Source organism: Pinus tabuliformis, chromosome 4_2 (genome assembly GCF_031772625.1).
Source record: "Pinus tabuliformis cultivar Carrire ecotype Pingquan chromosome 4_2, CPIR1, whole genome shotgun sequence".
In the NCBI taxonomy this organism is placed as follows: domain Eukaryota; kingdom Viridiplantae; phylum Streptophyta; class Pinopsida; order Pinales; family Pinaceae; genus Pinus; species Pinus tabuliformis.
In genome coordinates, this window is record NC_142304.1 from 782030949 (window position 1) to 782103037 (window position 72089).

A 72089-nucleotide genomic window follows, 5' to 3' on the forward strand; every position below is an offset into this window, starting at 1 on the left:
CAAATCTGCCTAAAACATGCATGATAAATGTGGAATAGAGGTGCCTGAGAAAATCATCCCTCCCTCACCAGTAAAATCATTAAATCTATCAGAAGAGTTTGGAAGCTGCATTGGGGCAACTATGTCAAACTTACCAAAAGGTTACAACAAGTGTTTACAAGAAAATTTATTGGGGTCTACTAGAGTTGACTATCAGAGAAACTATAGTCCTATGTTTGTCTCATCAGTCAGTTAGCTGGGTGGTAATGGAGTGGGTAAGCTGCTTTTACTAATCGGTGTTAATGATATGGTTATTGTTGTTTATGATGATGAGCCAATAAGCATAATAGCATATGCACTAAGATCACAAGAATATCAGGCTTGCCTATATGACATGGTACCTGATAGTGAGAAGCAAAAGGATATAGACAGAGATAAAGAAAAGGAATGTGCAGATTTATTTGGTATGGGTGGAGTTGTTTCAAATCTACTTTATCTGTCAGATGGTTCGTGAGACTCGAGTAAAGCTCTTTCCAAAGAGATAAGTTTAGGATATGAGGATGTTTACACATATGGCTCGAAAAGGAAAGGAGGTTCAAATTCATCACTATATATATAAGACACATGCAAAAATATCCTTTCGTGATGAGGCCCCCTAAAAAAGTTAAGTACTTGGTAACTTGTTATTATGCAAAACAATTTGATGCCCTTAGGAACAAGTGTTGTCCAACAGAGATGGACTTTAGATTGTCACTAAATCGCTGCAAGAAATGGGGACCTCAAGGAAGAAAGAGAAATGTGATTTTTGAAAAATCCTTGGATGAAATATTTATTATTAAGAGAGTCACCATGATAGAATTGGAATCTTATATGAAGTTTTCATCAGAATATTTCAAATGTCTGTGACTCATTATGTTCTGGAAGCCCCACATGTTTGGAAAATATCCTTGATATTTATCAGGTTGGATACTCATATTATTTTATATTCTACATTTGAAAATTACCTTTTGTAGACTCCTAGAGAGTTTACCAAGCTTTGTTTCCTTCATTGTCTGTGTGCATGCTACATAATGTGCTCATCTTTCAGGTCAGTATAGAGAATTGAAAAGGCAGCAAAGATATCACGATAAATTGATGGTAATGGAAAATTTGTTGTTTGGAATAAATGTAACACATGTTTATGACCTCAAAGGTTTCGGTTGCTCCCGTTACAATGCAGATTAATCAAGCAACAACAAAGCTCTTTTGGACCAGAATCTCTTAGAGACCATGCCAACTGCTCCAATATTTCTTGGGAATAAAGCCAAGCGCCTTTTAGAGAGAGTAGTCTGGAATGATACTTCATTTCTCATGGTAAATATAGTTTTCGTTTTTCTTAATCAACCATAATTGTAATCTTAGTTTCAAATTTTTGTTGAGCTATCCAATTATCATGATTGTGTGCAATGTGTGTTTGTAGTCAATTGATGTCATGAATTATTCATTACTTGTTGGAGTTGAAGAGCATTGTGAGATGGTTTTAGGTAATAATAGACTCATACATTTTCTTTGAAATATATTTTCTCATATTTGATTTTCCATTTTAGGTAACATTATCAATAATTTCAGCTGCTTGGGTCAGAGCATGTATCTATCAACGTTTCAGAGATGAATACACTAACTTTTTTTTTCTTCGTTTCAAATTTCAATACATGAAGTTTAGTTTATATGGGTGATAAAACCAATAGTTCTTGCTATGATTTTTTTTATGCAACGAAGTTGCCTAATGATAATAGCCTAATGATTGCGACATTATTACAATTGACAAACTGAACATTCTTTACCAGAGGCATATGCTCTTGATATTTCAATTTTATGATAGGACCAAGAAACAAGTATTGGCAGTCAAAGATCTCATTCTTTGTTACCATCATTTATGTGAATAGGTCGTGGGTTCCTTGATTTGAAAGTTTTGGAGAAGCTCATTTTAAGTTCTTCATGTGGATCTAGCTATTATCTGAAGTAAAATGTGCCCATCTTCTTTTTCTTTTCCTTTTTAATTCTTTCAATAATATCTTCTAGTTGAATATTGTCTTTCATTTTCTAGTCCAATTATCTTCAATGCTCTAATATTGAAATTGTTTCATGCCATGAATAAATAATTTTGGTTGATTTTAAAATGCCTCCTTGACTTATTTTTTCCAACCAATTAAAGTTAATTGTATTAACACCATTTTATGAACTCAAAAGGTTTCTAAATTCATTTGAAGGTGATATGATTTTGTTTGTCCTTGATGAGGAGTATCAAGACATTTGCTTTCATGTTTTTATCCTTTCAATGGTCAGTAAATTGTAAGTAAGTTTTGATTTCTTGTTTTTTCCATTAAGGTAGATTGGGCTTTTGGTCTTTATGCTCACTTTGTGTCCATGTTTTGCAGTGATGCGCTAGAACTATGCATGGTTGTTAGTTGGAGCCAATGGTTATCAAGAAATAGTGTGAGCTTTAAACATGCTGCCCCCTTAATGGGAACATCTCCAGTCACAGTTCATTAGATTGGTGGTACTATGATTTTGGTCTTTATGCTCACTTTTGTGTCCATGTTTTGCAGTGGCTAGAACTATGCATCGTTGTTAGTTAGAGACAATGGTGATCAAGAAACAACGAGATTTAAACATGCTTCTCCCTTACTGGAAACATCTCTTGTCACATTTCATTAGATTGGTGGCACTATGGATAGTCGGAAATTGACCAAGCCCAACATTGACCAATGCCACTTTAATGTACTATGGATGCTATCTTTGTTTAATGTACTTTAAACATGTTCAAATTAGTAGATTTCATTGTTGGTTATTATTTTTCTTATCATCTTTATTTTTCCCACTCTAATCCTATTATCTATGGATCTTTTTGTTATTCCCCTAGATCTATTCTTGCAAGTCTAATTATTTAAAGGGTGCTAGCTCAATGGAAGAGCGCCTGCTTTACAAGAAGGAGGTTGGTGGTTCGATTCCATCGTGCCTTGATATTCAGATGGAATGACGATGATTAGTTTTTGGTGACGGAGGTTCTTTTGACTATCACCAATGAGCTTATGGTGACATTTTTCGACCCTCACCAAAATATGAAATGGTGATGGTCAATGAATCCCACCATCTATGTGCATCAATAGTGATGACCATGAAAGTTCCATCACCATAAATCACTGATGTTCATATGAAATGGTGATGGTCAATGAACATCACCATATATATATGCATTAATAGTGACGGTCATGAAAGGTCCATCACAATAAATCATTGTTATTCATATGAAATGGTGACGGTCACTGCCTGTCATTATAATCATTATTCGTGACGGACCTTGAATGTCACCACATATATATTTTTGGTGATGCCACCATTAGTGACGTTCAATTTTTTTATGACGGAGGCTAAGGTTTGTCACCATTGCTAATATGAAATGGTGACGGTCACTATCCATCATTATAAATCATTATTGGTGACGAACCTTGAATGTCACCATAACACTTATACTTTTGGCGACACCACCTTTGGTGACATTCAGTTTTTGGTGACGAAAGCTCTTTTGACCGTCACCAATGAGCTTATGGTGACATTTTTTGACCCTCACCATTGTCCTTTTTTTCTTGTAGTGTGCACTTTAACCTGGGTGATAACTCGCCTCCATAGCATTGTTTCTCTGATCGAGAATACAGAGGGGTGCTACCAGAAACTCTCCATCTGGTTCCACCTATTTGACAACATAAAATTTCATCAATGACTAATATTTAATAAACATATTTAACCATAAAAATAATTTGGTTAATTAAACTCTTACCTGCACCTCCTTCCAGTTAATGATATGTCTAGAATCATATATATATATATATATATATATATATATATATATATATATATATATATATATATATATATATATATATATATATATATATATATATATATATATATATATATTTCTATAAGGATACGTGAAACACATTATGCATTTGTATGTAGTTGGTTAGCGTTAATTGGTATGCAATAGGTCCAATTCTTTCTAATATTTGGAAGGGTCCACAATACCAATGAGTTAATTTCACACATCCCTTCCATTGCAAGGTGCTTTTCTTGGGCCGTATTCAAACATACACATGATCCCCTACTTGAAATTCCTTATAAGTTCTTTTCCTATATACATATGCTTTTTGCCTGCCCTGAGAAACTTTCAAATTCTATCGGATTCTTTTCATAGTGATTTCCATTTCTACTAACATATCAGGCCCCAACATTAGTTTGTCCTCTGGGATATTCCAATTCATGGGTGTTTTTCATATTATTCCATACAAAACTTCAAAAGGACTTAGTTTAAATGATTTGTGATAACTATTGTTGTATGAAAATTCCACCAAATGGAGATACTCTTCCCATTTATTGGGTTGTTGCATCACATACAATCGTAACATATATTTTAAGGCTTGGTTCACTTGTTTTGTTTTCCCATCAGTTTATGGGTGATAAGCAGTGCTAAAATTAATTTGAGTACCGAAGTATGTAAAGAGAGTTTTCCAAAATGCAGATGTGAATTTCACATCTCTGCCAGAAATCATAACCTTAGGCATCCCATGAAGTCTAAATATTTCTCACATGAATATATCTAAAATTTTCCTAATTTTATATGTGGATTGGACAAGAATAAAATGGGATACTTTACTCAATTTATCCACTACTACCATGATTGAATCATTCAGTCTTCTGGTTTTAAGAAATCCTAATATGAAATCAAAAGTAATTACTTCCCATTTCCATTCTGCAATGGGTAGTGGGTGAAGAAATCTAGTTGGATGTTGATGTTCAACATTGACTTGTTGACACTCCAAGAATTTGGCCAAATATTCTGTGATATATCTTCTCATTCCATGACAAAAATAATTCTTCTTAATAGCAGATAATAGTTTTTAATATCCGGGATGGGCAGCATAAGATCTCTTATGAAATTCATCCAAAATGAATAGTCTAACAACTTTCTGATTAGGAACATATATTTTGCCTCTAAATGTCAATAAATTATCTTTATTTCTGTTGTAATTAGCTTTTTGTTTTGAACTATTTGATTGATTGGTTTGCTGCCATAAAAACTTGTATTTTAGGTCCTTGTTAATAACTTCTTTAATCAAATTTGAAAAATTAAATTCTACTTGACTATATGAAATTTCATATAGGTGATGTGATTTCCTACTTATTGCATCTGCCACATGGTTTTATTTTCCTTTTAAATTTTTAATATCGAAATCAAATTCACCTAAAAAGGTTGTCCACCTAGCTTGTCATGCATTAAGACTAGGTTGGTTAAAGAAGTCAGTTAAGCTGCTATGATCAGTCATTAATATATATATTTTTTCTAGATAGGTAATCCCTCCATACTTTTAAAGCATGCACCACTGTAGTTAATTCTATATCATAGCATAATATCTCTGCTCATGTTGTTTTTCCAAGATTCATAGGCAACCACCTTGCCCTCTTTCATCAACACTCCCCCTAATCCCTCCTGATGTGCATCAGTGTAAACCAAAAATTTCTTTTCTAGGCATGCAATATTTAATACTGGGGTAGTAGCTAATAGATGCTTTAATAGTTCAAATCTATGCTGACATTCAGCAATCCATCTGAAGGTTCTTCCCTTTTTATGCAAGGTAGTTATAAGATACGCTATCTTAGAAAATCCTTTGATAAAATGTTGATAATACCCGCTAATCCCATAGAAGATCGAATGTCAACAACATTAGCAGGAGCAATACATTCCATGATAGTTTTAATGTTCTTAGGATCAACTGATATCCCCTCTACAAAACTCACATGGCCTAAATATTGTATATGATATTTTTAAAAATCACATTTACTGAATTTGGCATACAGATGATGATCTCTCAATGTTTGTAGTACAATTTGTAAATGTATATCCTGAAGTATATAAGGATATAATCAATGAAAATTAGGATGAATTTATCAAGATATGGATGGAAGAAATTGTTCATAAGGCTCATAAAGGTGGCTGGAGCATAGGTAATCCCAAAGGGAAAAAATATAAACTCATAATGATCATAATGAGTCCTAATTTTTTTTTTGGGAATATATTCTTCTTTTACTCGTATTTGATGATAATGGGATTGCAAATATATCTTAGAAAACACTATAGCCCCCTTAACTTGATTCAACAAATCATCGACCCTTAGCAAAGGGTATTTGTTTTTAACAGTTAGCTTATTAAGATGTATGTAGTCAATGCATAGCCTTAAAGTACCATCTTTTTTTCTAAAAAATAAAAGAGGGGCTCCCAAAGGAGACACACTTGGGCGAATATAACCTTTATCGATAAATTCTTGTAATTTCATTTTTAATTCGGTTAACTCGGGTATACTCATTCGGTAAGGGGTTTGAGACACAATTGTATCCCCTTAAATTAATTCTATAGTGAAGTCAATATCCCGCTTGGGAGGTAACCCTGGTATTTCCTTCAGAAACACATCAATGAAATCTTGAATAACTAACAGTTTCCTAAGGAGATTGACTTATCTTTGGAGTTAGTGAAACCCATATGGATGGTTTATATCAAACATACTTTACGAATACATTTTCCTAACTAGGAGGAAGTGATTGGTTGCGATACCATGGGTCTTTTAACTCCTTTGCATCTCTTATCTAACACACTCCTTATTGAGGTAGAGCATGGTTTTTTCCTTATAGTTTACTAAGGACCAATGTTCCTCCAACTAGTCCATCCCAATTAGAACGTCATAAGATCCCAGGGGCAACACATTTAAACCTACATTAATTGGCTAGCCTACTATTTCAATGGGTGGTCATCCACCTTGGTTGTCACCCTTCTTTTTGCCTTGGTGGCCAATTGTACTAGCCAGGAAATTTTAATTTGCTGGTTTGTAGGTGGCATTTTTCAATAATTTTTCGACTGGCATAACTTAAACTAACTCCCAGGTCTATTAAAATTGACACAACATGGTTAAACATTTTACCTTCAAACTCGATCATGGTTGGATGGTATTCAAATTGATGATCATTCAAAGAAAAATTAATTTTGTGTATGTTTTGTGCCACCTACCAAACTTTAAAAGCCTCTTGAATGTTGGTAGCTCGTTCGCTCTAGTATGATGAGGGCAATTTTTGTAATAATGTGGCTTCTGACAACCCCAACATTGCAATGGAGGTTTCTTGTCTTTACTAAATTTTGGTTTACTTCGCATTTAAATATTTTTTGAATCCTTCCAAAAGCTTTATTTTGTTGATTCTTATGTACATTTCTAACATTTCCACCTTTCATATTTTTCATGTTGTGGAAGTTATTCAGTGCTTTTTTTTTAGCCCAAATATTACTACCTCCACCCTTCTGCTTCATATGCGGGTAACATATTCACGCCTTCCTGATGGCTTCATCGATGGTTTTCAGATTATCAAATTCCAATCGTTCTTTCATAAAGGAGGGTAGGCTACTCATGAATGACTACACTTTCGCCTTATCCTCCCGAATGTAAGGTACATACCTCAATAGGGATGTGAATTTGGCCAAAAATGCATCCATAGAAAGTTGTCCCAGTCAAATATTATGAAATCCCTTCACCATTTTGTGAAAAAACGCTCAGTCAAGCATTTTTCTTTTAAAATATTTCTAAAAATATCTTGAAAATCTCCTAAATTCACCCCTTACTCATCAATTGCATGTACAACCTTAACCTCTTCCCACCATAATGTGGCCTTTCCTAGAAGCTAGTAGATTTCTAATCTTGCTTTCAGATTATCATCATATTCATAAATTTGAAAATATTGTTAATGTTAATCAACCATGCTGCAGCAACTTCCTCCATTTCTCCGTCAAAAGTTGGAGGTTTTATTTTTTTGAATTCCCCTTTTAACTTAATTTTCTATTTCTTATTTCTTTGATGGTCCAACATATTGTCACATTATTCCTAATTTCCTCCCTTATCCTACTCCAAACACTGAGTATGACTTCCTTCAGTCGCATTTTCACCTCCCTGCCTTTGCTCTCATTCCATTCCTCATTACCAGACGTAGGTATGGAAGTTATATGATTTTTGTGATCAAATAAGCTTTTTAGTATTCGTTCCTGATCTCATATTAATCTCTCATTGTCTACTCGCAAACTGGCCATCTCAGTCCTTAATTGTTGAACATTTTCCAACACGACATCAGTGGGGTTTTGAGGGCCTCCTTCTAACTACACCAACAACCCTAGGTTATCCCCTAAACTAGGTATAGAGCCTGATTCAACTATTGGTCGTATTGGTTGTGTACCTCTAGCTCCCATGCACATCATGCTTCTTCAATCTCTCTCTCTCTCTCTCTCTCTATGATTACAACACATGAATTTGTTAATCAGTTTCCCAAACCATAGTGTTGCAATTGAGCTCTGATATCACTTGTAGCAGACATTCTTAAACATCCATTGTTTTAAAATATATGTATGCATTTGGATCATAGATTTAATTTTTATTAACAATTACTACCCATTATCAATAAACATCTTGATAAATTCATTAAAATCCTTACCCAACATTGGCAAGGAATACATTATTGGTTTTACTATCACACCATGGACACATCGCTTAAGAGAACCTTATAAGTTTAATGTGGATTTAACTTTGGATATGTATGTGTGGTTGAGGTTCGATTAATTTATTCGGTCCTGTAATTAACCATGGAAATTGGATCCCATTGTAGCATATGATATTTCGATAAATAGGATTTACGAATTTCATAAATAGGTTCATGTTGATGTAAAGTGGAACTCTCTAGACCTCCACCAAGTGACCTATTTCTCATTGCTTCAACTCTCAATGCATATGAAACATGGTCTCATCCTCTTCGTACACACACCCCGGTACTCATCAGACGGTGGAGGTTGTGAGGGATGGTTGGATGTAATCAATTCCACCCCTATCCATTGTCGACGTTGTCATTATGTTCTTTTCCACAATGACGTTACTGTTTTTCTTACATGTTTTTCTCAAACCTTATTTTTAGTTCTTTTTCCATACATTTCCTGCAAGTTTCCTTGACATTCTCATGGCAACAAAATTTCTTACTCTCCCATTCAAGTATCTGTTGGATTTCTACATCAACGAGTATGGAGGTGTACACTATGTGCCTCATGGAAAAATTTGTTCTGTGTGCATTTTCTCTAGATTATTCCAGGTATGGTGTTTCCACTTCTTCCAAGCGCTTCCTTTTAACACCATGTCGCCTGGGTGATTTACTCTCTTTCTCTAGCCAAGGTTTGTCTTGCATGTTTCCCTATACCGTCCAAGCGAGTTCAAAAGGTAATTTTTCAATCTGGTTAGGTTTCTTGTGGATATTAATTGTATATAATTTCTATCTCCCTAGTTTAATATCATATAACCTTGTTTCTTTTGCTACGAGTACATTTCAATTCCACTTTCCTACTGCTTCCTTCCAGTAGTTTGGCTCATGGGTTTTGTCTCGTCATTAACCTATTGGGGTCCTTAACATGAACCAGGTTTCTATCATTTTATGTATTGTATGGCAATGACAGTTGAGCTTAAATTTTATGAAATAATTGTTAATCAATTTCCTTTTTTCTCTATGTAAAGAGAGAGAGGTTACCTCTGCTCAGAGCTTATGAAATACTTATCCTTTTATATTTGCTAAGTTTTATGGCTAAATTATTTGCTATGTTTTTTGGCTCCAACCATTTTCATGCATGTCTGTATTATTTAATTCGAATTACAAGCTATGATATATAGGGTATTTTTAACTAAAATGTGGTTCTTTTCCTTTCTGTGCAGGTACTACCCCTTTACTAGCCCTTAATCCTTCAGTAACTAAGAGATTACTAGCAAAGAATGGAATCCAATCCTCGAATCTATTTGAATGCTCTTAGCAGAAACATTATGTCGAAAAGAAGAGGAATAATTTTCATTCCTTAGCTCAAGCTTGGAGAAAAACTATCCTACTTCCAGAATTTCTCCAAACTATTTTATACCCTTCTTGAAACCCTGTCAAGTGACAAGAATTTTGTTCAACGAACTTCAGTTTTACGGTTTTGTTCTTGGGTTCACTTTTTGAGAGTACGCCACCATATTAGTTTTACTTCTAGAATACGTAAATGTTCTATTCACAATGTAATTGTTATTTATTTCACATTAAACAATATTGCATTAAGCTAATGCAAAGAAATATGTATAATATTTTCAATACCTGCTCATTTACTCGTAGTCTTAAACTAGTAAAATATAGAAAGAAATACATTGTCCATCTTTCACATTTAAAGAATTTACCCAGGGTGTTATTACTTGTTCTATTCAAGACAAGAGTTAATCCAAAGAGTAGGCACCAAATTTAGTCCTATTTGAGGAAATTGTCCATTTCCAGTTTGTCTAAAGAATAATATACCAAAGTAATCTAGTCTTATTCAAGAAAAATATCCATTTCCAATTTGTCTAAAGAACAGTATACCAAAATAATCCAGATCTTATTCAAGAAAAATATCCATTTCCCATTTGTCTAAATAACAATATACCCAACTAATCTAGATCTTATTCAAGAAAAATTTCCACTTCCAGTTTATTTAAAGAATAATATACCAAACACTGCTTTCACTAGTTCTATTCAAGAAGTTAATATTTATGTGATTTACTCAACATTGCTAGAGAAATTGACCAAGCAACAGACTCTTTAAGCACCCAACCTATGAGAATGGAAATTATGTCCAGGTCCCCCCCAAGCCTCCTAGGGTCCAGAGTAGTTAAATCCAATAGTCATTCTAGGACCTCAAGACCCTAGTCCAGTTCAGAATGTTTACTCAAGGCTTCCACTGGCTACCACCAGCTCTAGAAGACCCTTTTCAGCAGTGTAACATGTCGCACTTTACAACGTCCTGTCTGAGACTTATTCTTTCTTTCACACTACTTTCTTTCTCACCATTCCCAGTTGAGACATTTTTCTTTTAATCCCTCTAGGGAAGGAAGTAAGTGTCTAACCACCTCGAAGCTCAAGATTTTATTTATCAAGTATTTCCCGTCATTTCTCTAACTAAATATTATTTTAACAAAATAAAAATAATAACCACAACATTTTATTCTTACTACCCTCTATCTAACTGAATTACCAATTTTTACACAAAACCAAGTAAAAGTAAATGCCAATTGTTTATATGCTCAAGGGTGTTACAAACCATCAAACCAATGACATTAGATTTTAAAATAAATAAATAAATATGTTGGATAAAATATTTTGGAGTATTTCTGTGTGATCAATTTAAATAAATATATAAACATTTAATTATAAATTAATTAATTAATGTGGGTTACAATTATATGATATACATTATGGGGATTTTTTAATGAAGTATGGTGTGGTGAAGAATTAAATCAAAATATAATAATAAAAATAATAAAATATACATTTACATGTTAAACTAAAAGAGCAATTAACGTAAAAAAGTACCCGATTCAATTCAATTGATTATATTGCAAATTTATTTTTATTGATAAAAATATATGAATTTTTTTTTATAATGTGCATATCACATTAAAAAATAATTAAACTAATAATAATTTCCATAATATTTCAAAACATGTATTTATATAAAAATTGAACATTTCTTTATATGTAATCATCTATATGTAAGCGAAGGGCGAAATGGCGTATTTTGGTAATTATAGAGCGGTGAGGGTTTACGGATTTGAAACTTGTTGCCTCAAAGACGCGACTGGAGAACAAGTCGAGAATGCCTCAAAGACGTGACTGAAGAACAAGTGGAGAATGCCTCTAAGGATCGGGTGTTGATGATCTACGACACATGCTTTCTAATCGAAGAAATCAGGGTCTTGATTCTAACCCATCAACAACGCCAAGGCTTCGATTTTGAGATCCCTACCTTTCTCTGCCAACAATCTGTTTCTATCATCACCCAAACATGTAGAGGACAGATCTATCGTTCGATCTGATAGCGAGGTCAATGATAGGAAGTCAACCTTCGCAATCTACCACTTCGTCTCATCTCTACTCAGAGAGATCGAGAGAACAATTTGATGTCATGGAAATCTTAGCAATGATAGATTTGAAGATCAACACCCGGATCAACCAATTAGCGAACCTCAATGACACAGAACCCCAACTTTTGTGCCTCATGTATTGATCGAGTCAAACGAAGGTGATGAGTATTCATCAATTTGCGCTTGGCCTGCACAACCCACGGATCTCAGTTTTTACCCAGGTACCTCTCGATTTCTATGAAGCAAGATACGTTGATGAAGTAAATCTCATCAGATCTGCAAGATCCAAGTCTAAAAAGTAGAATTGACCATCAGATCCCCGTGAAATCATTACAAAGCATGGCCTCTGGTTAAATTTTTTATACCAAATCTATTATCTCTTGCCCTATAACATGTAAGTATTCTTGCAGGAGGGTTTTTCTATGGCTGCTATGATGTCACGGTATTCAACCAACTGTGGGAGGCGAACTACGGTTTTCTCAACATCCTTATCACCTACACAACTTCTCCAAATAGGAATACCCCCTCCACTTCCTTACCAGACATATGTAGAGGCTCGGTAAAACATTCTATACACCTTCCTCAGCATCAAATTTGGGAACATACAATAGAAGGAGATGCAAAGCAGATATGACTGTGTCCTCAACCTACAAAGAGCAATAAAGACAAGTAGAAAAAATGTGTCCAACAACAAACACTTCAAGGTTGGATCTTGAAGACCCAATATCATATCTTCCTGAAGGAGCATCGATACATCTTTTTATCATATCAATTGAAGGGAAATCAGTCTGCTTAAATGTTGGGTGTGGCGTGGTGATAAAATCTATCAAAGATGGGTATACCAATCTGTTTTCAATATTTGATTTATGTAGGGAAAGTATTACAAGGGGAACACAAGCTACAATATTATAACATTGGGCGTGACTCAACCATCTTACCTAAGACTAAACTTCTAGGAGTATGTCCGGGGACAAGCTCCAAAGGTCCAACTACTTTTAAAGATGCAGTCAAAGGGAAAATGGAGCCACAAAAACAACCTGAACAACCTACCACTTCTCTCGTCCCCTACATTGTAGAACATATGACCGAGGTGCCAGCTTTGAAAATTAAAGTGCCTGAGGTAAATGTGATCCACAACGAATTTATTCTAAAGTTGTGATATGTACATTCAATGGGTTCTGGCCCAAATCGAAAGCCCTCCATCAATGGATCATTTCCACATGGACAAAAAATTGTGATATCCACTTATGCTCAAAGGGTTTCTTTATCGTCAAATTCGACACTACAAAAGATAGGGAGTATGCATTACATGAGGGACCATGGTTTTGGGGTAATGTAGGACTCTTCATAACACCATGGTTTCCAGATTTCGATGCAAATACCATGGTGGTTTCCAAAATGCTAGTATGGGTAAGGTTACATAATCTACCTTTGCATTTCTGGCATCATAAAGTATTAGCACACATTGGGAATGCCCTTGGGAAATTTATAAAAGTAGATGCAGACCGACTCACAAAGAATATCTTCACCTTTTCCAGAATCTGTGTGGAGATTGACCTTCGTAAAGGATTACCAGATTGCATCATGTTATATCACAACAATCAACAATCATCCCAGCCTCTTGACTATGAGAATATGACCTTCAGATGTCGTTTATATCTTCAAAGTGGTCATGTTCAAGTGTTTGTCAAAAAAAAAAAAAGAGACAACCACAAAATCCAAAAGAATGATAGTTTTCTGATCCACGGGTAGCTAAAACAGAAGAATAATGAACTACAACAGATACCATAAACAATAATGGATCGAATCCCCAGGACACCACATAGAAGGACACATCAGAACTCAACATTGCATTAGTTCCAATTTCTACAAAACAACAACAGTATATTGTGATTCCCACTTCTGAAAAAGAAGCTATTGGTACCAAATGAACCCATGCATCAGAAGGCTCGAACTTAGACAAATAAATCCTGACAAATATAAACGACTCACAAAAGTCTATTGTATCATCCACACCCAACTCTAGTGGTTGGAGAAAAGTGGAAAAAAAGAAAGGTAGGAAATAATAGGTTAACTCTCTGATGAGTTCTTATTGATCTTGGTCAACAAGATCCGCTATTATGCATATGCCTTGAGCATCTATATGTAATTTTGTTCATTTCCTTTTGAATAAAATTGTGATTTTTCCTAAGAAATCAATCTATATGTAATCAATTTATATATTCATATTATATGAGAAATCATCTTAAAGAAAAATGTCATTATATTATGTTATAAAATATGTTAAAGAAAAAAGTCATTATAATGTTATATGTATTATGATAATTTTAATAGAATTAGAAATAATAATATTTCTATATCTAAAGATGTGAAAGATATATATATATATATATATTCTAAAATATATATCAAATCATTATTATTTGAATAATAATGATTTGATATATATTTTAGAATAATATATATATATATATATATATATATATATATATATATATATTATATATAATATATATATATATATATATATATAATAAACTTGACATCTTTCTATATGTATAGTTAAAAAAGAGAGATTACTATATATGTCAAAAAGATGTTATGCATATAGAAATTTGAAATATATTATGCTTATATACTTGTCTATTTCTACACTAATAATTGATAGTTAATAGTTGATACACTATAAGAAAAAAGGTCATTGGTGAGGGTCATGCTTGTGATCGACCTTTAAGGTCCGTCACCAATGTCGCATATGGTGACGGTATTTAAAAAAGCATTGTTGTAAGTGTATATAGTAATGGTCCTTTAAGGTTCGTCACCAAAGCCATTTTCAATGAAACTTTTGGTGAGGGTCGTTAAAGGCCCGTCACTAATTCTCTCTTTGGTGACACTTTTGGTAAGGGTTGTTAAAGGCCCATCACTATTTCTCTCTTTGGTGACACTTCTAGTGACGATCTTTTATTGACCCTCACCAATGCTCTTTTGGTTATTTTTGGTGACAGTCAAAAAATGTTCATCATCATTGATCATTCCAATGAGTTTTTGATGAAACTTCATGCCTGTGATGGACCTTTAAGGTCCATCACCAATGTCGCATATGGTGACAGTCTTTAAAAAAATGTTTTTGTAAGTGTATATAGTGATGGTCCTTTAAGGTTTGTCATCAAAAGCCATTTTCAATAACACTTTTGTTGAGGATCTTTAAAGGCTCATCAGTAATTCTCTCTTTGGTGACACTTTTGGTGAGCGTCATTAAAGGCCCATCACTAATTCTCTCTTTGGTGACACTTCTAGTGACAATCTTTTATTGACCCTCACCGATTCTCTTTTTGGTTACTTTTGGTGACAGTCAAAAAATGTTCGTTATCATTGACCATTCCAATGAGTTTTTGATGACGCTATGTACCTGTTACTATATTTTTTGTCAAAAGATAATGATTTAAGACCATTTTTGTGGAGTATTTTTAATTATGTGTCCAAGGTCATAGTGGTTATAGTCAGTCAATTTGTTAAGAAGTAATTAGTGTGTTTCATTTCCCTCAAGTCATAAGAATATAGTTTTCCTATGAGTCAACACATGATTCATCTCTATTAGGTTTATTATCTAGAAAATTTCCTTTAAATAAATTTCCACTAGTGTGTGTAGGAACTATATTATTTAATACATAATCAGATCTGACAATTCTATTAATGAGAGAGACCTAGCACTCCTCAACACTCATGGCACACCTTAACATGCTTTGTAACAATACACTAGCATTCCTTGGCACCTCGCATGTCTTGGAACATCTTTGTACCTAGAACATCTTGCCATGAGTAGGACACCCAAGCACATGTTGGCATGCCCTAGCATAGCATAAAAATCCCCTATCATGTGTTGGCATGCCCTGTAGTCCCTAACATGCCCTGGAACACCTTGGCATAATATTGCATTGACAAACATTAGCACTTGGCACACATTGGCACTTGGCATGTATTGGAACATATTATTAGTGTGCCTAGCATTCCCCTTTTGAAAAAGATAAAGTCCCAAATTATTAACCCTCTTATGTGTTCATTTCCTTACCTTTTAGCTTGGTTATTCATTTTGTTTCCTTGAAACTCCTTGACGGATATTGGCATACTCTGGCACCCTGCACATCATAGCATGTATTAGCACCTAGCATGCCTTGGCACTATTTGGCACATGTTATCACACCCCGGAACTACCTAGCACACTAGCACTTCTTGACATGCCCTAATATTCCTTGGCATGCCTTACCCGTTCTTAGCATACCTTGTCACTCCCTCCTTTGCATGATAGCTAGCACTCATTAACACTCCCCGACACACTCTAACATTCCTTAACACGGCCAAGCATGCCTTGTCACTCCTCCTTAGCACACTTGGAACTCACTAATACTCCCTGTCATACACTCTTATTCATTCATTTCCATGCATTATGATGTAGTGCTCCCTTGTGTTTCCCTAGCACTCCCTAACACTCCTTGGCACACATTGGCACACCCTAAAACTTGGAACATATTGGCATGCTTTCCTAACACTCTATCATGGCTTGGCACTTCCTTCCATACCCTGTTACTCCCTCCTTAGTACACCTAGAACTTTCTAACACTCCCTATCACACACTCTTATTCATTCATTTCCATGAAATTGAAACTACTTCTCCCTTGTGGTTCGTTGGCACTCCTCAGCATGTGTTGGCGCCACACCCTAACACCTAACACATCTTAGCAATTGGCATGTCTTGGCATGACTAACATGCCTTGAAAATATCTAGCATGTGCTATCACTTCGTGGAATTCCCCACACACCTTAGCACTCCCTAGTTGTCATGCCCTCATAGATAACCTTACTTTTTTTGCGACTTGGGAACCCAACCAAGTCATTGAAAAAATAGTGTTGTTCCTAGCCCAAAGTATCCCTTTGTTTGAAACTGATTTTTCCATCCCCTTACCGCAATCATAGACTTGCCTCCTGCAATTCCTATTCTGAAGTTCTCCTAACACAGTTCTTCCTTCGGACACCTAGAATTCACTAACACTCCCTGACAGTCACTCTTATTCATTTGTTTCCATACACTTTGACCTAATTCTCCCTTATGATGCCCTGGCACTCCCCAAAACTCCTCAACATGCATTGAAATTGTTTGGCATGTGTTAGCACACCTTTTCATTCCTTCACACACCCAAGCACTCCTTATCTATCATGCCCTCATAACTACCCTTATCTTTTTTAGACTTGCGAACCCAACCAAGTCTTGGTTCGACTACAAAAACTTGGCTAAGTCATAGGTACTACAACTAGAATATGCATTGTTTACCTAAGAATGACCTATAAATCATCTTAGGCTACTCATGTCCAATCTCAACTCATCCCACTTAAAAAGTTACCAAGTCAAGGCTCACATCCAATTGTGGCCATAAAAACAACTAAGAAACATAGTTTACATCTTGACATGCCATAACACTTGGCATGTCTAACAATACCTTGGCACTATGTGGAACGTGTTAGCATACCCTGCATTCCTTGGCATTCTTTGGCACTCCCTAACACACCCTACCACTCCCTGACATTCCCTGGCACTCTAATATTCCTTAACACTACCTATCATACCTTATCACTCCTCCTTAGCACAACTAAAACTCGTTGACACTCCCTGTGACACACTCTTATTCATTCATTTCCATGCATTTTAAACTAGTGCTCACTTGCATTTTGCTGGCACTCCATAACACTCCTTGGCATGTATTGGCACACCCTATCACCTGACACATCTTGGTGTGTTTCCCTAGCCTCTAGCATGCCTTAACAATGCCTAACTCTTAATCGTTCATTTGCATGCATTATTTTGACCTAGTGCTCCCTTGTGTTTCCCTAACACTCCATAGCATGTGTTGGCACACCCTGGAACTTGGGAAATCTTGGCTACATACCGCCCTGGCACACTAGCATGACCTAGCACTGCCTAGCATACCATGGCACTCCCTCCTTAGCACATATGGAAATCACTAACACTCCTTGCCACACACTCTTATTCATTCATTTCCATGCATTTTGACCTAGTTCTCCCTTGTGTTTCCCTGACACCTGGTCCTAACACTCCCTAGCACACGTTCACGCCACACCCTAGCACTTGACACATCCTAGAAACCCTTAGCACTTGGCACGTATTGGCATGCCTAACATGCCTTGGAAATATATAGAATGTGTTAGTACTTCCTAGCATTCCCTAACACACCTTAGAACTTTTTTTCCATGCCCTCATAGACAACCTTACTTTTTTTGCGGCTTGGGAACCCAACCAAGGCATTGGAAAAACAGTATTGTGCCCAACCCAAAGTCTCCCTTTGTTCGAAACTGCTTTTTCTAGCCCCTTATTGCAACCATAGGATTACCTCCTACAAATCCTATTATGAACATCTCCTAGTACACTTCATCCCTGGGACACCTAGAATTCATTGACACTCCTTGGCACACACTCGTATTCGTTCATTTCCATGCATTTTGACCTAGTTCTCCCTTGTGATGCCCTAGCACTCCCTAACACTCCTTAGTATATGCATTGACATTTTCTAGCATGTGTTAGCATGCCTTTTCATTCCTTGGGATGCCTTTTCATTCATTAGCATGCCCTGGCACTCCTTAGCTATCATGCCCTCACAACTACCCTTACTTTTTTTGGGACTTGGGAACCCATCCAAGTCCTTCCTCGACTACAACAACTTGACCAAGTTACAGTTACTACAACTAGACTATGTCTTGTTCACCTAAGAACTGACTATAACTCATCTTAGGCTACTCATGTCCAATTTCAACTTATCCCACTTAACAAGTTACAAGTTACCAAGTCAAGGTTCACGTCATTATCCAACCTTTGCAACTATCAGTTTTCACTTCTATCTCATCGAGGAAGTAGCTTTCATCGATGAATGGTTACACAAAAAGGACCCTATGAGCCAATTGTTCATGTCATCAATGTGGTGCCCACACGAAAACGAAACGTTCAATGGTTTATCATAGCCAGACACTCTATAATGGGTTTCATAGATACCCAATTTATAACAATGAGTTTCATTCTATTGTTGAACCTTATAAGTAGTGGAAGAATTATATTCTGCCAAAGCAAATGGCCATCTACAACATTTGTAGGATTTTTCCTACTCTAGGTAATCCTTGGGATTTAGTGCTCATGGATTTTATGTCATTTTTTTCATCAATCGAGCATGGTAATGAATGTGTTTTTGTTGTTGTTGATTGCTTCCTTAGGATGGGAATTTTGATACCCTATAAGAAGAGTTTCACAACAAAATCCACTCATAAGCTCTTCTCCGAGCATATTTTGGTTCATTTTAAGCTTCCAAAGACCATATTTCCTGATAGGGATAGTTGGTTCCTCAATATTTTCTGGTATAACCCTTGGTCCATGATGGACATCAAGCTTGACCAAATCCATTTCCTTACATCCCTAGATCAATAAATAAAAAGTAGTCAATACGATTATTGTAGGTGTCCTTAGAATATACAATTGTGAGCATCCACATACACATGTTGAAAGCCTTACATATTTTCAATAGAAATTCGACATAGCTATTCATATTTCTATTAGCCACAAGCCTTTTCAGGTGTGCTTAGGGTCCCAACAATTGGCACAAATTAATGTAGCTATATTCATGGAATAACACATGAAGATACCTCCCATGCTTGGAATGAGGTAAGCAAAGCAACCAATTTTGAGGAAATATCCAACAAATTCAACAATGAGTTCATGATATTTTGTAGAAATTTGTCAACTCCAAGTACAAGTAGATACACAATCCATTGAGTTTCGCATAAGTTTCAGGTTGGTGATAAGTTATGGTTGGACTCGCATTAAGAGAAATTAACAAACTCCCATAAGAAGCTCGTACCACTTTAATATGATCCTTACACCATCACCAAGTCTATGGGTGAGAATTCTTTTGAGGATAGTCATTGGATGATTTATATTACTTCAAAGATATATGTTAGGATGATTTATGCTTGATGGGGTGCATGTCTAGAAAGAGTTCCTTTAAGAGAATGAAAAATATGATCACACCATTACTAACATAAATAATTGGGATATTCTACTTGAATGATATTAGGTAACTACACAAGATATTTTAAGAATGACATTTTTAGGGTTTGTTTTATATCACAATATGTGTATCATTACGTTTTTTTCCAAATCATTTACATATGACTAAGTTTTTTAAATAGTGCATTACTCTAATATTATTTCTCTTACATTCTCCTATGTTATAATTCAAAACATCATAGGTACTAAAACTCATGAAACTCTTATTTTTTTCTCTAAATAGCTATAACTCCCAATTGTGCTACTCCTAATATTCAACTTGCACTATTGTTAAGACTACTTCCTCTAATTCCTATTGTTCCTCCATAAGTAAGCTAACTACTAGGTGGACTTGAACCATTATTAACAAGCTAGTGTAGTGTTACCTAATTGTATTTAAGAAGCATAAGGGGTGGGGTTGGTATGAGGCCAACGTTGCTAATGTCTAGTGCCATGCCCACTACTAGGTTCTCATCCTCCCTAGATAGAAGGGGCACATATGTTGGCCTTAGAATATGGTTTCCCATTAGTTCATTTGATTCTTTATCATCCAAAATATCATTCTACATTGTATCCAACCTATCACTTTCTAATCGCATATCTCTCATAACCCCACTCCAGTGTGTTCATCAAACCTCATTGAGGTGCCTTGACTACTACTCCTTATTGAGCTATATTTATCACCAAACCTTTGTTTCACAACCATTCACTGGCTAACTCACCTTTCCTATTCAAATTCTCCAAATCTCTCATCCTCACTTCACTACTCCCTTCCTCACTAATCTCATTTTGCAACTCCTCATGGCTTTCTTCATTTTCTCACATCTAGTTCAACCACCACTAGTTAGTTATCCCTATTTCCTCAAAGCTTGTTCAACTTTCTCTTTAGCTTTTGTTTCCTCCATGGTCACTTGGTCCTTTGAGCTCTCATCTTTTCCAAACTCGTTGTAACCCATTCCTTAATGTAAGGTTTTACAACAACATGCTCAGTGGGTTAGTAGGAAACAAATTTTCCTTCACCAATCTCAGTGGGTTAGTGGGTTTGTGTTCACCAATCTCTCTCAAAACCCATTCTAAAATTGGTCCTTAGATTTTGAGTACAACTAGTACAATTCTACTACAAACTAGATACAATGCATCCTTCCATTGTCTGCTCTCCCCAAAAGTCTATTGCTTGATTAACCAAGTGATCACAATGCTCCAAAGTTATTGGATTTAAGATTCGACTTACTTGTCTTCTTGTCTCCTCAATAGTGACGTGGGGCTTCATCAAGCATATGAAACCATTCACACAAACTCACTAGAAAACTATATACATAAAATTTCAAAGATGTCTTCATACATGAATGTCTCCTTGAATTTTTCCATTCTCCAACAAAATAGTGGGGCTTCCTCGTTAGAAAATATTTCGTTCTATCATCAAAACAATCTTCCACTTGTGGTTTAGCCAGTCGTTCCTTCATTTTTCTAAGGCCTCAAAATCATGTCGTGGTCCCAACAAAATAACCATTTATTGGCTTTAATTGATAAACTAGGGTCCACTTAAGTGTCCAACATACTTTTTACTAGTCTAGCATTAACATTATCAATTCTTGCAGCAAAGAAGGCCTCACTTGAGGAGTGTTACCAAGGCATTAGATAGGTGGGGAGCTCTACATAGTGAAGATATCGTGCCGTGATGGAGTGCTTTTAAGTAACATTCCATATACATTCGTTTAACACTATGAAATCCAAAAACAACCATAGTTTGTTGTTTGATTATGCTATGACATTAAATATGATTGTTGTAATTGATACTAATAATGGAGAGAGATTTAAGAATTAATCTAAATGTAAAGAATAACAACATAACAATTTTATAAATCATTGTGGAGCTTATGAATCCAAAGTTGAATATAGTTACTTAGAATGTGATTTAGACTCGGCTAGTTGTTAGGCTTGGAAAACAAAGCTTAAGAGTAGGAAGTGAGTTTAGGATTAGGATTTGATCTTTAACTATGACTAGGATCATCTCTGAGCTCATGATTAAGAACATTTTTTTGAAATAAAAGTTTTCAACCTATACCTCCTATTAAACTTTCAAAATAATTTTCTACCTCATTTATAATATTTGTGTAATAAATGGAAACTATCAAATATTTTTCAATCACATTTGTAATATCCATTTTTAACATATGTTTTTGAATCTAAAATTATGCTTTTTATAAATAATTTTGACCTAGATTTTTGACATATATTATATTGGTTTTTTGGACAAAATACTTTTCAACTTTATTATCAACCTAATTTGCAACCCCTATTTAAAATATGGGTGGATCACAAAGTCACACAATAGGTCGAAAAAACCTTTTCATAAGTAATTTCAAGGTGCATTTGAGGCATAAAAAAAGGGTTATGGTTGTAGTGCTTGCTAATTCTCTTCTACTAATTAACCATAAATATGAAGATGATCAAAATAAACACCATGAAAGGGGAATCAATTGTCCTTGGTGAAGAGATAGAGAGGTTGTAGATGAGCATAGAGGTTGGGTAACTAAGGAATCTTTCACCCATTAGTTAAATTGATCATTAGTTATTTGAGAGGCACATTTTAATCTTCCAAGTTATTCCTAAAAAACATTCAACATATTGGACTCTTTTTTCCTACACTAAAGAGAATTAAAGGGAAGAAAATCCCTAAGGAATTGTCAACCATAGTAGGGGAAGATATTCCTTATGTCGTGTAGGGAAGAGAAAGAGAGTGCTATTGATATTTGTGGTTTATATTATATGTGTAATGCTTTGTAATTAGTGAAGTAACAATTTCATGAGAGAAATGGGTTGGGTGGAGTGAGTGGGAGTCTATATCTTATATTGATTTTCCCTAGTGACCTCATAACCCAACTTGGGGATGGAATCTTAAGTGGATGCCTATGACTAGGAGGAAAATTGTTCATATGAAACTAATTTCCTTGGACCATTCTTAGTTAAAAAACAAGTGTCTATGAAATTTGATTGAATATTATTTACTCTAATAAATTAACATGGATTATGCATGTTATGTGTGGTCAGGTTTAATTTAAACATATATTCTTGGTTTGTATGAAATGTAAATGAATGCTTGTTTAATCCCATTAAACTACAATTACTTTTGTTTACGGCCTCATTGTTCTACCAAATTTAATTGTGATTACATTGGATTAAGGGGTGGAGAATGAAAATATAGTAATTAAAACCATGATTTTTTTTGTCCTTCCAACTTAAATAAAAGCTACTTTGTTTAATGAGAAAAGAGTGCAAGAGAAGATGTTGAGATAATATATGTGCCTTTTTAACTAATCCTATTACTAATCCAATTTATTCCATTAAAAAACACACTCTTCTAATGCTAGATAAGTGTCTCATCTATATTGTAAAAAAATAAAGAGAAGAAAGTTAATATAATTCAATAAATTTATGAAAATCAATCCTCAACCCCTCTTTCTTCATAAAAATGGGTAAAAAGACATGAATAGAGTCAAATATATTAATTTTAAAAAATACTACTTAAATTTACAAAGTGTAACAACTTATTCATTACTATACTCTTTATTTTTATTCTTAAATTAAGATATTAATATTTTGTCAAATCATTTATAAAATTGGGTACTTCACTCCGAAACATTTTAACAAAATATCCATGCTAATTGTAAAAATTCAACCTATAACAAAAATGGCTAGAAAAATTAGTCACACTATAATTATCAAAGGGAATTACACAGTAAAATTTTGTGAGTCAACAATAATTCCTAAGCACTATTAAACACCCAAGTGCACACATTCTCACCTCTCGGGAATTTAAATTTTATCTCCTTTCTTTTCCGCCATTTTCATTTTCTAAATTCTCACAATATATTCACTCCACCATTTCCATTTTCTAAATTCCCACAATATCTTCACTGGGGCATTCTTCAATCCATTTCATACATGCGGGCTTCTGGATCTCCAAGATATCACATTCCCGAATTCACATTCCCATTCACTAGGTATTTATGCTTTCTTATCACTACAATTCTACAATGTCAATTTTCCAACTCGCAGCGAAACGAGTTACCTCTGCATCTCTATACCTCAATTAGGATTGGAAATAGTGGCATTTAAACACCTGCGGGGCCGCCACAGTTTCGATGAGCTAGGGCAAAACATATTTGATTTCGGGTCGAACCCTAAGTGTCAGATTTGGCAAATAAGGATGGAAATCCTGCTTAAAAGGGCAAAGAAAATGGCAATATTCAAGGGAATGACCATTACAAGAGGGACGAAGATAGGCCAGAGAAGAGAAACCCTGTTGGATTGAATTTGGCATACGGTATTCTCCACAATGACTTAACTGGTTCATAACTATTTAATTTGTTTTGGAAACTATGTTTGTGTTTTTATGTCTAAGTTGAAAATTCTTTCCATGAGATAGCTCTAGTATTTGAATTCTTATGTCTAAGTTTAAAATTCTTTGCGTATTTAAGTGCTTTGAGCTTCATGTAGGAGTTCTCAGGGTTCTTTCCCAGAGCTGGATGCCCCTTTTGTGTGCCTATCTTGACATCCCTAGTGGGTTAGTCTGGGTTTATTGTAGGGTTTTTTCATGGTCTCGGTGGTATGAATATGTGTTTCTGCTTCACTGGTTTTGGAAAGGGCGCTCCTTAATTGTAATTCTAAGTGTAATTGCTTGGGGTTTCAATCTATCTTATCATTGTATTAAGAGCCACAATATCAAGGAGTCTTTGTCAGTCAAATTGTTGGAATCATGGTGGGTCGAGCTGGCCAAGTGACTGTCCAGTGCCAGATCTCTCCTATATATAATATTCTTTCCTCAGTGTCTTTCCATGAAGTCCACTGTGTTGTTCTTCCCCTGCTCTGTAATTCCCCGAGAGAATCTGCTACGATGAATTTAGTAGGATTTGGGCTAATTTTCTTGGTGGCCTTGGTCCTTATACGGCTATGGCACCGGCCTAAATCCATTGGCAGCGGCTTGTTGAGCTTGCCCCGTGGTTCACTGGGGTGGCCCTATATAGGCGAAATGTTGCAGCTCTACTCGCAGAATCCGAATGTTTTCTTCGCCTCCAAACAGAGAAGGTGCTTGTTCATTATCAAGAAAAAAATTGATATGTTCTGTGCCATGATGAGAATGATGATGATCCTATCATTATCAATGGAGTAGAATTAGTGTTGCCCTGGTTTTTCCTACCCAGTTTAGAGTGGTTCTCGATTCCTGTTGCGTTCGTCTGTGATGAAATTTTAGATAATGTTGTGTGTTTTGGTTTAGTCTGCAATTCTGTTTTTTTTTTTTTTATAGAACCATCCAATTTTGGGGCCGAGGGATAATGTCATTGAGTCTTAGTAGTCCATACAGGAATGTGGTGAGAATCGAACCTGGGATAGTTGTATCTGCTCAAACCAAACTAGTTGGTTTGATTGACTAGTGTTTCTACTATATTAATGATTAGTTGGTCATGGGAGAGACTTTCGAAACAATTGCAATAATTGTGAATATCCCTTTCCCCAAAGTCGATATTCGTTTTCCCACTCCAAAAATGAACAAAAATACTTCAAACCAAACCACTTCATCACTTTGGCATCCTTCCTATTCCACATTCTCGTATGAGAAAAGGAAATTGATGCTCGTCCTAAAATTCCATAGTATATATCTAGAAGTTAGGTTTACTCAAAGGTACTTTTCTGCGAGATGTTCCAACGAAATTTCCAGCCTTCAATTTCATCACAGATTTTGGTCTTCAGAGAGTAGGTGATTGAAATATTCTTCAAGTCTTTATCACACATTTTTGGAATTTTGTGTTAATGCTAGGATCTCACATGTAAAAATCCTTGACAAAGACTTCCAAAGACTTTGTGTGGTAGTAATTTTGTAGAGGTTTTTGAATTGACTGCCCAACAATTTTCTGCGATATTTCTTCGTTGTTACTCTCCTCTACACATTAGAAAATCATTTCTCTCGTTCACATAGTGACTCTATATATTACACATCTTTCAACTTCTGAATCATAGATTATTGCCAATTCATTTTTTAGGGTTGCAGACGTACTACAACGGTTAGAAAATCATCCTAATATTCGTTGCAACGCAGTGGACAAGAAAATGAATTGGGGATGACATGGAATGTGTATTTGGTGCCTCTTATTTCTTTCACTAGTGCTGGTACCATCATTTGCAGAAGCAAGAATTCACCATTATAGATGGAATGTGAGATATGAATATAAATCTCCTGATTGTTATGAGAAATTGGTGATTACCATCAATGGCCAATTTCCAGGCCCAACCATCGAGGCCCAGGTGGGGGACACCATCCACGTTCAACTCACTAATCAAATGGAAACTGAGAATGTTGTTATTCACTGGCACGAAATCCGCCAGGTATTCATGATCTTTTATTTCTCTGCACAATTTTTTGGGCTAGAATATTAAGCACCATATACTAAGTGTGAATAATTGACTTTGTGTTTTTTCATCTTTTCTATTGAATATTCTTAATGCATGGCTCTTAATTAATATGAAAACATATTCATTAAATAATTTTTGTGTTTGCAACGTAAAACACCATGGAGTGATGGAACAGGAGGAGTTACGCAGTGTCCCATCATGCCGGGAGAGACTTTCGTCTACAAATTTGTATCACAATTTCATAATTTCATTATTCATATCACAGTGGGATTCATGACCTGTAGTGTCATAGTTGTTTCAATTTGGTTTATATGATGAGATTCATGATGTGCGGTGTAATTATATGGTGCAGCCTGGGACGTCTTTCTACCATGGCCACTATGGAATGCAAAGGTCTGCGGGTTTGTATGGATCAATTCATGTAGCAGTTGCCGATGGTGTGAAGGAACCCTTCTCCTACGATGGAGAACGGAGCATTTTATTAAACGATTGGTGGCATAAAAGCCATCTCGAGCAATCCACAGGCTTGGCTTCCAAACCTTTCGTCTGGATTGGTGAACCCCAGGTAAGCACAATATATTTACATATATCAGGAAAATATGATAGGGTGTATTAACTTTGAATTCGAGATTATAATAAAGATTTTATTTTATAATCATTTTTTTTAGCTAACTTTCAATTATTGCAATTGTTTTGAAGCTCATAAAATGATTTTCTACTATTGATAATAATTAGTTGGTTGTCTGCTTGGTCTTAAATATCCCTGTTAAAAGGTCTCCTCTTCCTCTCCTCCTCACTTCCTTATGAAGTAATATTTCTAAATGAGCTATCCTAAATGTGACTGAATGTAAGTGGCATTGCCAATAATTGTGTGTAAAATTCCCCTGCTGTTTTTTTCTTAGTTCCTCATGAAGAGGAGATATGAATGAGTTTGAACCCCATTGCCATTAATTGCATGAAAGGTGAGGATATATGAATGAGTCTGAACCCCATTTCCATTAATTGCGTGAAAGGTCGTTGTTGCTTTTTAAGGCTATATATAGCCAATGGCATCAAGTATGCACAACAATTAATAGTCTGCACCGCCCTTTCATTCATTCATTATTCTGTTTTGGTCTGTTCCTAGTAGGTTGGATTTGGATTATATAATGGTGTGAGTTCCTCTGTGTGAAAGAATACTCTGGATAGGCCTATCTTATGATAAATTGGAATCATAGAATCTCCCTTCCTTCTCCCTCTCCTTAACCTTAATTCCTTGTACAATATCATCATGAACCAGTTATAGCCAAGTGTGAGCATGGTAGTTATGAACCAGTTAATTCATTGCCCAAGTATTCTCCTATTTAATTTGTTTTGGAAACTATGTTTGTATTCTTATGTCTAAGTTGAAAATTCTTTCCATGGGATAGCTCTAGTGTTTGAGTGCTTTGAGCTTCATGTAGGAGTTCTCAGGGTTCTTTCCTAGAGCTGGATACCCCTTTTGTGTGCTTCTCTCGACATCCCTAGTGGGTTAGTCTGGGTTTACATTCGATACCATCTGCAAATTGTGGGGAAGTTGCTAGGTTTCCCTCACCTAGTTTTCCCTAGAAAAGAAGTTGAAATTTTTCTCCACATTGTGAACTTTAGGTCGTTAAATATTTATGTAAATGGAATATATTTGTTAAAGTGAAAATATTAGACACATAGATACATATTTCTTTGTTGCCTAATTTTTACAAGGTGCTTCTTTTGAAACTGTCCATGTGTGCAAAATCCTGGGGGATTTGTTGTGAGGTTTTCTTTAGGAAAATGTTGAAAACTCTCTCCGAATTGTGAATTTTATGCCTTCAAATATCTATGTAAAAGGCATATATTCGTAAAAGTGTGCATATGGCACAGATAGACATATTTCTTTAGTGCCAAATTCTTTGAAGGTGTTTGTTTTGAAGTTTTCCATGTGTGTGTGTTGATTTCTCTAACCCCAACTTTTGTCTAATCATTGACTCGACAGATTCCTTTTCGATTAAATAATTATTGCTGCAGGTCTACTGAATAAAAAACATTGCTGAAATTTTAACAAAAATAAAAATAAATAGTGGAAGCAAAATAATCACATCAATCTCATATGCATGCACACATAGATCTATGCCTTTCAAATCTGTTGTTTTATCAATTAATATTTAGCATACAAGGGCTCCCTTACTGGTATAATGGCCCATTGAGGAAAAATACAAATACAACAAAACTTTGGAAAATTCCAGATCGAACCCTCCAAAACTCATCATTTGATCTTGCTGGCTAATTTGGATCCTTCTCCCTTGCTATCCCTTGCACTCCTCCTTAGACTCCGCACACTTGGATGAATGTCCTACAGCCAATCATTGAGATCCTCACTACCTCATTGTCTTGTGCTCACTAATGTGTCTTCTCTTTTAGCCTAGCATTCCCTTTATCAGTTTGAGTTATTGATTGAATCCAAAACTATGATCTCCAAGGTGATTGATTGTTGAGATTAGATCTCAACATCACTTGATATGAATGGTTGAGATTCATTTAATTCATTGATGCAATTAGCCTCTGCATTTCATTAGGTTAACTCACTTTTTCTTATAAAATCCAATTACTTTAATAATTCTATTAATCAAAGTAATTTTCAAGGTTAAGAGTCTTTTGGACTATTGTGACATGTTTACACGATTAGACCTCTGTGGAAGTACCTATCCAATGCCTTGGGATACATGTTGTAGATTATAGTTTTCTTATGAGGGTGTAGCAACGATGAAAGAAGTGCATCGATTTTAGGCATCTTGTGGTTGTTGTATGCAAGCATGATTGTTTAGTGTTTCCCAAACTTATATAGAGCCATATTTAGTATGATTTTATAGTTTGACTTAGATGCTCACTTTTCTTAATTTAGGTGTTTTTCTTATTTATGTTTTATGCACATATTTATCTTTAATAAAAGTGCATATTAGAGAAGGGTTCTATATTCTAAGTAGGGGACACACTTCTAGGTAAGAGGTAGTCTATTCTAGGAAGCTTTTGCCATGCAAGTTAGGTGCTTTATCCAAGAATCCCAAGAGTGGTGCTATTGTAGCAATAAGAAATTCGTTTATTTTGAGTTCTTCATTAGTGCATTGATAGTATATTGTTTATTCCATGCAATACCTCAATAGTGCATGATCAAATTATAGTTAATTTTGTCATAATATTTTGACTTACCCCTTTAGAGGGAAACTAGAGTGTGCATCAAGCTTGCATGTCACAATTATATCATGCATAGTTTACTTGGCACGAGTTTTGTGGATCTAAGTAGCCAGATACCTACTGGAATTCAAGACACAACAATACTACAAAGTGAGAAAGAGGTTTCACAGTTAACCTGCCTTTCACATTATGGCTGGAGTCGGTTTTTTGGCAAGATGCTAGATACCCCAACTCCCTTTTTATGACTGAGTGCAAGATTGAATCCTTCGACATATTCCTCGCTCAATTGTCATTAAGAGATGGGTTTTCTCAGAAGTGATTCACATCTATAAAATTTACTCGAGTTGTTATTGAGTCTTTAGATGTGGTTATCTTTTCAATGCACACATGTACAAGAAGACGAGAAATAATATGTCTGACTAATTTAAATTTATCTTCCTGCGAATAGGGTGTTCTCTTCCATAAACCTGACGACTCGCTCTGCTTCTTTCTAGTGAACAAATTTGAGACTTTTCATGAATTATGAGACAATTCCAACCCCATAACTATCAGTTTCTTATTTAAAGTTATACCCACTAGATTAGAACCCGCACAAGGAGAATTCCATTCCCATTTCAAAAGAACCTCCAATCGACTTATACCATGCTATTTAATATTTTATGTATTTCTTCGCATCCTTGGCCTGTGAGATAAAGACGCAACATGCTACCTTGCATTTTTATACTAAAACTCCTAAACAATAATAAAGTATGCCCAAATCTGTCATTTCAAATGATCTCTGCAGCTCACCTTTTGGATTTTCAATTATTGAAGTTGTTACCTATATTGATGAGATCATCTACAATCAAGACCACAGTGACAATATATGTTAGAGTTTTATTTTTGTTGTACTAAAGGTGTTTTTCTTCTGCAGCACTACAATACATTGCAGTTTCCATTCGGCAAAGAAGTGTACCCAATAGTAGCCTTGGTCTGTGTGCAAATGGTTCGAATTCACAGTAGACTTTATCTATTATTTTGAAGGTGTTTCTCCTTCAATAGTACTTCATCTCAGCAGATCCTTTCAATCTACACCTTCAACAAATGCATACAACCTTGTGGTACATGCTACAGATTCCAGTTTTGTTGTGAGGGTATAATAGCGATGAAATAAGTGCATTGATTTTAGTCATCTTATGGTTGTTGTATGCAAGCATGCTTGTCTAGTGTTTCCCAAACTTATATAGAGCCATATTTAGTATACTTTTATAGTTTCACTTAGACGCTCACTTTTCTTAATTTAGGTGTTTTTCTTAGTACTATTTTATGCACAGATTTATCTTTAAGAAAAGTGCACAATAGAGAAGGGTTCTATATTTTGAGTAAGAGACACTCTTATAGGTAGGAGGTACTCTATTATAGGAAGCTTCCATCATGCATGTTAGGTGCTTTATCCTAGATAGAGTTCCAAGTCCCTGCCTCCTTGACAACGTCCTTTCCAGAAAAGACACTGGTGGACAGAGTTCCAAGTCCCCAAATTTTCCAAAAACCCACCTGAGCCTAGCTATCTAGCCTAAAATTATTTACATTCCAGTCATCTCTTGGTTGTGATTTCATAGAGAGATCCCTCTCTAGTTTGGTAGGGATAGCTACCAAACTAACATCTTGGTCTATGGTTACCTCTGTTGATCTCCTCATCAGCCTGGGACATTGTGGAGGATAACAGGGGGCATGACAGCTAGGGAGTGCCAAGGTGTTCTAGTGAATGTAAGGTTCCAAAGTCATTGAAAAATGTAATGCCAGTTGTGAGGTCATGACTACCAAGGTGTGTTAGGGAATGCTAACATGTGTCAGATAGTACGAAGACATGTCAAACAAGATAAGATGTGATAAGTGCTAAGGCATGCCAAGATGTACGAGGGTTCCAAGTCCCCGCCTCCTCTTCTTCCATATGCTATTCTCTTTTGACATTTCCTTTGCAATATTTGGTGCATTTTCTAGTTATAGGTAATTTATAGGTTATAAATGTCTTCAGAGTTTCACTTCTAATTGAGTATTCAACTAAACATATTGATTCTCTTATCCATAACTATTTTTCCCTCCAACCACTTTTCATAACTTCAATAACCATTAGGTAGGGACCTACAGTTTCGATGCTTCTTTGCTTGTTTAGTAAAATATTGCATAGACTTTAATTTATTGAAAGTTGTAGAATTTACAATTTATGAAGTTTCAAGGTCTAATTTTTAAAAGTATAATTTTTTTAAGGGTGCTAGCTCAATGGAAGAGCACCTGCTTTATAATCAAGAAGTTGGTGGTTCAATTTCATCGTGCCCTGACATCCATATGGAATGGTGACGATCAATTTTTAGTGATGGAGGCTCTTTTGACCATCACCAATGAGCTTTGGTGACATTTTTCAACCCTCACCAAAAATATGAAATGGTGACGGTCAGCAAACGCCACCATATATACGCATCAATAGTGACGATCCTCAAAGGTACATAACCATAAATCATTGTTGTTGATATGAAATGGTGACGTTCATTGTCCGTCATTATAGTCATCATTCGTGACAGACCTTGAATGTCACCACACCACCTATACTTCTGGCAATGCGTCTTTTGGTGATGGTCAACGAACGTCACCATATATATGCACCAATAGTAACGACCATTAAAGATCTATCACACTAAGTCATTGTTGTTCATATGAAATGGTGACAATCACTATCTGTCATTATAATCAATATTCATGATGGACCTTGAATGTCACTATAACACCTTTACTTTTGGCGAGGCCACCTTTGGTGACGTTCAATTTTTGGTGACCGAGGCTATGGTCTGCCACCATTTCTCATATACAATGGTGACAGCCACTATCTGTCATTATAAATCATTATTAGTGATGAACTTTGAATGTCACTACAACACTTATACTTTTGGCAACGCCACCTTTGGTGATGTTTATTTTTTGTTGACGGAGGCTATGGTTCGTCATCATTGCCCATATGGGATGGTGACGGTCGATATCCATCATTATAAATAATTATTGGTGATGGACTTTGTATGTCACTACAACACCTATACTTTTGGCGATGCCACCTTTGGTGACGTTCAGTTTTTGGTGACGAATGCTCTTTTGACCGTCACCAATGAGCTTATGGTGACATTTTTCGCCCCTCACCAATGTCCTTTTTTCTTGTAGTGATAGTCATGTCTATTTTAGAATAGGGATTCCAAATTTTTAATTTAACCAACATATTTCCATCTTAACTCTAGATCTACCAAGCATGGAGATGTATCAAATCTCTCAATATGCAAACCTCTTTTTTAGTAGAAAACTTGAAGAAATGCTTGCACATCAAAATATTTGATTCCTCTCAATCTTTGAGAGATTTGGACTTAAGATGGATCATTGTTGGTTTGATAAAATCATTAAATTTATAAAATATATAATGGAGATCTAAATATTTTATTTTTGATTCACATTCTCCATAACATGTTACATATACCCCATCATATTCGGAAGTAGAAAACATCTCTATCTCTCCATGTATAGTTGTGTGTGTGTTATTAATATTTTTTAAAATAGTACACGTGAACCTCACATTAAACTCAAGGAATTACAAAGAAAGAATCTATTAATCGAATACGAACTATTTTCCTTTCTCCCATTCATATATATATATATATCTATATATATATATATATATATATATATATATATATATATATATATATATATATATATATATATGTTACACAAAAATATCATCACCATGATTATTTGCAGTCAGTATGGGTCTATCATCACTTGTACTGTCTTCCTAAGAAAGTCTTAGACCTCAGCTCTTCAAATCAAGCTTTGAAAATGAGAGAAAGACATTAAAAATCAATGTAACTCTGGTTTTGAACTTTCTCTCACTGTCACCTGCGGTCCCGCACCTTCTGTGTACAAAAACTGCGGACCTACCCGCTCTGTCCCTAACGGTGTAGGTGCGGACCCCTGTGAAAGTCAAAAGGCGCAAGTTTTATCTTAAAAAACTCACTTTGCGTTAATTCTAGAGGTTTCTAGAAGGAATTTTGACGTGGATTGTTCGCTCTGAGGTGGTTCATGCATCCCAAAAGAGAAGGATCTAATCCCTTGATGAGAGAAGCTATCCCTTTGAAGGAGGGCTTTATCCATTTGAAGGAGGACCTAGTAACCTCCCTCCATTGCACTATAAATACAGGCATTGGGTTGGTTGCTGGGGAGGTTAGAAGCTGAACATTTTTGAGGGTAAATGCTGGTGAAATCAAGACTTCCTAGTTGAGCTTAAGAGGAGAGATCACACATATTTTTGGCTTCATTGGGGAGTGAGTGAAACTTGTCAAAGTAGAGGAGACTTCTTGCTGGACCCTGGGAGGAGCTTGTACAGCGTCAAGGCAAAGGTTGTAAAGTTCTTCTTCTTTTGAATTAATACAATCAAACTCATTTTTCTCAACAAGTATCTTATGTTATTTGTTTCATGGACTCCTTGACTTTCATGTTAAATATGTTTCATGCAATTGGCTTTTCAAGTGCTATTTAATTTGTTTTCCTTGTTTGTGTTTGAAAATTTGCGAAAAGGTGCTCATTTGAATCAAAGGAGCGAGGGCATCCACAAGCTTGCATTGGACCTAAGGTAGGCCCTAAAAACACTTGTTTGCCATTGTTTATTAAAGCATATTTAGAGAAAGATAGTGTCTGGTTGGTTTGCTTGTCATTAGGTCTTCTTTAGATTCTAGGAAGGTCTATATTGTCTGCAAGATTAACTTATTCCGTGTGACAAAATGGCGACTCCACTGGGGACTTGATTGTTTTCCTTGTTTTTACTTTGACCTGAGAAAATGTGTTATTATTTCTGTTTTTGGCTTGTTGTGTGTAAAATTGGGTAGAGTTTGTAGATCCAGGGTTATTTTTCGTTTTTCATAGCTTTGGGAGAGGACCACACCCTAGACGTTTGACACAGTGCGTACCTACCCGCATCTTGGCTTTTAGCACAGAGCAGGACTGCACCTGTGTCAACTATGGGATTGCGGACCCTATCAAAATTTTGAAAACCCTAAGATTTCCTCTGTTAGCCAGCTTAGTTTTGTTTAGAAATTGTTATCCACTGCCCAGACCTGCATATAACTTGTCAGAAGCTTTCCTTGGATTGATTTCGTTAGTGTTAGGGTTTTAGGTGAAATTCCTAGGAGCTTTGCTTGTTGGGTTTGTTTTTCATTTTGGTTGTGTAGTGGCTCTGAGCTTAGAAGCTGTAGGGAATTTAGATCACCTTAGTGTCTACCAGCCTTCTTATGAGTCTGACCATTTATGAAATCTCCCCTTGTTTGAGGAATACGCTTTGAGTTTTCTCTTTATAAAACTTCGAAAAGCTTGTAATTAAAAGTTTGGATTTTCATTTTCAAAAAGAAAACGAAATTGGTTGTTCTTGACTTATTTGTGATTCTGCATAAATTGGTCCTTAGCTTACATCTAGCTAAGTAAAACATCCTTAAAAATGATATTTAGTAGGCTTTGACTTCAAATAGGTTTTTATAGTTTGTAGATCTCAAAGTTAGTCATTTTCATAGTTTTGAGTGTTTTATTAAAAAATATAAAAATCTCTTTTGGAAAAAGTTTGTTTTGTAGTGTTTGAGTGCTTTGAAACGAAAAAGGGAAATTTTAATGAAATAACTAGTTGTCTTGTTTTGAGTGCTTTGGAAAGGAAAAAGCTCTTCTTTTAATTTGTTTGATTGAGAAAGATTTGTGTTTACAAAGTATTTGCATTCTCAAACTCTTTCTTAGTTTAGAAGTTCATCGAAGAGAAAAAGATTGTTTAGATCATCTTAGGTGCATTTTTAGTGATTTTGAGTCGAGTCTTCATACCACGAGTTTCATCTCCGCACCTTTTGAATTAAACAAAAACCACTAAAATTAACGCTTAAAGTAAAATTCACCTAGTAACATTTTTATTTCTAGGGATCTGATACACCAACTTAGCTTAGGCTAGTGTCTTGGAGTAGGAGAGTAATTAACTCTCCATGACAGTAAAAACAAACAAGTAGCTGTATCTTGTGGTAGGGAAGAAATACAATTGTTGCATTTATGCTCTGGGAAAGCTCCTCTTAAAGTAGAAGCATGAGATCATGTCCGAACCAGTGTGGGAATCAATCCTTCCTCATTGGGAACGACGCCAGATATTCACGTATTAAAAAAGATAAACCTTGGATTAACCATTGTCAAGGAGCCTGGGGTCACTTGTTGGTAAACCTTGGATTATGTCAAGGAGCCTTCAAGGGGATTGAGCTTGCTACTCTGCCCTTGCGTGCGTATCGGATCGTAGACTGTTCCCCCAGGTGTATTTGTCTCAGTTGGTAACATTAGTGGCCATATTCTTTAGGATTTTTCCTGAGGTGACAGTGGTGGGAAGATCCCACTGTACCTAGAGCAGACGTCGGCTAGACTCACTTGGATTTTCTGGGGGGTTCTCTTCACTCGAGATGGTTAAGTGGAGGAACTTGTGCCAGTCTATTCATTAAGTAGGTTGTCGGGGTAACTGTTCCAACCGCCATTTCTGTATTGAACTCTGCAACGTTGGATTTAATCACCAACTAGTGTTTTTAGTACGGAAAGTTACTGTTTGTGTGTGTTTGATCTCCTAGATTTTTTAGGCGTGTGATTCAAATTTGTTTGGTTCTTTAGAGACTTTAGGTGCTTTTCTTTGAGATTTTACTTTGTTTACGTGTGAATTAGTTAAAAGTTTTTAACTGTCGCTGAATTACCAAGGCAGTCCCGTAGACTTCGGGGCCAGTCTCCTGAGTTTGTAAACGTGGCTGAGTTACTGAGGAAGTCCCGTAGACTTCGGGGCAAACCTCCTAAGGAAGTACCGAGCCAGCTTGAAGGCTTGAAAGTCCTCCTAACTCCTAGAGATAGTAGAGTTGGGTCACCTGAAGAAGGAGAATCTTCTTTGATAGTACATCCTGATTTTCAACCGTTAGTAGCAGAATATAATCCACAGTCAGTGTCTGTTTCCGAAATTGCTGGTAGCTTTTCATCTACTAGCGATATAGGTGAGGAACCTGAAATATCCGAGCTTGAAAGTGAATTTGCTGCTACTCCGACATCGGGGTTTGTTTCTCCAACTTCTAGTGGTCCTGGTTCACCTAGGGTAGAAAGAATAATCACTCAAGATCTTCCTTCTGCACTTATTGCTATTGAAGAAATTGCTACTCCAGAAGAAGAAGTAGGGATCCCTATCCCTGAAAATAAACCTGTTATTGAACTAAGGGAGCGTGAATCAATTTTTTACAGTCCACCTAGGAGCAGTTCTTGGTATCTTTCTTTAACTATTTTTTTAGAAAACTCAAGGTTAAGTTTTTCACCACCTCGTGCTCCTTATCACCCAACACCTAGAGGTTTTTATACTCTGGTAAATATGTCAGGACAGTCATCCATGTTTACTCAATCGCTCAAATCTTTTTTGTACGGCGGTCCTTCTGTTCCTTCCGGGTATCAGTCCCTTTCTGGTACTTTTTTGGGAGCATCTCCTCAACCCGTTGAGCAAGGGTTATTAACTGGAAGCAATGGTACTAAGCCGTTGAGCGTAGAAGACATTCTTATGATGTCAGGTTCTATTCCCAATCCTCAACCTCAAGGTGGCCAGTTACCGCCTGGGAGGCAGCCTCAATTAACGCCTGGGGGGCAACCTCAAGGTACACAATTTGCATCTGGGGGGCAACCTCAAGGACAGTACATACCTATGGGATAGTACGTTCCTCAAGGTCAACCCCAAACTCAATATGTACCCCAAGGTCAACCCCAGTATCAATTTATACCTCAAGGTCAACCCCAGTATCAGTATGTGCCTCAAGGGTTACAACCCCAAGGTCAATACTTGAACCAAGGTTTCCAACCACCCTCCGGTCAAACGTATGTTCAAGGAACGGGAAATGTACCTTTCAATTATCAATCCTACCCTCAACCCGGTTATGGTCCTCAATATTCTCAACCTGTTATGGGTCAGTACCCCGGAATGAATATAGTGTGGGATCCATCGCAAACCCAACATGTGTTGCAGCCAAGTGTACATTTGTCATCTCAAACTGGAAAACCCTTAGTTTCTGGTACACCCCAGCAACCAGTCCAGTCTAACATTCAAACTTCTGTACCTTCGGTAGTTTCTCAGTCTGGGCCTATTGCACCTCGTACTCCGCCTCAAACGACTGCTACAACTGCCGCAAAATCCGTTCAATCTACCCCACCTACTTCTGGAGTATCGACAGCTCCGATTTCTACTGTTCTTGTATCTACTCCTCAGACATCTTTACCACTGTCTGGATCTACGATTCAAACTTCTGTTCAGATGCCTATAGGACAACCTGGTTTAAGTACGGTTGTCACAAGTCAACCACAATTTACTTATCAACCGTACCAGGGACAGTACCAATTTGGTCTTGCTGTGCAGCAACCAGTTTATCAGTATCAACCATAACCTGGGTACACTTATCAACAACCTCAACAACCCCAGTACGGTCCAGTTAATCCTGTTTTTCCGGGAGGATACAATATCCCGAACGCAATTCCTATTCCTAGTTATCCCGGATATCCTCCTCCTGGGGCTGGTCTCATGACCCAGAGTTTTAGGGATCCTAATCGGCAGTTACCGTTTATCGCAACTTTGGACTTACCTGACTTGTTGCGCCTAACGAACGATCCCATTAATTATCTTCTGTTTTGGCCGCCAATGCCAAATAAGTTGCCCAGTGACATTCCCAAGTTCGAAGGTAAATCAGGAGAGGACCCGTCGAACCATGTGATGACTTACCACCTCTGGTGTGCGTCTAACTCCATTTCAGATGATTTGATCTGTCTTAGACTTTTCCAACGGACTCTAATTGGTCTCGCGGCCAAGTGGTACATTGAGTTACCGTGAGGCACTTTTTATAATTTTAGTCAGTTAGCTACCTAGTTTTTAACTCATTTTCAGTTGCCAGTCTGATATGACAATGGCACGGAATTGTTAACTTCGTTAAAACAATCGACATCCACTTACATTTCAGATCATATTCATGAGTGGAGATGTCGACAACGTTTAGTGAAGGTATTTATTCCGGATTAGATCTTGGCTGAGTGGTTTGTAAAATCTTTGTTGCCAAAGATCATTGAAGATGTTGCTAAAGCCGGCGTTGTTACTGAGGAGCAAGTGATTTCTCAAGCACAGTACCTTGAATTGGTCTACACTCAGTCAGGTACGTTACACGAAAAAATCCCCGATCTTCCCAAGAAAAATCAAATCGCTGCAGCTCCTTCAGGATCTCATGCCGTCGATGGTATGATTGGTACGGTTAACACTAAAGGTAGGAAGAAATCTTCCAAGAATTCTTCTCCTATCATAATCTTGCCTGATTCCCCAACAGGAGATTCTTCTGCAGAGATTTCCACCGATATTCACGTTGTAGAGTCTTCTACAACCAAATCAAAATCCGGTGGGAAGAAGAAAGGAAAGAAGAAGAATAAAATGGACAAAAGTTCAAAGGAGAAACCTGAAAAGGCGGAATCCAATGATGAAAAGCAAAAACCTCGTTATCCTTGTCTCATTTGTGACGATGAACATTTTACAAGAGACTGCCCTCATCGTGAAAAGGTTGCGAAGATTGTCAAAGGTTCCCAAACTCCTATTGTTTTGAAGGATCCTTTTCCAACTCAAGACAGTAAGATGATAGGTTCATCCTCGAAAGCCAATGAAGAACCCATACTGATGATGTCCCATGTTAGGATTGCGACTCGATCGCAAGATTATGGTAGTAAAAGTCCTGTTGATGGTAAAGAAGCAGAATCTTCTCATTCTAATCCATCAACCTCAGCTCCCGATTCCAATCCACTACAGATCGAGAAACCTAATCCAGACTTGGTAATCAAACTACCCGCCAAGGGTATACTTCGAAAGTTAGCTTTCAATCCACGTGCGAGAGCGGCCCAGAATTATAACATTGTTGAGGATTTAGCTGTTTCACCCTCAGCAATGTCGGCTTTGGAAGTGCTGCAATCATGCCCAACACAACGTAAATTACTTTTGTCGGCTATAGGAGCTGTTGACGTTCAGGACCCGAACCTAATAATTTTCGATCTAGAAAATAGTACACCGCGGTTGCCTCATCAAATGGCTTTCCAGATTCCAGTGATAGTAAAAAATAGGCCTATTCATCGGACTATAATTGATGAGGGAGCCTCAACGTGTATTATGTCGATACAGTGTTGGAGATCGCTTGGTTCTCCTTCACTAAATCAATCCCTGAAGATTCTAAAGGCCTTTGATGGCCGTGGGTTTTATCCTTTTGGCATTATATAGGATTTGCCTATAGGGGTTGAAGGAAAAATCATTAGTCTAGATGTGGAGGTGGTTGATGCCCCTCTAGATTACAACCTTCTCTTGGGTCGAAGTTGGTCTTACGCTATGACAACGGTCGTTTCTTCAGTCTTTCGAGTAATAAAGTTTCCACATAATGGAAAGTTCGTAACAATAGACCAGCTGGCTTACTTTTCATCCGACCGAGCCTCTTCAGAGAGTATTCATCATGTTGGTAAAACGACTATCCCATATAAGGATGTTGGAGTAGGACTAGTTAAAGATGTCGGTTTACTGGGAAATTTTCCTTTTCCTCCAATCAACGCATCGTCTTCATTTGCAACTATTCATATCATTACATCAGACACCATTGGTTATGATGATCCTTGGATCATTCCTTCTGAATCTGAGATAGACTCATTTGGTAATGCCATGCCTTTGAGTCCATATGAAATTGCCTATGAAGTCGTGCAGTCGTTTGTCGACCCATCTTCAACTGAAAATGACTTAATGAATGTGGTCCGTGAGGAATCACTTTTCACATCAACCTCGGATTTAACCACGTTTTCTGAACTTGTTCACTCTGATGAGGAAATTCATGAAATCCTATGTGTAGATGATTTACCATGGGAAGATCTCCATCACAGATCTTCATTTTTACCTGAGGATGATCGTTTTGAAAATGATTTCTCATTAATTTTTACAACTGAATATGTCAAGGAACCTCAGAATCCAATGAAATATCCCTATTCAGAGTTAAATTTGGGAAACATCTCTCGAACTATTCCTATTGACATCTCGGTTAAGCCCGGAATTGTTGAGAACATTCATATAGGTGCCTCGTGTACAGATGACGAAATTCAGATATATAAGGCCCTATTTCAAGAATTCCGCGACGTGTTTGCCTGGTCCTATGAGGAAATGCCAGGAATTGATCCCGCGATTGTTGTTCATGAGATCAAGACTTACCCGGACGCTAAACCTGTCCGACAACTTTTGCGTCAGATTCACCCACGAAAAGCTGTTGCAATTAAAGCAGAAGTTGAAAAAATATTGAAAGCAGGTTTCATTTATCCGATCCCGTTAACGGATTGGGTATCGAATATTGTTCTGGTTAACAAAAAGTAGGGAACAATAAGAATATGCATCGACTATAGGGACATTAATCGATCCTGTCCAAAGGATAATTACCCAACTCCCTATATCGATCAAATCATTGATGATTGTGCCGGCAGAGAAATATTCTCCTTCATGGACGGTTTTTCTGGATAATATCAAATCAATATTCTGCCTGCCGATCAACCAAAAACGGCTTTCATTTGTCCATGGGGGACATTTGCTTTTTGCAAGTTACCTTTTGGGCTTAAGAATGTCAGAGCAACTTTTCAAAGGGTGATGTCTTATGCGTTTCATGACATCAAGCACATTGTGCAACCCTATTTCGATGACTTGCCTGCTCATTCATTACATCGAGCTGATCACCTCGTCCATTTACGAGCAATCTTTATGAGGTGTAGGCATTATCGGATTCGGTTGAACCCACACAAATGTGTCTTCTGTATAGAAATGGGTCGATTGCTGGGGTTTGTAGTTTCGAAAGCCGGCATTCGCGTTGATCCCTCGAAGGTCGAAGCTATCATCAAATTGCCTCCTCCTTCGAGTCTTCGCCAACTCCAAAGTTTGCAGGGGAAAGCAAACTTTTTACGACGATTCATTCCTAACTACGCCGAGGTTACAAAGGGTTTTACCCGGTTGTTGAAACAGAACACTCCATTTTATTGGGACGAGATAGCTCAGAAGTCTTTTGATGCACTTAAACACGCTTTGACCCATGCACCATTGTTGCATCCTCCCAACTACAACCAGGATTACTTCTTGTATCTCGCCGCCTCTCATTCCACCATTGGAATGCTCTTAGTTCAGGAAGATGAATTCGGAATGGAACATGTGATATATTACCTTAGTCGAACTTTAAATCCAACTGAGCTAAAATACTCACATGTGGAGAAATTGGCATTGGCAGCTGTTCAAGCTGTCGAACGTTTTCGTCACTACATTTTACTACGTAAAACTATGGTAATTTCAGATTGCAACCCTATGATCTACATTTTGACCAAGCAATTGTTGGGGGGAAAGTACTCTAAATGGATCGTTATCCTGCAGGAGTTCGACTTGGAATTTTAGAAATCTAAGTCTAAGAAATATTTAGTTTTTGCGGAGTTAATGTGTGACTTCCCGCGTGCTGACACGGAAACTGTGGCGAAGGAGCCCATTGTGGACGAGTCCTTGTTTCTAATAAGCACTTTAGATCCGTGGTATGGGGATATCATTTTTTTATCACTAGACCCAATCCTTTCGGCCAGAAATTTCAAGGTCAGAACGTCGAAAAATTCGATTCTAGTCCCAACAATTCAGGATTACTGGAGATACAATTCAGGATTACATTAAATGACTATCACTCTGGAGCATGTGGCGGTCATATGTCTGGGTATGCCACAACCCAAAATATATTCCGCGCTGGCTACTTCTCGCCATCTTTATTTAAAGATTGTATTACGGCGGTTCGAAAATGCCACAACTGCCAAATTTTTGATCGAAAGATGCGCGCTCCACCTGCTCCTCTCCACCCTATAATTGCCGTTGGTCCTTTTGCCAAATGGGGTATCGATTTTATTACATGTAACCCTCACTCTGCCGGGGGGCATGCATATATCATCCTTGCGATAGATTATTTTACTAAGTGGGCCGAGGCGATGCCTACATTTGAGGCAGACGGCAAGACAACTGCAATTTTCGTGTTCAATCATATAATTAATAGGTTTGGTGTCCTGCAAGCAATAATCACTGATCATGGGCGCCATTTTTGAAACGTTATGATGACCGAACTTACAGGCCAACTTGGTTTACATCACGATAGTTCAACCCCTTATTATCCACAAGCGAATGGTCTGGTCGAATCCATCAACAAAGTTTTAGTTATCATGATCCGACGAATCATTGGGATTCATCGGTCGAATTCGCACAACATGCTATTTTCAATGCTTTGGGCGTATCGAACTTCAGTAAAAACATCAACAGGGTTCACTCCTTTCCAACTAGTCTATGGTTTGGAAGTTGTGTTACCCATTGAATGTGAAATCCCGTCACTGCAAATGGCCATCGAGTTACTTCCAACCACTTCCGAAGAGGAAAAGCATTTGTTATACTTGGCTCAATTAGATGAGAATCGACGTGATGCTGCATTGGCGATCGAGACTCACGCAAAATGCATGAAAGCTCAGTATGATCGAAATGTGACCCCTCAAAATTTTTCGGAAGGAGATCTAGTCTTAGTTTACGATCAAGCTATTGATAAATTAGGCGCTGGAAAATTCGTTCCTATGTGGCATGGTCCCTATGTTGTCAAGCGAAAGCTAGCCAAAGGGGCTTATGAATTGGTAGACTTTGACGGGGACTCTTTGGGTAAACCTAGAAATGGCCTTTACTTGAAGAGGTATTATGCTTAAAGAATGGGTATGGAGATTTTTAGTTAGGATAGTTTTTCTTTCTAGCTGGTGTGTTTTAGTTTAAACAGTGTGCTTAGCTTAGAGAGTGTTTTTTCGTCACTATTCCTGCTTATCTTGGTTTTACTCTTGATATTGCAGATGTCGATGCCTCTCCAAACATACATTGGTTTTGCTGATGGTGCTTGTCGTAATACACGGAACATCTCTTCCGCAGCTTGGGTTATCTATTCACCCTCTGACGAGTTAGTATCTATGCATGGGTTAAGCCTCGGTCAAACAACAAACAACATTGCCGAGTATAGTGCAGTGATTGAATTATTATCTAAATCTATTTCATTTGGGATTCAGAGTTTGATAGTGAGGTTAGATTCTGAACTCGTTGTATTACAGCTTAATAGAGTGTATGCCATTAGAAATCCAGTGTTATTAAGATTATTTTTGAGAGTGCGTCTCTTGGAACGTGAATTTGATTATATTGAATATCAACATATTCCAAGATCTTTAAATACATTAGCAGATGCAATTACTTCTCGAATGTTAAATAGACATTTGCAATAATCATACATGTAAATTTAAAACCATTCCATAACATGATTTACAAGATAAGCCGGTAATAGTGATATATATATAGGAGTGTGTCAAAAAATACATCCTCCTCGATCATAGGTTGAAAAACACCTTATGATTGGCAAAAATGATAAGTACAAAAAACAAAAATGTCACATGTGCCCATAATAGGCGATCATACTATCACTGGTGATGATTTCTATAAGAAACCACTGCACAGGCCACCTTGCAAAGGAACCTCCTAAAAGGTCTCGGGACTCCAATCACAGAGCGCTGAAGTCGACGAGGAATGTCATCTATAGTGGTCTCAGGAATATCTCCTGTCAAGCGCTCGAGATGACCCTCCAACTCGGCCAAATCCTCTGTTGATTCGTCCTGTGGGGCTGGCACAGGTGCAACTGGTTGCTTCCTCTCGTAAGGCCAGAGAGCGGCTGGTCGCTGTGGACCCACATCTGCATTTGAAATTTTTTACTATCAGTTTTGAGACGATGGAAAAATAACAAAAAAAATTAAAATAGAAAAAATGTTGAAAAGGATTTTACCTGAATCATCCCACTACTCTCCTGGTGGAAGAGCCATGTTTGGGTCACCACGAAAATCTATCCCAGCGTAAGGGAAGTCCTGAATAGAAAAGACCTGGTTTTCCAGCCATTGGAAATACTCAGGTTTGAATCGAGCAACTTCTGTCCTCTCGTCCGGGTGACGGGCCATACCTGCGACCCATCGCATCAGTTTGGGATCTCGAGGAAGCCCAGCTCCAACAGTAAGGTGCTGCGGGATCAGCATAGGAACCCTCTCCAGGCCAAAACTCACGACCAAATCCCCATAACCAAAGGTGTTTAGTCGTCCGTTCTTGGCCCTGGTCAGTTGGCCTTTCACATTGGCCAACACAGCATCGCACCAGTTGAAGATGGTGCCTCGGAAGCAATCAACTGCCATACGCATCTGGGATCCGGTGGCAATATGTAATGCGGCAGCTCCGCAAAGTCTGGTGACAGTGAACGCAATCACCATGAGCTTAGGACAGGATATGGTCTTTATGTCTATCCCTTTGTCTCTAGCCTGGCTGTTGCAGTACTCTAGCCGGAGGCTATCGACAGACTGGCCACCTGCCCAAGCCCCAAACAGAGTCAAGTCTTCGCCTCTCTTAGGAAAACCAATCAAGAAATATATGTCCGTCGGCTCGATTTCGAGCTGGTGGCCGCCAATGAAGAAGCACTGGTCCTGTACGCTCCATCTGTCAACCATCCACTGTAAGAAATCCACCTGAGCCCTCATGCCAGGAATGGCCCAGAATTTGTACAAGCCGCACGCCCTCAAAGCATCAAGTGAAAGCTGATGATTTCGTGTGGCAGCATCCACATCCTCATTCTCTCGTTCGCGCCAATCTAGCATGATGTACTCTCTGCATCAAGTATAAGGATAAATTAAATTGCTAGAAATTATTTTGATTGGTCCTTTTTTGAGAATTTTTGGGTTAAAAACCCTTGCGGCGCGGACCGCACCCTCCGGGTTAGACACAGTGCATGGGACCGCACTTTATCTACATGGAAGGTACGGACCCCGAGCGTTTTCCCAATGGAGAAAACGTCGGGGTCTGCAGGCCAGCAGTGGAAAACCTGCGGGCCCTCGCGCGCGGGTTGTATGCCTAAAAACCCTCCCAAAAATGAAATAAATGACTAAAACAAAAAATGAAACGGTTAAAAATGAAGAGTAAGATGATGTGGATTACTTGGAGAACACGACGTTCGATTCTGACGGTTGGATTTTCCGCAATCTTCACGGGAAGTTTTCTGAGCAAAAGCACTATTTTCTCACCCAAACTCAAATGGTAAAAATGAATTGACAAAGGCCCTTTTTATAAGTTTTTTGAGTAAATAAATTGAAAATTTGTTTATGTTTCACTTTGAAAAGGTATTTTTGCAACATTTTTATCTATTTCAAACAGGTATGAGTAATGTTTGTGTTTTTGTGCAGAATAACGGATTATTCAGGTGAAATCTATCATTTTCGACGGAAAAACATGTAGAGTCATCTTTAAGCTCTTTTCTGACTCTTGAAACATGAAAAGATTGCCGAGTTTTTCTTTTAAACTCGTTAAAACGAAATTAAAATACTATCCACTTGTAGCTCTTTTCCGACCATAAAAACATGAAAAGATTGCCGGATTTTTGTCGTTTCAAATTCGATATTGGTTATAAAACGACCTATTATTGATCGCTTTTTTACTTTTTCGCGTCAAGGGCACTAATAACGAAAAGTACTCCTTGGTCGTAAAATATCAAGCGGTTCTCTCAAGTATTATTTTATACTTTTTCGGGCTTGGGAGACAAAAATTTACGAAAAAGGTCAACCCTGGAGTCTTCTTAAGTTTTTTTAGATTCTCTACAATTGAAAAATGACGAGTTTCTCCTATACCGGACTCGTTAAAATTTCATAGTAAAGGACCTGTTCAATTACAAACAGGAACGAACCACTCCTTCTTAGGGTTCGAATCTAAACTAAGTTGGACTCATCCGAAGGATGAGCTTATAATCAAGCAAATGTTATCCTCCTCAAAGTTGTCAAAAATAAAGAGGTACTTGCCAGAAATGGTGGGGGAAAAGAGAAATAAATGAGCCTGTTTGTCATACTTTGTAACCACTCTTGAACACGACACTTTCATTCACCTGGGTTGGGAAATCCTTTTCCTAACAGTTGATCAAACCACATTGAAAGTATTCAGCCGGTTTCTGGGTATTAACTTTGGGTCAATTGTCACCAAACCATCTGCCGTGTCGTTATGTGTTCAAGAGGTCACTGCCAATAAGCCATTCATCTGCAAAATATCTGTCATCCATCTTGACGATCCCTGAGTCAGTCCTTGCAACTAAATTTCTTCAACTTGATCTATAATTTCGTATTGTGGGCTTGCCTGCGACGGATCGCTTTCTATCGACTTCAGCTCATTATCTAGAAAGATGATCTAGAAATCGTCAGTACCTTGAGATCTGCATGCCTCAATGGCAGGTTTCTCCCCTTTGACGACAGTTTACATCATTGACTTTCGATCAAAGGATTCCATGACATGTTCGACATCAACACATTTATTCGCATCTCATGTATTGTACTGGGTACTTTGAGAGCCATTGACATCACTGGTGGTTTCTCTCACACTTGTTAACAGTTTACATCATTGAATGGTAATCAAGTGGTTTCTACCATGTTCGACATCAACACATTCATTCGCATGGATAGAATCGTACTGTTTCGGGAAGTAGAAATGAAGACCTTGGATCTAGTTTCCACAATCCAAGCTGCGAGGAATTTTGTATTCATTATATAATGGACTATTCATAAACAGATGGCTGCATCCATACTGTGTCCACCTGAGTCTATACTTGTGATGTTTTACAAGATCATTCCTGTATCAGAGCAGTAGTTAGTGTTTCTAGTCAGTTTTGATCTGAGTATGGGAATGCCTACCTTAGCGATGATATGATCTCATATATATATCTTGCATTGAATGTTTTTACAGGTTCCAACCGGGCTCTCCACAAGATGATCCTCGAAATGATAAAGTACTTCACTCTTTCTAAATGATAAGAAATCCTCATCTACTACAAACTTCGCAGTTTAGGCGGTAATCTGTTACACAAAAATATCGTCACCATGATTATTTGCAGTCAGTATGGGTCTATCATCACTTGTACTGTCTTCCTAAGAAAGTCTCAGACCTCAGCTCTTCAAATCAAGCTTTTAAAATGAGAGAAAGACATTAAAAATCAATGTAACTCTGGTTCCGCACTTTCTCTCACTTTCACCTGCGGTCCCACACCTTCTGTGTACAAAAGATGCGGACCTACCCGCTCTGTCCCTAAAGGTGTAGGTGCGGACCCCTGTGAAAGTCAAAAGGCGCAAGTTTTATCTTAAAAAACTCACTTTGGGTTAATTCTAGAGGTTTCTAGAAGTAATTTTGACGTGGCTTGTTCGCTCTGAGGTGGTTCATGCATCCCAAAAGAGAAGGAGCTAATCCCTTGATGAGAGGAGCTATCCCTTTGAAGGAGGACCTACTAACCTCCCTCCATTGCACTATAAATACAGGCATTGGGTTGGTTGCTGGGGAGGTTAGAAGCTGAACATTTTTGAGGGTAAATGGTGGTGAAATCAAGACTTCCTAGTTGAGCTTAAGAGGAGAGATCACACATCTTTTTGGCTTCATTGGGGAGTGAGTGAAACTTGTCAAAGTAGAGGAGACTTCTTGCTGGACCCTGGGAGGAGCTTGTACAACGTCAAGGCAAAGGTTGTAAAGTTCTTCTTCTTTTGAATTAATACAATCAAACTCATTTTTCTCAACAAGTATCTTATGTTATTTGTTTCATGGACTCCTTGACTTTCATGTTAAATATGTTTTATGCAAATGGCTTTTCAGGTGCTATTTAATTTGTTTGCCTTGTTTGTGTTTGTAGATTCGCGAAAAGGAGCTCATTTGGATCAAAAGAGCGAGGGCATCCACAAGCTTGCGTTGGACCTAAGGTAGGCCCTAAAAACACTTGTTTGTCATTTTTTATTAAAGCATATTTAGAGAAAGATAGTGTCTGGTTGGTTTGCTTGTCATTAGGTCTTCTTTAGATTCTAGGAAGGTCTATCTTGTCCGCAAGATCGACTTATTCTGTGTGAATATATATATATATATATATATATATATATATATATATATATCTATATCTATATATATATATATATATATATATATATATATATATATATATATATATATATATATATATATATATATATATATATATATTATATTATATTATATTAAACTTTTTTTTTATGAATTCTTTTAACATGATGTATCAACTCTGTATTAAGAATGAAATAAATTACTCATCTCCATCGTAATGGAAAATAAAAATATATTAAAAAAAAGTTAAATCGGTTTATTTTTCTCTAAATAAATTTGATATAAAATTATGTTATTTAATACCCACATTCAAATATTTTTTTTATGGTCGACACTTATTTTTGGTTTTAAGTGTTACTTGTGAAGTGAACATTGAATGAATTGCACATTATATCATATCAATAATATTATCTTTACATGTTGTCTCTCAACTCCATATTAAGTACAAAAGGACTTACATAAGGAATTACATATGGCATTCATACAAAAACGTAAATTATTTTTTTTTAACTCTTAAAGTTTTTTAATAGAAGGTTGAGATAAAATTAAGGTGGAAATTGAAGTATTTTATTTATGGTGGACTTTTTTTTAATTACTAATTTTTAGTTTGTTAATATAAGTATTATCTTATTATTTATAAATGTAATGTTACCGTACAACATATCTAAAACTATAAAGCACCTCTAGACACAACAATTATCAATAATTATTAGGTGGATGGTAGGGATTTAACCTCCATGGAATATTCTAGAATATTCATAATAGTATACACAAATTATAAGTTAAGGCTTATCTTCAAAGTAGTTATGCCCTTTCTGGCCTTTTAATTAAACTTATTAATTAAAAATTTGTGACATGAAAAAGTGTCATATGAAGTGAGTTTTGGTTTTTTGAGCATGTGTTGTTGATAAGTGATGGTATTGTAACTAGCATTTGCACCAGATGTTGCAAAGGAAACCCCGTAAGGCATAAATTGAAAAACGAAAATAGAGCAAAAATGTACTTCGATAAAAAATAAAAATATATTGAACGCTCAAATCAATGTCCCATTAACTGGAACCACTTAGTAGACATTCCATATGAAATGGGCATATGATCCAAGAGCATTGTTGCATAAGAGAACCAATTAGTCAGGTAACATAAGTATAAATGGTTTCATATATTAAAATCCACAGGTCTAATAGATCTTGTTTAGCCATTTAAAATATAGAAGCTTCGCAACCTTTCTATATGAGCTATGGTCAAAGGACTGCCCTTGTCCTCAGAAGCATTACTACTAGTACCAAGAAGATTAGGACCTTCAAGCTGTCGAACCCCATGTGTTTCATTGCCTAATCTTAATCATTTCATTCGGTTATGTAAAAGCCCCATGTATTTCATTGCCTAATCTTAATGATTTCATTTGGCTATGTAAAAGGTTACACCTGCTCTAAATATTTATAGTTGAAAATTTAAAGGCTATCATCATAATTTGGTCTTTAAGATCTCAATGTTGTGAAACTTACTACTGTCCCTTGCTTTGTAGTTGACAAAGAAATCATGTAATCTATCTTGTCTCCTATTTTCAGAGAGCCCTATTCTTTATGTCTGATCGATGTCATTCCTGTTGCTTGGTGGTGGAACTTACAAACACACAATGCAGAGTCTTACAAACACACAACGCAGAGTCTATGTGACCTATGTACAGTACACATCCCAGGACTCCAACATGACAAATTGTCTTTACCACCTGGCAATTGTATGGAAACAATTATTTAGTTCTTAATTTGCAACATTGTTCTTTTAATAGAGTCTTCTCTTTAAGTTTTTTTTTTTTTTTTTTTTTTAAGGAAGTAGATGCATTGACATTTCAATGAATGAAATTATTTTTAAGTAGAATTGAAATTTGACCTCTTGTATAAATTACTTTTGATATATGTTTCTGTTTCTGTTTGGCATAAAGTAAATGGTGTAACCTTGATTTGCTTTTAATAAGGACGGGTAGTTTAATTAACTTATAATTAGAAGTAGAAATTCCTGAGCTTCATGTTCTAGATGAGCCCTTAAGTATGAGCCTTTGTAAGAGAAAGTAGGTTGAGAGATATGGCTATGAAGCAACTGAATTTAGTTATCTAGCTTGAAATCCACCATATTCAAAAGGAATCTCCATTTTGGGAAATGACTTCTTAGAACATACAAAATAAGTTTCTAATGTTATTGGAATACCTGAGTGGGAATTTTCGATGAAAATGAGTAATATTATTTGATGAAGAATCATACTTGGGACCTTGTTCCTCTTCCAAAGTGACATAAATTGGTCCATTGCAACTGGGTATACCAACTCAAATAAGATGTGAATGGCTTTGTTGACAAACATGAGGCATGTCTTATGGACAAGGTAAATTCATGGGTTGAGAGGATTGATTATGCCAAGAATTTTACCTCATCGATAAGATAGATTCTATACTTATTTTGGTTTCTCTAGCTACCTCTTGACGATGATCAGTTTACCAATGGATGTAGAGAGTGCCTTTTTGCATGGAGATCTACATGAGGAGATTTACATGGAGTAGCCCCATAGTTTTTTGCAAGATCCTTATCTTGTATTGAACAATCGCCTATAGCATCTTATGAGAAGATAGATACTTCTAGGCTTCTTTTTGGGATCAACCATTATCATAATGATCCTACATTTTACACTCAGAGATAGGCCTCTAATTTATTGACTCTAGTTCTATATGTGGATGATTTGATCCTTTTGGTTCTTCATAAAGGGAATGACCTAGGGTTCAATATTTTTCCAACAAACCCCCATGAATACCCACATTGTCAACTTCTATACGAAAATTTGGTCTCACTCGAGGTATGTAAAGGGATTGTAGAACCTTGTGTAGGTTAGGTTATGCAGGGAGACAGGGGCATAGGAGGTTTTTCTAGTTCACAAAAACCAAACCAAAGCTATCACAACTACTAATTCTCACAGAAAACCCCGTTATTAAGACATATAACCCCACATTTACCACACACATAACAATGTCCATATACTATAACTGTAATATTGGTTGCATATATTACATGTTTTATATGAGAAACTCATTCTTCAATAGCCCTTTAGCACATATGCACAATATAACTTCGATAGGAAACAACAAAAACTAGGTTCATTCTTTATACATAGACATAGTTATATACATCAACTAATGTAGCTACAATAATAGAAAAATTTATACATACTCAAATTGCATCAATGATATTCAACATCGTAACACAACATTACACATCAAAACAAATATCTTAGAAGAAAACTCCTAATCAGTAAAATAATTTTGTACATAAATTCAGGAGCCCGACAACTAAACTCAAAATTCATATCATCATAATATGAAACTAACCAATTCCATAAAATACAATCAGTTCCCTCACATCATTGTCACTATATTTCAGCTTATCTATTAGGCCCAACATTCCCCCTTCGTTAATGAGTCCCAGTGGAATCAGAGCTATCACCAATTTATACTTTAGCTCCTTCAAAATGGAAACCTTTCACTTAGTCACAATCAGGGGAAAATATGTGCTACCAGCAACCTTATTTCTCGATTTCTTGGGAACTAACGAATATGCCATTGTAAACAAGGTTTGAAATTATGAAATGGGCTTTGTAATTCATGAACTGGACTTTGGAATACACTGGGCTCTCTACTCTCAACACTTGAAAAATGTGTAAAAATGAAACTGAAATAAAAAAATTAGTAACAACATTCATGCTTGTCGTTCATCTCTAGCTACATTAACTAACGGGAGATCATAGCCATGTCCCACAATAAACTTTCATGGGCAGTCTGGCATCCAAGTATCTAGGCCTGCTTAACGATACCAGCAATGGAAAGCCATACAATCACTTGTTGGAAACTGAGTTTGATACGGTCCAAAGTGTGCAATTCCAGGACCCTCATGGCAACCACGTGGGCATCGATATCAAAAACCTACACTCACTCTCAGCCAAGGCTGTCGGTTATTGGATTGGGGACAATTTCCAGGGGTTGGAACTTAAGAGCGAATGAAACATTCAAGCCAGGATTGATTACGATCATTCTCAAAACTGCCTCAACGTTAGCGTCACACCAGTCGGCTTGCAGAAACCACAAAGACCACTGATATCTCTGAAAATCAATCTGCAAAGCGTTGCGCAAGAGAAGATGTTCGTTGGATTTTTAGCGGCTACCGATGGCACTTCAGTCGAAGACCATTACATTCTTGCGTGGAGCTTCACCACAAAAGGCACGGCACCTGAACTCAATATCTCAAGTTTACCATCGTTCACTAAAAGGCATTCCAAGCATCTGTGCATAGGGCTCATAGCAGGCATTAGAGTGGCAACATTGGTTGTCTTCTCCCTGGCGTTAACTAGGCATACCAACTCAAATAAGATGTGAATGGATTTGTTGACAAACATGAGGCATGTCTTATGGACAAGGTAAATTCATAGGTTGAGAGGATTGATTATGCCAAGAATTTTACCTCATTGATAAGATATATTCCATACTTATTTTGGTTTCTCTAGTTGCCTCTTGACGATGACAAGTTTACCAATGGATGTAGAGAGTGATTTTTGCATGGATATCTACATGAGGAGATTTACATGGAGTAGCCCCATAGTTTTTGGCAATATCCCTCACTGTTTTGCAAGATCTTTCACTTGTTTGTAAGCCTCAATATTCCTTATCTTGTCTTGAACAATGTCCTGTCTTGAACAATCGCTTATAGCATCTTATGAAAAGATAGATACTTTTAGGTTTCTTTTTGGGATCAACCATTATCATTATGATCCTACAATTTACACTTAGAGATAGGGCTCTTATTTATTGACTCTAATTCTATATGTGGATGATTTGATCTTTTTGGTTCTTTATAGAGAGAATGACCTAATCTTCAATATTTTTCCAACAAACCCCATGAATACCTGCATTGTCAACGTAAATGTGGTCTCACTCAAGGTATGTAATGGGATTGTAGAACCTTGTGTAGGTTATGCGGGGAGACGGGGCATAGGAGGTTTTTCTAGTTCACAAAAACCCGACCAAAGCTATCAAAATTACTAATTCTCACAAAAAAACCCCGTTATTAAGACATATAACCCCACATTTACCACACACATAACAATGTCCATATACTATAGCTGTAATATTGGTTGCATATATTACATGTTTTATATGAGAAACTCATGCTTTAATAGCCCTTTAACACATATGCACAATATAACTTCAATAGGAAACAACTAAACTTGGGTTCATTCTTTATACATAGACATAGTTATATACATCGACTAATGTAGCTACAGTAATAGAAAAATTTATACAGTCTCAAATTGCATCAATGATATTCACCATCGTAACACAACATTACAGATCAAAACAAATATCTAAGGCGAAAACTCCTAAATAGTAAAGGAAATTTGTACATAAATTCAGGAGCCTGGGAACTAAACTCAAAACTTATATCATCATAATATGAAACTAGCCAATTCCATAAGATACAATTAGTTCCCTCTCATCATTGTCATTATATTTCAGCTTATCCACTAGGCCCAACATTTCGCCTTCCTTAATGACCCACAATGGAATAAGAGTTATCACCAATTTATACTTCAGCTCCTTCAGAATGGAAACCTTTCGCTTAGTCATAATCAGGGGAAAAGGTGTGCTACCAGCAACCTTATTTCTCGATTTATTGGGAACTAACGAATATGCCATTATAAACAAGGTTTGAAATCATGAAATGGGCTTTGTAACTCATGAAATAGACTTTGGAATACGCTAGGCTCTCTGTGTTTCCTTGGCTCTCTACTCTCAACAATTGAAAAATGTGTAAAAATGAAACTGAAACAAAAAAAAATTAGTAACAAAATTCATGCTTGTCATTCATCTCTAGCTACATTAATTGACGGGTGATCATAGCCATGCCCCACAGTAAACTTTCATGGGCAGTCTGGCATCCGAGTATCTGGGCCTGCTGAACGATACCAGCAATGGAAATCCATACAATCACTTGTTGGCAATCGAGTTTGATACGATCCAAAGTGTGCAATTCCAGGACCTTGATGGCAACCACGTGGGCATCGATATCAACAACCTCCACTCAGTCCGGGCCAAGGCTGCCGGTTATTGGACTGGGGACAATTTCCAGGGGTTGGAACTCAAGAGCGGACGAAACATTCAGGCCTGGATTGATTACGATCATTCTCAAAACCGCTTCAACGTTAGCGTCACGCCAGCCGGCTTGCAGAGACCACAGAGAACACTGATATCTCTGAAAATCAATCTGCAAAGCGTTGCGCAAGAGAAGATGTTTATTGGCTTTTCAGTAGCTACCGGTGACACTTCAGTCCAAGACCATTACATTCTTGCGTGGAGCTTCACTACAAAAGGAACGACACCCCAACTCAATATCTCAAGTTTACCATTGTTCGCTAAAGAGCATTCCAAATGTCTGCACGTAGGGCTTATTGCAGGCATTATAGTGGCAGTTTTGGTTGTCTTCTTGTTGGCGTTTTCCACCATGTTTCTCAAAAGAACAAAATACAGAGAAAAGATCGAAGAATGGGAGCAAGAGTTTTGGCCCCATAGATTCACTTACAAGGAACTCTGCATCACCACCAGTGGATTCAGGGATGAAAATGTTTTGGGCTAGGGGGATTTGGGAAGGTTTATATGGGCATTCTCCCTAGTAGTGGCCAAGAAATCGCAGTGAAATGCATAACGAAAGAGTTCACGGAGGGAATGAAGGGGTTCGTGGCAGAGATCTCGACCATGGGACGCATGTAGCACCGGAACCTGGTTCAACTCTGGGGATGGCGCTAGAGGCAAAAGGAGCTATTCATTGTTTACGACCACATGCCAAATGGCAGCCTCGATAAACTCGCAAACCGTTTGGGCAACGAATTTGTAACCACTTTGAATGAACGACTGAAACTTTTGCAATCGTCTAACATGTAATCTTGTGGTGTACAAGGATGACAGGTGGGTAGAGAGGGGAGTTGATTTCACAGGGGAACGTCTTACGATGTAACAAAACCTATTTATAAACTAAAAATATCCACATGAAAGTGTGCGTAAATCTCCATGTTTAAGAATTTTATTCCATGTTATTTTTTTAAATGTATATGTATTTAACTTATATTAATTTGTTCATAATTATTATTAATAAAAAGTTTAAAATAAAGATATAGTTTAGTTTGGTTTTAAGCTTTTTAATTTTAAGATGTATCACAAATTATTTTGATGCTTAAATGTCTATTTACATTTAGGAATCATTAAATTCATATAATTAAATTAGTATAAATATAAATAATGTGATAAAAAATAATTCTAAATTTATTTTAACTAAAAATTTATAAATTCAATTATTTTATAAATCTATTTAATTCATTTTAACTTTTTAATCTATCGAATAGTAAAAATGACTAAACCTATTTAAATATAAACATTACTCTATACCGATGAATATTAATACTTTTAATAATAACGTAGCCATAAACACAATTTCACCCTCACAATTTACCTTAATTTGATTCTGAGTGCTTTGTATGCCCACACTTTTTTGATTCTCAGGACTTTGTATGCCGACACATTTTTTTAGAATTCGATTTCGTGGACCTACGCTTAATACATTTATTTTTAAATATTTTTATGAATTAATATAATTAAAACTTTAATGCGTGTCTATAACTATATATATAAAACCGGAAATATTTATTCAATTTGTCTATATGTAAGAATTGTTGAAATGGTAAAATTGAATGGTTAAGCTTACCATAAAGGGAATTCATATGAGACATATATCTCATAATAAAATATTCTTGGTTTGTTATGTTATACGTGTTGCGTAGCCTTTAATTTTAAAAATAAAAAAACTATATGGTATTTTAAGTGGTTTGTTAATTATAAATTTATGTATGCTTGTATTAAATTAAAGGTGTTTTTAACTTTTATACGTTAGAGTTTTTTTAAGGAAATTTGAGAAATACTTTTGTTAAATTGTTAATTTTTTTGAGTTTTTTTAAAGAAATTTAAGAAATATTTTTGTTAAATTGTTAATTTTTGTTATTTAAAATGTACTTTATATTGTATATGAAAAAGCATCGATAAAAAGTTTATACTAATTCTAATAAATTCTTCCGAAATTTTAAGTATATTTGGCAGGACCAAAACAACAATAAAATGAATAACAAGGGGATTAAACTGTTTAAAAACATATATTTCATATAATGATTAATAAAGTTCTGAAGTTGAAATGTTATTTTGAAACCAAGCACGAATTTCTCAGAATTGATACAATATATGTTATAGACAGGCGTCATATCTATTCTCACACGGTCAAAGGCCCGCAATCTCCAATTTTGACGGACCCTATGTCCCATCAACTTGCAAAAGCAACAGCTTCAGAGTCTCCAAAATTAGACGATAAATCTATTGAAAATGTACAAAATTGATAAGAAAATATGTTGAAAGGTCGCCTCCACTCTGGAAACTTACTGGTTGACAAAAAACTTACCAATGTATGTGACATAAAAAATGTATCAGTTCACATATGTCAAATAAATAATTCATAGTCGATATTTTGATGGGAAGAAAAAATTGTTTGATTTTCAATGGTATTTTGATGTAAAATAATATTTTTTTATTTTTTTATTTTTTGTGACATAAAAAATGTATCAGTTCACATATGTCAAATAAATAATTCATAGTCGATATTTTGATGGGAAGAAAAAATTGTTTGATTTTCAATGGTATTTTGATGTAAAATAATATATATATATATATATATTTTTTTTTCTTCAGGGCTTGTTCTCTCTCAGCTCTAATTTCAGTTATGCTCTCTCTGTCTCTCTCTCTCTCTATATATATATATATATTATATTATATTTTTATTAAATTTTTCAATAACATATTTATTTTTCCAAATATTATATTCTAATTTCCTTAACACATAAGGGTAGCTATATCTCTAATTTTACTTATTTCAAATTTATTTGTTGAAATTATATTTAAAAAGTTTTGTGAATTAATTTTGTATTGCTTCAAAAATCAAAATATCTTTACATCAAAGATATTCATGGTCGAACTAAGCTTAGCATAGGTGATGCCAACTTTCTACCTAGGAATTTAGCTAATCGCCTACTCGCGATAAATTCTGAATAGAAATTAACATCATCTAGAAGTAAATTGTTCTACCTGAAACATATTTACTAACACACTATTAGAAAAGTACATAACAAGAGCATCATTTAGAAGAAGTCATTGGAACTGAAATTTTGGAACTGGATTCTATTCGTCATGTGTGTTTCCCCTCACATAGAAGGTCGATCTCTAGTTGCGCCATTCATGGATCCAAAAGCTCCAACCAAAATCATTGATTCCATTGAGCATGCTTGATATCCTCCATAGCTACAAATATGTTGTATTGTTCCTCTTGTTTTTTCTTTCAGAACACGACCGAGGATGGTTTTCAACTGCCAATGTAATGTGATATAATTGAGGTATTTCTTATGTGTTTCCCTGGTATTACTAAGGTCAGGAACCCATCGGAAAACCTCATCAATGATGTTAGAATCTGAAAAGTCTTGTCGATCAACAACATATAAGGATTCCAGGTGATGAATTTTAGACCAAATTTATGAGGGAGTGGCCAGATTGTAGATTGTGGCACCTCTTTTCCTTGGGGTTGGGTTCATGGTGTTCCCTAAGTGCCTTAAACACCCCTGTCTCAGTAGTTGTGCATGCGATACCGAGGAATGACGACTAGGAGGGAATAAAAACAGAGACTAGATGATGGACAACACACTATGCAGAGGGACAAATCAAGGTGAAAACAAAATGTTGAGAGAACAAACGAAAGGGGAGAGAGTATCCCAAATAGGTGAACCAAATAGAATCAACCCCGAACAGGAAAAAAAAAAATGAGAGGGGGGAAATAGGTTGGACGTAAGGACAAATTTTATGATAGACTCCCTAGGAAGAATGGCCATAGACCACCACTACAAATTAACCCCAAGAATGAACTAAAACCATATAATAAACTCTATAAAAGTTAGAATGCAGACTAATATGCATATATTTTACCACCGTTAAGGTCATCCATGTTGTCAATGCCTCCATATATAACTGAGGAGATGGTGTCTTAGTGTCCAGTCTCAATATGAAAGCTAGGTCTGGAGGTGCCACTCATGTGAAAGAATTATGTTTCCAGAAAGGAATCGTGACCCTTTTGAGGGTATTTTATATAGAACATTCAGTATTAGCCATGCCTAGGTGCCATGAACCACTACAATGTCTTTGATTCCCTAGATTATCTAAATCCCAAAAATGGGAACAAAACAGGTTCCAAAGCATGTAATTTGACTGTTAAAGTTCCACAAGAATGACTTCACCATCTTGAGCAGGCCTCCACACACTGCAAGGTCTAGAAAATCACACCCGTGATGGGGGATATTCAAGGAAATTCCATAAACAAAAGAGTAGACTTCCTCTTCAAGCAAGGATGATAATGGAATGTTGATGCTTGATATTGGTATTTTGTGTTACATGTCATAAGCTTCTGCATGTGGGGGCTTGGTCATGCCACCAACATCTAAAATAAATTTTGAGGAGGTGGGGTGGCAGGGTCGACCCTCAAGCCCCTACGTCGCCTCATTTTCCAACCCCATTAGGGGAAAGTATATTTAAATTAAAAAAATAATTTTTTATGTAACTTAAATATTATGTTATTTTCAAATTTATTTATTGAAAGTATATTAAAATTAAAAAAGTAATTCTTTTTCTTATAATTCACCACTTAAATATTATGTTATTATACTGACCAAGTTTGGAACTTCAAATTTAGTTTATCGATCAAGTAAAAGTTTTATTACTATTACTTGTTTTTCACACTTATCATTTTAGATTTTAGGTGTATCACTTAGCCTCAAGATTTCTTTGTATTATATGCAAACTTATCTGTGATTGAAGGGGTTATTCACTCAACCATTGGATATATGGCACTCAAAACAATATTCGCCTTGTTTTCTATTTTGAGTAAAATTGCAGGGAATGCTCCTTCTTTGGATGTGAGTTTTAGTTAGAAGGAAAAAAGATTAGCACTTCAAATTGGAGGAAATTCAAAACCTTTGCTATTCAATTTTGAAAAATCATATTAGTTTTGGAATCGAAGAATATTAAAACACATTAATATGAACATCTATTTTGTTTGAAATTATATAAATCACAACATATATGCACAAAAGAAAAGAATAATGAAGAACAATTACAGAAAAATAGATTTCTCACTGGGTTTGGGATGAACAACTACTTTTTTTTATAGGTTTCCTAGAATTTCTTTTTATAAAAGAACAGAATTATCCATGTTATGAAAGGAATCAATCACAACTATGGAATAGAATCTCATAATTCACATCTTTAGAGTTGGGATAGTGACCTTTGACCCATTGTGAAATTGTTTATTTAAATAGGAAATGGTAATATAAGTATAGAGCATTACCATCACATAATACAACTTTGGACATGTCTTCTGCAATATTATAAGTAATGGTTCTCCTCTACCTATAACTTATAAAACCTATAAACTAGCCTTTTGAAAATTAAGATAGATAGCTCAACAATTTTTAACTTGTCACCTTTAGCATTTTGGAAATTTTATTAGTGGTCAAATACATAAAAAAAGAAAAGAAAAAGAAAGTTCTATAAAGGCTTCAAAATATTTAGGAGTGGCCAAGTTCAACTAAGAAATAAAGAAAATATTGTTGGAATGTTAGAATAAAAAACATCATGTGGAACATCAAAATTCAATAGTGATGTTGGCCATACTCCCCATTTGTACAAAAAATGTTGCATCATAGGTGGTGTAAATAACCCTTGCAAATCTAGTATTGGCTTCATTAATGCACCATTGTACACTTTGGTTCTATAGGCACTATTACTAAAGGTGTAAGCTAAATTCCAAACAATATGAACCCTTTCTTATGCTCTTTTCCTATGTTTGACCGTCCACTGGCAATTGTTAGTGCCTCACTGTTTGTTATAATTCTCATAAACAATTTCTATGAATCTTCGACACATATAGAAATCATTGCCTCTGTCTCAGAGTATCAACCATTTTTGTTGGACATTCACAACTTGGTTTTCTTATTTCCATCATGGATCTACTTTTATTTCAAAATATTGATAAATGCAACTATTTTTGTTATGTTATATGGCCTTACTAGCTTATATTTTTTTGGAGTGACAGTTCATCTAATCCTTGTCACAAATCGAACTATGTGCCTTGTTAGTGCTATAGCAATATCTTCAACTATGAAAATCTTGTCCACCCGAGTTCAAAATAAGCCTAAATTTGCATCTACCACTGGAAACAAGGTTCAAGCGATTTCAAGGCATCTGACAAGGTGTCTGCAGATCAGACATTTTCGTTCCAGAGAAATGGTGTAGGCATCATACTCCTAGTGTACCTTACTTACTTACAAGACATTTCACCCACTACACATGGGTGACTTTAGAGGCATATTTGTCTTCCTATATCATTCTAGCTAGTAAGGGTTCCCAGGGTGATAGGCATATCTTTGATGGATATGGTGAAGTGTGCTTCCAACTATGAAAAAATACCCCTCATGATGCCAACGTAATGTCATGGTGGGACTATCAAATCACAACAATGGAAAACATAATTGTTATTTTTGAAAACAAAACATAGAACGATACACACAATTCCACTATTGAGTTATCGATGTCATCATATAAGAATGACGCCTACAATTTCAAGCAATCACTTGATGTGGATTATGTGTTGGTTTTATTTGGAGGTGTTACTAGTTATTCTTATGATGATATTAAAATAAAATTATGGATGGTTTGCATTAGAGGTGTTGTGTTCCATGTTATCAAGGATTTTTATTATCTTGTTAAAGGAGAGTACTATGTTGACAAAGAGGAAAATCCTAAAATGTTGAAATTTATTTTATGTAAATTATGCTACTACATATTTGGGCAGCTTGGTACTAAGTATGGCATGCCTAATTGAGCAAGGGGTATTGAAACATGAAACAAAAATGTGAGACTTGAGCACTTCAATAAGGCCTTTACAACATCTAATTGGGTAGTTATAGTTTACAATGATAAGACACCAATCAATTGGTGGTGATATTTCTACCATACCTTTCCATACTCGCAAGAAAAAAATCTCAATGTCCACTTACTAGGCCATACAATGTTAGGATCATAGTTTTCACACAAGAATTATAGGATAATTATATCCTTAGACCTTCATTCATCATGGTTTTGGGTTAGACACAAACCCATGATTATGGGTCAACCACATAAAACCATTTTCCAAGCTTGTCATTATCAACTTGGTTTTGGGTCATCCACAAACCCACTATTATGGGTCAGCCACACAAAGCCCTTGTATTCATTGGCACGTAGCATATTTGGTTATGGGTCATCCACAAACCCATGGTTATGGGTCAACCACACAAAATAATTATCTTCATTGGCACATGGCACATTTCGTTATAGGTTATCCATAAACCTATAGATATGGGTTAACCACGAAAATCGCTTGTCTTTAACAACACTTAGTTTTGGGTAATCCATAAAGCCACGATTATGGGTTAACCGTACAAAATGATTCTCTTAATTTTCTCATATTAAATACAAGTTTTAGCAGAGGTGTGCATTTTTAGGCCATCCCTAGAAGTGGAGATATAAGATGCATTGTTGCCAGGTCTTCTTTTGATTTATTTTTAGATGATTATTCATTGTTGAGATACTTGTTTTCCATTTTGTTGGAGGATCCTTGTATGCCACTTCATCTGAGAGTTTGATATATTGTCATGTTGAAGGAGAGCTTAGATGAGTGAGAATTCTTATAGAAGAACGTCTCGTGGAGAGACATGCCACTCTAGTTAAGAGAGTTCTTCCTTGTATTGACAAAGAATACATCATGTACTCATCATCATCTTGTAGCATTTAATGAAATGACCTCCCCACTCTTAACACCAGGACTAGAGATGTGACCCACACTGGGTAAATTCTATTATGAACTTGTGTTTTCTCTTTGATTTGATGGTTTCCTTTATGTTTCCTCTTCTTTAAATTATGAAAAATGGTTTCTTAATACTCTTTCACATGCAATTTTGTTAACATCAAATAAGTAAAATAACTTTGTTAATTTGAGTAATTGAGAGAATCCATACCAAGTTTGGTATCAGAGCAGTCTTCTTGCTAATGCAAATTGCAGGTTTGAATGATAACTAGAGATTGAACATGCCAAAAGAAAACAAAATGGAAGATCATAGAGATCTCTATGAGGCCTTCTACATAATGAAAAACATGATAGATATAACGAATGAAGATTATGAGGAGAAAATGGCAAAAGAGGAACATGAGAAAGGGAGAGAAGAGGATGGTGCTCCATCTCCATGTTCGAGTGAATATACTTCTTCTTCATCTTGTTCTCACTATTCAAGTGAAGAGATCAACTAGAGCCTTCAAGCAGAGAATGCTAAATTGTGGGGATTTCTTCAAGAAGTAGAAGAGGAGAAGAAGAGATTGCAGCTTCAGTTATGAGCCACAGAAGAGGCCTTCGAAAGGTTGAAATGCAATGAGGGCTTAGAAAAGCCATCATCATTTGCTTCAGAGGTAAACAATGTTGGTAAATTTTCAATTTCATTTTCACATGATGATGATGATTTGGGTGCTTTTGAAAACAAACTACAGGAATTGGTTCAAGATTAATGAATAATATGGGATATGAAGCCAACGGCCTAGGAGATAATGGGAAAGGCATTGTGAATCCCATCCAAGTAGTGGAATTACCACGTTATGCAAGATTGAGCTATGTCAGAAAGGAAGAGACATGAGAATCTTCAGGTGATAATTCTGAGATAATGAAGGATGCTGAGAGTACCTCACAAGCCTCCAATGATCATGATTGCAGTTCATTTCAAAATTGAAGTGATAATTCCAAATAGAGAATCAAAGCAATGTATAAAAAGTCTCAGTATTCTAAAGTTCATTTTGGTTACAAGCAAGCTATTAATAGTGAATAAAATTTGTGGTATAGAAAATGATATAGTTTTTGTGGCTTGTATAACCATGTTGCTCTGAGTGTTGGAAAAAGATAGCTACAAGAAAGAGGACAAGATGTGAAAATCCTTCTCCACATCAGGGAAGGAAGAAGGTTAAGTAGATCTGGAGGAAGAATAATTTTTGTAGTCATTACAATAGAGGTGGACATTCGAGAGCCACATGTTGGGAGCTCCATCCAGAGCAACGACCGAAAAAGGACCAAAAAGAACCTGTGAAGGAGCCTGTCAGTGAATCAAATCAATGAGAAAGCCAACCACAGGAAGAGATCCCATCAACCTTGTTGGGTAAGGGATGGGTATCATTTTTAAATATTTGATCATAACGACATTTTGTAAATCACATGTTGTAAAATGAATATAAAAGTGATGTAGTGTTTTCCATCACTTATGAAAGAAACATGGTGATATTTTTGGCTCTTTTATTGATAGCTAGGGTATTGGTTTCTGTTATGATGTTGATGCAATCTTGACCAAAGAGTGTTTTATAAAATATTGGCAAGTATGGGGTTTTTCTTGGGTCATGATTGGTCTTGTATTAAGAACATATATTTTGCAAAGTGTACTATAGGTTTTCATAGAATAGAGGTGTCGTTTCATCACTTATGGCTCCGAAGAACAAAGGTGAAAGAGAAGGAAGTGTGGCCTATTATGGCACTTGTTGTGCGAAAAAGGGAGTATAGTAGAATTGCAAATAGTGTTCATGTGTTTGGAGGAACAAAAACTCCTCAGTGGGGAGGAATGATCCAGGTGGCTCTAGGAAAACTCAGAAATCAAAGGTGGCTCTCGAAAGGCTCAACAATAAAAGTTCTCATATTTCATCAAAACTAAGAAAAAAATGTAGAGCTCGTCATCCTGATTCCAATGGTGCAAATGATACTCAAATCTGAGTTCATATGCTCAATATATTCACAGTCAAAGTTTTGGTCAACTTGGCCCCACTAGCTAAATTTAACAGAGCATTAACTAAATTTTGAGGTCTGCTAAAATTAGGGGCTTGAATAAATTTGGTGGAAACTAATAAAGCAACGATTTGGAACTGTGCGGTGGTCGAAAATGGAGAAATTTTCACATACTTGATTTTACCAATCACCCTTAAAATTCGGCCGATAGTTTTTAAAGAAGTTTGTTTAAAATTAAAATTAAAAGAAAAAACATAAATGGGTAGACCCGTCAGACCCACCCCCACTTGTTATATAATATATATACAGTGCAACATGCCCAAATGGTTATCGTATAAAATTTTGGAGCCAGTGGGCATCTCTATCTAATGTAATCTTCTTGGGAACTCCATGCAATGTCACTATCTCCTTGATGAAGATATGAGCCACTTCACTAGCTAAATTAGTAGACTTCACTGAAATTAAGTGAGCTACCTTTCTTAACCTATCAACCAAAACCATGATGGAATCATGTTTTCTTGATGCCCTCAACAATCGAGTAATTAATTCCAAGGAAATGACCTCCCCTTTTGTTGTGGGGAAAAGTATCCAACACGGAATGACCCTATCCCACTCTAAGGGTGATAGTTCCTTAGCAACAGCTGAAGCAAAGCTATATAAAGTTACTTCTTTATGACATGCAAGAGATGAAAGGAAGAGATCCACTTACCGATGTCTTGCGCAAATGGTCGGTCCAATCTCCTCTATTTGCCGCTTGCTCCCAGCTTCAAGTCTTCTCACGGGCCCAGCTACACAAGATCCTGCAAACAAGACAAGAAAAGGAAACTACAAGAAGCATGCATTCATAATTGATTCAAGGATTAGCATGAATCAAATACGCAAGTAAGACAATACACCATTGAAACACATGCGAATAGAAGAACCTCAAATGCTTTATTAATATAAGGAAGTAAGGTTCAGGCGGTGGTACAACCGTAAGAGGTCCAATCCAGCATCACCTTCCCGACGGAAAGAAATATCCTCTTCACCTCCCTCAAGCAATCACCCAATACTCTCAACTGTAAACCAACAACAATTCTTTGCACTAAATTCCGGCCTCCAGATCCCATGGGATGAGATCCTTATATAGAGTTTTGGAGTGAAGATAAGTCAGCTTGATGTGTGACTTGTTGTCCCCTTCAACTCCAGTCGTTCTTCAGTCCTTCACTCAGAGTTTCTACCTTCCACTTAGAGTTTTAGAACCTCTTAACTCATCATTAGGCGAATCTTCTGATCCAAGTGTCATTTTGGAAGCTTCCTGGGCACTGGCACATTGAGAAAAGATTCCTCCACATGTCAAAGTACGCCCAGCGCAGGTAGCCTTTGTTTCACTTGCTATGCAACGTAGGTACACCATAGAGCTTTTGACATTCAGCGCAGATGCTTAGTGGAGCAGCTGCTTTGATCCAAAATTGACCTGTTTTTGAGTGTTTTTCAGTGGAGAACTGATTTGCAGTGCTGTGGTTTGCTGACCTTGTTCCTCTAAGGGTAAGAACAACATGTTTAGGGACTTTGGATCCCTCAGATTATTGACATTTCATGCTCCATGCTGTAAGGCACAAAAATGTCTATAACAGTTGCCCCCTAAAGTATGAGGTCGTTTATCGGGTGAAATGCTTTATTAGGAGGATCCGAAGTTCATTCAATCGTCGGGAGGTGACCTGTAACAAAATACAGTACAATACATTATTTTTTCATACTTTCTTTTCATGATCTAGCTGATGCGGGCATTTCCCATGCTCAGCTTTATAAATACATTTTCTGTACATAAACAGACGATCGACTGATAATAGACTGATAATTCTCTGCTTCTAATTATCATCCTTTTAGTAGGATGATCATCTGCTGCACATGTCTATGTTTTTATCTCCTGAATATATATCGCAGCCCGGATGGATGAAACTAGATCCGGGGTCTTCAAACTTGTCCGATATTCACTCTAGTACAAGTCGATCCATGTGAGAATTTCTTGAAGTCGAACATGGAAAGACATCGCTTGATTACCAGTCAATAATGTAAACTGTTAACAAGCGCGAGAGGAATCACCGATAATGATGATGACCCTCAAGGTACTGCAGCACAATTCACGTGGCGTGAATATAGGATCTGACGTTGAACACCACGCAAAGTCTCCCGGTCGAAGGTCATTAATGTATACCTATCGCCGGAAGTGAGAAACTTTCCATTGAGGCATGCAAGCTTCAAAGTACTGAGGGGGTGTTCTTAGATCAACTTCTTGGATAATGAGCTGATGTCGACAAGAAGTGATCCGTCAAAGGAGGGACTTAATGAATCCCACATCAGTGACACGGAACGGAGCTAGTGATGATGGTGAAAACGATCTGTGAAATATGATTCAGGGTGGCGGTCATGGAAGGACGAAAGATGATTTATGGTAGTGGATGGGACCTGGTTGACACTTTCTGAATGACATCTCTTGAACATATAACGACACTGATGTGATGGATCGGTAGCATTACCCCATATATGGATGGTATGGCGAGACCATGGTGAAGGGACCGGTGAATGATAATAACCCAACCCGATATTTACGGAGGCAAAAGTGTCATGTTCAAGAGCGACTTGCTACCATTAAGCTTTGAGGTTCTCCCAATTTTTCCCCAGTCATTTTTGACCAGTACCTCTTTATTTTTGTCAAGACTGAGGAGGATAACATATGCTTGTTCTATAACCTGCCCTTCGGGCAAGCCCATCGCTATGTTTTAACGAGCCTAACGATAGGGAAACTCGTTCTCGTCTAAAGACAAGTTTGTCTCTATATAATATTTTTAACGAGCCCAGCGACAAAGACAACTCGGTCCTTTTCATTTTTAGAGAGTCTGAAAAGGGTACATAAAGTGGACTCCAGGGGTCCTTTTTTGTCATCTAATCCCTTAAGTCCGAAAAAGTATAAAACAATACAAAAGGGATGAATGTTCGATATCTTTATCGAGCCGAACTAGACAAGCGCTCGATCTTTTTGTGCAATAATCCCTCAGGTCCAAAAAGATTAAAATCTAGAGGAGGGATAGCTCTTCCTGTCCTTTTTAACGAGCTGGAAGGCCAAAACTCGGCAAACTTTTCATATTTTACGAGTCAGATGAAAAGAGCTCAAAGAAGACTCGTATTTTGAGGAACGAGTGATAAACAGGGATAGCAGCAGATTCCAGGTACAGGTTGGAATTTTCCAATCATGGCAGTATTACAAGGATGGCTAGGTTAAATCACTCTTCGCAGTTGTTCCTCAAAATAGGTAAACAATCAAGTGGATGTGAATGATCGGCCAAATGAAAAGTGGAGGTGACGGTACACAAACACGACCAAGGCTTTCATGGCTGATGAATTTACGGTCTCACATGGTTATTTACCGGTTCGTTTTTTTCTTGATGAGCTTGAACTCTGGAGATAGCCTGCTCACTTGCTTATGTTTATTTTTTAACGAGCATGAAGTCCGCGTTAAAACTACTCGGATCTTGCGTTTATTTTTTAACGAGCATGAACTATGCCAAAACTGCTCATGATTGCGTTTATTTTTTAACGAGCATGAACTTTGCCAAAACTGCTCGTTTTTACCAGTCATAAGGTAGGAAGGTCTCATGGAAGATTTCTATTTTTTAAGGAGCTTCATCTCCCTACGCTTTTCTCCATATCCTCTCTTTGTGCAAGCTGGGTATCGACTTATCTACGGGTTAGCGGGGTTAGACCTATCTAAAACTAAAAAGCCGCCCGTGCTTGCATTCCAAGAGGTTTGCATGCCCCCAGGTATAAAGTATAATTTCAAGCTTGCCCCTCCTCTCCCCCACTTTTGGTTTTGTTTGGGTGTTCTTATCTACTTGTCGTCTTGTCAGTCCTAATGTTAACGATACTTGTCTTCTCGTTATTTTTAACGGGTCTTACGCGGTACTTGTCTTCTCGTCAACCCAATTTTTAACTGATCTTTGCGACAAGAGAAGGACACTCTTCAACAGACAAAGCATTGGTGAGTTTGAGGGAGGCCTACCTCTTTCAGGTTATCCAAGGATTGTCCTATTAGCAGTTTAAACAGGACATTCCTTGGCGGTGCCTACCGAAGTAGACAAAGGTGAGTGGCGTTGCCTTAAACACATAACTTTGACAAAAGAATCTTATTCCAGAACAACCCCACTCCCAATTACCCCTTCTGAGAGTCCAACTCTCTCTTTGTCTTCTTGTCCTTCTTCTCTACGAAGATGGCTCAGAGGAAGATTCACAAAGATGAAGGAGGGGACGGGGTACGGACTAGTCATATTCTCCCGCGGAAATTCTACTTTACACCCAAGGTTTTTTCTGCCTCCAGAGCAGACCAGGATGCATGCCCCCTGGGTTCCAGCCTTTCTTTCCCGAATCACTCGCACTCATCGGGAAGCAAAACCGAAGGGAGAGACCTTTCTTGATCGAAAAGACCATTGAGGATAGGTATGTGACTACTTGCGATGCGTGATCCCGGAAGTGAAAGTTGGTCTACGAGCTTGACCATTCTTCCTTCGTATGGAAAACACATTATTCGAAAGAGTGAGGAGACTATTGCTTCCATGCAATATATGTAGTCTCGTCCAAGGAGTAGGTTATAATCCAAGGGTCCTTGGACGACCATCAAATTCATCTTGACAGCCTTCCCTTTCAAGGTAATAGGCACATTAGGTAGAATCCCTAATGGTCGACTGGTTCCTTTGTCAAAACCCGAGAGATTCCTTATCTCAGGAAAAAGCGTTGGGCAACCCAGTGCTTTCCAAGCAATAGAGGACAGGATACTCACAGACGCCCCTTCATCAATGATAGTTCCAGCCATCACCATTTTGTATATTTGGACTATAATTCTAAATGGGATACTGGCTGGTAACCGGGGTCTGCCTAGTTGGTTCCAATCAAAGGACACAACCAGGTTGCTTGGTGGTGGGACCGAATATACGGCTGGATATGATCCTGACGATGCTCATTCCTGCGATAAAGGAGTGGTCACATTGCCCTGATGTTCATCAGAATCGGTGTTGATGAAAAGAACCTGGACGGTGTCATCCTTACTCTCTTCGGTGAGGGTGTCAACTAAAGATGAATCCTCAGTGACAGTGGTATTTGAAGATGAAACTTCTGAAGGGAGAACCGGGTCAACTGCCGTTTCGACCTTTGGACCTTCGTCCGGTCCGGATTCAGTAGGTTCACTTTCAGTGACTGACACTTCAGCTGGCCCTATGAGCGGGGCAGCTGTATTTTCGACCAACGAAGGACTTGGCGCAAGTTTTTGGTATCCAGGAGGAAGTAGCAACGGTGCAACCGGTTGATCTTCCAAAACTCTCTTGGCTTCATCTAAAAAGGGACAACGGCGGAGGGTGTGATTGCCTTCACACAGTTCGCAGGGGAATCTCATTCCCCTTCATCGTCTAGAACCTTCACGTTCGTTGGTCGACGGTAAGCATTCAACCTGGCTGTCAGAGGTTGACGCCTTCGAACTATGCAAGCGAGGGGACCAGTCCCTTAGTATTCGGGGGATACTGGGACAATCACGGTGGAAGTGGTCTCCTCCACATATGACACATGGCGACTTGGGCCCGATCTGTGCTGTGTGTGGATTTTGGTTAGATGTCTTTTGCTTGCCCCCAGCCGCCTTAGGCTCCTTCTGCTTCTTTTCTTTCTTCTTCTTTTCCTTCTTCTTCTCTATGGGAGCTCTGCTTTCAGCGGCTTGACCTTTTGAAGAGGGAAGATCGGTCTCCTTCCTCTCTACAGGAGCTCTGCTTTTGGCGGCTCTACCTTTCGAAGAGGGGAGATCGGTCTCCTTCTTCTATGTGGGAGCTCTGCTTTCGGCGGCTCTACCTTTCGAAGAGGAAGGATCGGAAGAAGATCTATAAGAAGTGGAAGGCTGGAGGGTAGCTCTAGACTGGTCTAACTGTTGACTTGACTGTTCAGGAACCGTGGTGGTTTGAACTACAGTGGTTGAGAATAGGCAAACTGGCAGGCCAATTGTCAGTCCTGGAAGCGACAATGTGGCCATGTGGGGCGCACCAACTTCTCCCCAAGAGGAGAAAGGGCTAGGGGTCCCATCATGTGGAATCCCTTGGTTGGTGTGTTCCATGTTCTCAACCTTAAGATCAACGTAGGAATCAAGGGTAATTATGTTCCGTTTAGAGTGAATTTTATATGACGACGCTTTAGACACAACTTGCTTTTTCAATTTTTAAGAGTCGAGAAAAGCTAAAGATGATTCTAGTCTCCTTCGATGTATTAACGAGCCCGAAGTGACAAATGCTCGGATGGACTTTTTCAGTTATAGAGTTTGAAAAAGGCCAAAAAAAACTACTCTGGAGTTCTAGGCAGAGGGTGTGCCAAACCTTTCGCGAAACCACAGAATACGTTTTACGGTACGAGTGGTCGATCTTCGTGAATGTTGTGTTCACTGCATCGCGATCAGTAGGGCGACCGACATGGCTTCCTATGGATAAAGGCTTTGTTCCTATAGGGGTCCCCCAATATACGCGACGGTACGCGGGGGCACAAGTCTGTATTAGTGCTATCGTCCCTCAGGAGGAATCAACCACCTTCGTAGAGATCGACGGTCACTATGTTTAACGACGCCAGAACACGTCTCTACCTAGACCTCTACTGTGTTTCGTTATGTTTCAAAGCGTTGTTAGATAAATTCAGTTCTTTTTAGGTTGATCTTGCTTAGCAGTTTGCCTTTATGGATCACCACGTGATGTATGATACAACTCCTAAATGCAGTCTAAGAATGATAAGCAAGCTTTTTCAATTCTTTCAACTTTATGAAAATCTTAACTACTAAGGGAAAAGAAAGACATCATCTTTTCAAACAGATCATAGAGCACACACTGATGCACTTTCCTAAATCGACATGCAAACTGTCAAAATGCACATGCACAATGCAAGTATTTCTTTTCTTCTTCCTTAATGTTGATGTATTACAAAAAGAAAGCTGTTGTATAATTTCGAATTCAATTTCAAGCGAAAGAAAACAAGTTTTTGTCCAATAATCAAAAGAACACCTTAAGATTCACTCGTTTCAACACAAGAAATACTGAAATTCGAACCATATAACGAAAGCAAATGCTCAAGCAGCTATGAACAGTAATAAACTAGCTCTTAGAATCACAACGACACTTTCTCACAGGTCTAGATCCAAGAGGTCACAGCAAGACTAGTTCACTTTCGCTACGGGAAACTGTGAATGAAAGCAAGAAATACAATAAGAACAATCACGATTTCTTCATACAACTGAGGCGGAATGATGGCA

At 37.0% G+C, this 72089-nt stretch overlaps 2 pseudogenes; both read left to right on the top strand.

Annotated features, from left to right (window-relative positions):
- The first annotated feature begins 551 nt into the window (after positions 1–551).
- On the top strand, positions 552–27228 carry LOC149171986 (1-phosphatidylinositol-3-phosphate 5-kinase FAB1A-like; annotated as a pseudogene).
- A 27502-nt stretch (positions 27229–54730) lies between these two features.
- LOC149171987 (L-type lectin-domain containing receptor kinase V.9 pseudogene) lies at positions 54731–55441 on the top strand (annotated as a pseudogene).
- Positions 55442–72089: the final 16648 nt, after the last annotated feature.